Source organism: Apium graveolens, chromosome 6, assembly GCF_009905375.1.
Source record: "Apium graveolens cultivar Ventura chromosome 6, ASM990537v1, whole genome shotgun sequence".
In the NCBI taxonomy this organism is placed as follows: Eukaryota; Viridiplantae; Streptophyta; class Magnoliopsida; order Apiales; family Apiaceae; genus Apium; species Apium graveolens.
In genome coordinates, this window is record NC_133652.1 from 10642514 (window position 1) to 10712633 (window position 70120).

Below are 70120 nucleotides of genomic sequence, written 5' to 3' on the forward strand. Positions count from 1 at the left end.
TCAGTGTGTGAAGCACTCTACCGGTATCCACCAAGAACGATCCTCTTCGATGAACCTTTTATAAAATCGAGCTTTTATAAAATGGAGTTTTTGGGAGAGAGAGAGAGAGGAAGAAGATGGAGGCTAGGGTTTTCACAAAACCAAAATTGTGTGTGTAAATTGAATGAGCCATCCATCTCATTCTATTTATAGGGCTCTCCTAGGGTTTTATAATATATCTTTATATATATTAACTCCCACATTTTATCTTCATAAAATGCTTTAATAATAATTAAAACTATTTTAATCATTATTTCTTTTTCTTAACTATTTAGAAAATAATTCCCTCTCTCATTATTTCATCAAAGAAAATATTCTTTTATGGTGTGACCCTGTAGGTTCAATATTATGCTGGTAGTAGAAATAAATAATAATAAACTTTTATTAATTATTTACATGAATACTAAAATTCACTAAATATAATTAACTGATTAATTATATTTATTCTACATCGTGAGTGATGCTTCTCAACATATCGCGACTATCCGGATAATATGAATTCACTGCTTAGAATATCAAGAACCTGTCAGTGACTAGTTGCCGTACAATGAATTCCTTCCACCCTTATAATATCCCGAATAAATACAAGGCATGGATCTCGTGTCAAGCCTATCAAATTTAATCATATGATTTCTTATTCATAATGCAAAGTTCATATTAATGCAAATTAGAAACTCCTTTCTAATTTCATACACTTTGGCCAGAGATTCCAGAACTCGCATACTAAGAATAACATAGGATATTCTCTTCCTATACTGGAAGGGGTAGATCCTCTATTGACGTTAACTATCTCTATACACAAATCCCTATGCCCAGAATAGACCTAATGGATGTCCTTGAGACTAAGGACTAAACCAAAGCACAGTTCATTATATTTAAGATACCTTTAACGATCTCAAGTCTAAGGACACTTGAACAACTATCACTCAGTGAATAACTATAGACACGTGAGTAATCTCCATTAGTTGTTCAACTTATTGAGTCATGTTCAGTGAACTTATTCCCTAATAAGCACCTACATACTAGCTATAATGTCACCACACAAATGCCTATGAGAACAGACATCCTCCTGAAGGGAGCAAGCATAGTATGTACCAATCTTTGCGGATTATTAATTACCAGTTAGTAATCCTATGATCAGGAACTATTTAATTTTAGAGTTATCATCTTTTAGGTCTCACTATTATGATCTCATCATAATCCATAAAAAGTTTTACTCTAAACTATGGTATATCTTATTTAAATACTTAAATAGATAGAGCCCGTAATAAAAACAAAACAAGTCTTTTATTAATATCAATGAAATCAAAACAGATTACATAAAAGTTATTCCTAAATCCTCATACGTGATTGGACTTAGGACATATCTCTTTCAATCTCCCACTTGTACTAAAGCCAATCACTCTGGTATCTAATACCCATCTTGTCTTTATGACGATCAAAGTGACTTTCAGAAAGTGGCTTTGTGAGTGGGTCTGCTATGTTGTTATGTGTGTCAACTCTCTTTCAATACAATACAAGAAATGTTACCGCGCTCCCACTAACCCTTTTGTAGACACATGGTTCATCTATGTTTTTGATAAAACCAAACTCTTTGATTGTCTCATCAAAACGGATGTTCCATCTACGAGAAGCTTGCTTTAAACCACATATGGTTCGCAGCAGCTTACACACTAGGTTTTCATTTCCCTTGGAAAGAAAACCATTTGACCATTTGCCAGATCTCATAGTCGTAGTAAGCAGCAATCGCAAGCAAAATCCGAACTGATTTTAACAGGGCTACGGTAAAAGATTTCATCAAAGTCAATCCATTGCCTTTGTTTGAATCCTTTTGCCACAAGCCTGGATTTAAAGGTCTCCACCTGGCCATCTGCTCCAATCTTTCTTTTGTATACCCATTTGCACTCAATAGGCTTCACACCCTCAGGTGCTTCAACCAAAGTCCATACTTGGTTGGTATACATAGATTCCATTTCGGATTTCATGGCACTTTGCCATTTCTCTGAGTCAACACTACTCATAGCCTCATTATAGGTCATAGGGTCGTCATCATCAATGATTGACAACTCATTGTCATTCTCAATGACAAGGCCATAATACCTCTCAGGTTGGCGAGACACTCTCCCTGACCTACGAATGGGCTGTTCCACAGAAGGTTGTTCAGTCTGAACAGGTGTTTCCACTTGATTCGTAGTAGTTTGTGCTTCTTGAACTTCATCAAGTTCAATTTTGCTCCCAATGTTTCCTTCAATGATAAACTGCTTTTCCAAGAAAGTAGCATGTCTGGAGAGAAACACCCTATGATCGGTGTAAAAGTAATACCCTAAAGTCTCTTTAGGATATCCCACAAAACTACATTTTACGGATCGAGATTCCAGCTTATCTGGGTCAACTTTCTTGACATAAGCTGGACATCCCCAAATCTTAACGTGTTTAAAACCTCGGTTTCCTTTCTTTCCATATCTCATATGGAGTTTTAGGGACAGATTTGGAAGGCACCTTATTCAGTAAATATGCTGAGGTTTCCAATGCATAACCCCACAGGAATACTGGAAGATTCGCATAGCTCATCATGGACCGAACCATGTCTAACAAAGTTCGATTTCTCCTTTCAGATACCAATCTGGAGGAGTCCACTGGGAGACTATACCCTTTTCTTTGAGATAATCCAGAAACTCTCCATTCAAGTATTCACCACCTCGATCTGATCGAAGAGTTATAATACCATTTTTGGTTTGTTTCTCCACTTCATACTTATACTCTTTGAACTTTTCAAAGGCATCAGACTTGTGTTTCATCAAACACATATCCGAATTTAGATCTATTATCTATGAAAGTAATGAAGTATGAAAATCCACCCATGGCTTGCGTAGACATTGATCCACATACATCTGTGTGTAACAATCCTAGCAAATCTGCAGCCCTCTCTCCATGTCCACTAAATGGAGATTTGGTCATTTTACCCAATAGACAAGACTCGCATGTTGGATATGATTCAAAATCAAAAGGGGTCAAGTAACCCTTCCTTATGCAATGTCCGCAGTCTATTTTCACTAATATGACCAAGTCTGCAGTACCAAAAGAAAGTGAGATTTTCATCATCCCTTTTCTTTTATTAGTTTGTTCAATCTGAAGTAAATTATGTCACATACATACAGACCATTATTTAAAATACCACGTCAATAAAGAATATTATCTCTAAGGATAGAACATTCATTATTCTTAATAATAAAATGAAAAACCATCCAAATCCAACATAGGAATAGAAACAATATTCCTTACAATCGAGGAAACAAAATAACAATTATTTCAAACAATAGTCTTGCCCGTAGGCATATGTAAATGAAATGATCCTACATCTTCAGCAGCAACTCTTGCTCCATTTCCCATCAGTAGAATCACCTCCTCCTCCTCAAGAGTCCTACTTCTCCTTAGTCCCTGCAACGAATTGCATATGTAAGAACCACATGCGCTATCTAATACCCAAGTAGAAATTTGACTTAATGACATATTCATTTCTATCATGAACATACCTGAATCAGAAGCGGTAGTCTCACTCCCCTTCTTCTTCTTCAACTCTGCAAGGTAAACCTTGCAGTTCCTCTTCCAGTGCCCCACCTTGTTACAGTGAAAGCAAACAACTTTGCTCTTGGGGTCTTCAGCTTTTGGTGGAACCGGTTTTTCTTCACCTACTTTCTTCTTCTTGGAAGGGTTCCTCTTCCTTTTCTTAGGATTGGAACCTTTACCAATTAGAAGAACAGAACTCTTCTTAGGGGGAAAATTCGATTCCGCAGTCTTCAACATGTTGTGGAGTTCAGGCAGGCTGACATCCAACTTATTCATGTGAAAGTTCACAACAAACTGCGAGAACGAACTCGGAAGCGATTGCAAGACCAAGTCTTGGCTCAGCTCCCCATCCATGGCAAAACCAAGTTGTCCAAGACGTTCAATCAAATTGATCATCTTAAGTACATGATCATTCACGGATGATCCCTCAGACATCCTACAACCGAACAACTCCTTCGATATCTCATATCGAGCTGTCCTCCCTGCCACATCATACAACTCTTGTAGATGCATAAGGATAGTGTGAGCATCCATATGCTCATGCTGCTTCTGTAGCTCAATGTTCATGGAAGCTAGCATGATGCATTGAGCAACATTTGCATCATCTATCCACTTACGATACACAACATCTTCATCATTATGTGCATCGTTAGCAGGTTCAGTAGACTTAGGTGAGTCAAGCACATATTCTAGCTTCTCCACCATGAGAACAATTCTCAAGTTTCGAAGCCAGTCAGCAAAATTAGGACCAGTCAACTTGTGAGCATCTAGTATACTCCGGAGTGATAGTGCAGAAGACATAACGAATATAGTAAATCTGTAAATGATAAACACATAACAACACTTAGCAAATATTCAATTTTATTTCAAAACACTATATGAATTGGGTCTTTATTCATAAGTGGCTCCCACTGGTTTATCTAATTTATACAACCCCTAAGTGAAAATTAGGCATTCATAATGCTAGTGGGAATAGGGATCCTACATTTCATTACACAACCTCGGATGTAGCACGAAACGTCATGTGATGTTCAATAGGCAGACAACTCTTGTCAATTACTTCTTATGTTATTCCCTAATATAATTTTAGCCTCTTGAATAATTGAGTCACGGCTGTAGCACGACAAACTCAATATTCTAAGTCAAGTCTAACCCAACATTTCGTACAATTGAATCAGTCTCCAACGGCCCACGGCTGTAGCACGTAACGACCTTTAGATTCTAATTCAATGTACACATCTCTATGTAATAGACAAGTATTTCTTATTTCGAAATCAAAGCCCTCGGCTGTAGCACGAAACGACAATGATTTAAAAATAAGAACCACTTTCTATCATGTTGGAAGGCTATGACCGACACAAGCCCGTTGTGTTATTGACCAATTACTACTTGATATTATTTAATTTTAAAGGGATTATATTACGTTACAATCATAATCATATTATAAAGAGATTCTTCCTTTTAAATTAAATATTTCAAATCAATAATCGATAATCAGATGATTCCCAGATCAGGTGGAGCATTGTCAAGAGGCGTCACTTAATAACCCTTTCTTACAGATAAAAAATCTGTTGTTGACAGAATCATCCTTTCTCTCAAAATTAAAAATTCATATTTAATTACGTGTTTCATAAACACAAGAATCTCATGATTGTATTCATAATATTATTGTCAAGGCAAGAAACGATTCCTATTCTAGATTTTCTAGAGCACGCCTTATATTGATTTAAGTTCACCTAAATCTATCATCGCATGGTAAACACAGGCATATATCTCATATATAAAATAAATAAACAAGTAAGCATGCAAGTAATATCATGTCACACATTGATATAATGATGTATGGATTTATTATAGCATTTAAAAGCAATTAAAACAATTAAAACATGCTTTAAAACACTTTCGGGAATATAAACAGTTCAAAACTTTTATATAAAAAAATATTTGACCACTCCATTAGATCCGTCTCGGAAAAACGAATCCAACGATATATTGCACGCCCAAAACGGAGTTACGAAACTCCCAAAAATCAAATTTTAAAAAGACAGATGGGCTGTAACGCATTACAGTAATGCGTTACAAGGTCTATAACGCATTCACGTAATGCGTTACAACACTGTTGAGCCATTTACGTTTGTAACGCATTCCGTAAATGCGCAACAGTGTGTAACGCATTCACGGAATGCGCAACACACCCCCACCCCGCGTGAGCCGCACGCGCCTGCAGCAGCCGACAGCAGTTTTCTTTTTTTTTTTCCTTTTGTTCCTCCTGTTCCCTCCTGCCTCGTGAATTGTCAGCCGTTACAAAATAAAAAGTAACCCCCTTTTTCTTTTACTCCCTTCCTTAATAACTCTTTATTAATTTATTATTTTAATTTTATTATTAATAAATTAATTAACATTTAATTAATAAATTAATAAAAATTAAAATAATATGATTTCTTAAATCAGGGAGTAGCAGAAAAATACCAAATCAGCCATGAGTCCTTGTGCAAATTTTAATCATAATTATTCACATGCATAATTATTTCATGAATTTTTAATTAAAATAATTTTTAAAAATTCATAACAAATAATCTACACATCACAAAATTATGAAAAAAATACCTAGACAATCTACAACACTTGTAGAACCCAGATCAGTAGTCAAAATCTCATGCAAAAATTATTTCGAATTAATTCATAATTAAATCCAAATAAACTTGCAAAAATCATAATAAATCCATACATGCATAAAAAATCTGAATTTTTTTATATAAATCTCTATATGCAGAACCTAGCTCTGATGCCAATGATGGAATTTACGGATGAGCGGAAGCGTGAAATAACATTTATTCCGTAAAAACCATATACTACACATATAGAAATACGTATAAAAGGGAAAAACTGAGGAATCGAAATCATACCTCGTGAATCGAAGCTTTATAAAATTGGAATGCTAGCAGTTGCTCCTCAGTGTGTGAAGCACTCTACCGGTATCCACCAAGAACGATCCTCTTCGATGAACCTTTTATAAAACCGAGCATTTATAAAATGGAGTTTTTGGGAGAGAGAGAGAGGAAGAAGATGGAGGCTAGGGTTTTCACAAAACCAAAATTGTGTGTGTAAATTGAATGAGTCATCCATCTCATTCTATTTATAGGGCTCTCCTAGGGTTTTATAATATATCTTTATATATATTAACTCCCACATTTTATCTTCATAAAATGCTTTAATAATAATTAAAACTATTTTAATCATTATTTCTTTTTCTTAACTATTTAGAAAATAATTCCCTCTCTCATTATTTCATCAAAGAAAATATTCTTTTATGGTGTGACCCTGTAGGTTCAATATTATGCAGGTAGTAGAAATAAATAATAATAAACTTTTATTAATTATTTACATGAATACTAAAATTCACTAAATATAATTAACTGATTAATTATATTTATTCTACATCGTGAGTGATGCTTCTCAACATATCGCGACTATCCGGATAATATGAATTCACTGCTTAGAATATCAAGAACCTGTCAGTGACTAGTTACCGTACAATGAATTCCTTTTACCCTTATAATATCCCGAATAAATACAAGGCATGGATCTCGTGTAAAGCCTATCAAATTTAATCATATAATTTCTTATTCATAATGCAAAATTCATATTAATGCAAATTAGAAACTCCTTTCTAATTTCATACACTCTGGCTAGAGATTACAGAACTTGCATACTAAGAATAACATAGGATATTCTCTTCCTATACTGGAAGGGGTAGATCCTCTATTGACGTTAACTATCTCTATACACAAATCCCTATGCCCAGAATAGACCTAATGGATGTCCTCGAGACTAAGGACTAAACCAAAGCACAGTTCATTATATATAAGATACCTTTAACGATTTCAAGTTTAAGGACACTTGTACAACTATCACTCAGTGAATAACTATTGACACGTGAGTAATCTCCATTAGTTGTTCAACTTATCGAGTCATGTTCAGTGAACTTATTCCCTAATAAGCACCTACATACTAGCTATAGTGTCACCACACAAATGCCTATGAGAACAGACATCCTCCTGAAGGGAGCAAGCATAGTATGTACCAATCTTTGCGGATTATTAATTACCAGTTAGTAATCCTATGACCATGAACTATTTAAGTTTAGAGTTATCATCTTTTAGGTCTCACTATTATGATCTCATCATAATCCATAAAAAGCTTTACTCTAAACTATGATATATCTTATTTAAACACTTAAATAGATAGAGCCCGTAATAAAAACAAAATAAGTCTTTTATTAATATCAATGAAATCAAAACAGATTACATAAAAGTTATTCCTAAATCCTCATACGTGATTGGACTTAGGACATATCTCTTTCAATCTCCCACTTATACTAAAGCCAATCACAAAAGTGATTAGGTTTGTTTTCTCACCTTTTCTTATATTTTTAATCATACTACTAATCTAGTAGTATTTGGTCAATCCCTAATTAGTCAATATTCAGTGCGAAAAGTTCGTGTAATTAGAGTACGTATAATTAGAGCCGACAATTTGGTATACGGTATAATAATACGATAAAATAAAAATATTTAGTGTTTAGGTTTGAAAATGTAGACAATATTACACGAACACTAAAATGTACTGATATATTTAGTACAGTATTCGATTTTTTAAAATAATATATTATATATTTATAAAATAAATAAGCCTCCGTACAAATGGTGAACAGCAAAGGGGGTCCGGGGCTTGTCTGAAATCTCAAGTAAAAAAAACAAAAATGGTCAGAAATCACGAGACACTGCCGATCAAGGAGTTATAATATGGGGGCCTTTCCTTTTAATGCTCCGAGGGACCTCTTTTACTTGTTTTTACTTCACTGCACTTCAATTATAAAGTTGATTATTAATATCACAATTTTACACGGCCTATTTGATAAAGTTGGTTAAATAAAACAAATAAGAAAACTACAAAAGTGTTTTATTCTTCACATGCATGCCTCACCAAGTGTATATACAAATAGCAATCGATGATGTATTGGAAGGCATTACTTACGAAAAGTAAAAAAGTAAAAAAAAATATTTAAAAATGTTTTATTTACGAAAAATATAAAATTTATTTAGAAAATAAAATTGTCATATTAAAATTTAGTTAAATAAATAATAAGAATTCAATATATATATATATATATAAATGACAATCATCCCATATATTACAAGAGCACGAAGTTAGTACTACAATAGTAAACTTCAATATTTAAAATATGGAATATACAACCATGTTTAAAAAATCTTGAAAATCACTATTTGTTATACTGTGTGACCTTTCCGAAATTTAACCATGTACTAAAATTATATCTTCATAATTCTTTTTCTAGTTATTTTTCAAAATACTGCTGCACTTCTGCAACAATATTATATAAAAAAATATTTTACAAATATTATTTTACTTTGTAATTCTCTACAAAATCTTGTTTAACATGAAATTTATACCAATTTCAGACAACCTACAATGGACGAACGAGAGATAACCCCTAATCATCCGGCGTTTCGTGTTATTTGTGAAAAAAATTGAACGCGTGTACTATTTTTATCAACTCAACGTGAAAATTTGTCAAAAAAATGGATGGATATTTAATTCATGAGTATACTACCTCCGTCCCGCTGGATAGTTTACGTACACTATTTGCACGTATTTCGAGGTTTCAATAAAGTATAGTTTTATAATGTTTTTTATTAAATTTTTTTTTTGAATAAAAGTTTAAACATAAAATTTTTTGCAGATTTTTTTTTTAAAAAAAAATATTATAAAAGTATACTTTAAACGAGTATTAAAAAGCGTGCCGAAAAATAACGTAAACAATCTAGTGGACGGAGGGAGTATATAACAAAGAGAATAATTATTATTAGACCACTTCATCAATATTGACCAAATTGTACGGAAAGAGTCAGAATTTACATCTCAGCTAAAATAAATTTGTCCTCAATTTTTCAGTCTCTCCTTCCTTATCCATACACATATGGACCTAAGCATGAATACATGCATACAAGAATAAGAAGCAAATACGCATCTGCTATGTTGTTAATAACAGTAAGTTGGTGACTTATAAATACTCCAATATACTTTTTAGTCCATATTGTTATTGAATATTTTATATTTAATTTATATATCTTTTTTAAGTTATATAAAATGGAACTTTTATAATGAATTTAAGTTTTTTGTATATGGAACTAGGTCAGGTCACCACCTCAACTCACTTTGTTCTATAGAAAAATGTACAAAAAAATATTATCAAATGAAGTTACATGACTGATCGGATCATATGAAATTATTTAATTGATATTATTGGTGTGAATGTGGGGTTTATTTTCATTTAATAACTAAGAATTTAACACAAAGATATATTATAATTATTTTAAGAACCAGTTTTATATCAATAATATTTTTCCTAATATATATAGTATATAAAAGATGGTTTTGTTGAGTGTAATATCTCAGAGCAGCTCCAATGGTTGTGACAAATTGGCCATATAAAAAAATATTATATTTTAAATTCTCCCTCTTCTATATCATTTTTAGCACCTTCTTTTTCAAAAAAAATGGTTTGCATTCCAAAATATCAATTTCATTAACTCAATAAAAAAATGTTTAATTGAAATATATTAGGAAACTGATATTTTATGTACCATTGGGACCATATTCACCACAAATGAAATTGTCACCCTATTTTATGAGATGTCAACTTTTGGTATCCCAATATCATCCATCAACTTCAATGGAGTGTTATGAAACATGACGTTGACAGTTAGAGGTTGACACCTCTCTTGACACTCAACTTTGGAATTGCTGTTAAATGAAATACTGTATCGCAGCGCAGAACATGTTGCAGTACATATAGAACATTTTGCAGTACATATAATACTCCAACAACGTACTCTGGTAGTTCATACAACTTTTCCCATATAATAGAATACAAGTTATTTTTTATATATATCCATAAAGTGGGGAATAATTCAATCAAATTATCAAACTTGCAAAACTGCATGCTTCTGAAAATGAATGCATTAACCATTTTTTCAGGCTGCCTAGTGTTATTGTTACCTGCTGCATTGGCAACTGATGAAGCATTTGCACAATGCCTCAATACCCATTCTTTACCATCTCAGCCGATCTCTTCTTCAATCTATACTCCAAACAATGCCTCATATGCTTCTGTTTTACAGAACTACATTCGAAATCTTCGATTTAATGAGTCCACAACTCCGAAACCAGTTCTCGTTCTCACTGCATTGCATGTGTCTCATATTCAAGCTGCAATTATTTGTGGCCAGCAACACAACTTAGTCATGAAAACTAGAAGTGGAGGCCATGATTACGAGGGTTTGTCGTACGTTTATGATAACCCTTTCTTCATTCTTGATTTGTTCAATCTTCGAATGATCAACGTAAATATTAAGGAAGAAACTGCATGGGTTCAAGTTGGGGCAACTCTCGGTGAAGTTTACTATCGAATTTACGAGAAAAGTAAAATTCATGGCTTTCCTGCTGGAGTTTGCCCAACTGTTGGTGTTGGTGGACATTTCTCTGGTGGAGGATACGGGAACATGATGCGAAAATACGGGCTTTCAGTCGATAACATTATTGATGCAGAGATCATCGATGTTCATGGTCGACTTCTGAACCGAACCACCATGGGAGAAGACTTGTTTTGGGCCATTACTGGAGGCGGTGGTGTTAGTTTTGGAGTTGTTCTTTCTTATAAGATTAAATTAGTTCGTGTCCCGTCTACTGTCACCGTTTTTCAGGTTGCAAGAACATCAGAACAAAACGCAATTGATGTCGTACATAAATGGCAACAAATAGCAAATAAGTTACAAGAAGATATCTTCATAAGACTGACTATTGATGTTGTTAATAGTACTCAAACCGGAAAGAAAATAAACAGGGCAACATTTAACACTTTGTTTCTCGGAGATGCTACTCGACTTCAGAAACTAATGAACGAGAGCTTCCCTGAATTAGGATTACAGAGATCAGACTGCGAAGAAATGAGTTGGATTGATTCAGTAGTTTGGTACACAAGCTTCCCAAGTGGAACGCCTCCTAGTGTTCTTCTCAGTCGCGTACCTCAAGTGCTCACTCATCTCAAAAGAAAATCAGATTATTTAAAAAAACCGATTCCTAGAAGCGGCCTAGAGTTCATATTCGAGAAAATGATCGAGCTTGTGACTCCAACTCTAAGATTCAATCCATACGGAGGTAGAATGGCTGAAATTTCTCCGTCCTCAAAGCCATTTCCACATAGAGCTGGAAACATATGCAAGATTCAGTACGCAACAAACTGGGATGAAGACGGTGCTGAAGCCGCGAAGAAATATTTGAATTTGACACGGAAGCTGTACCGTTACATGACACCGTTCGTGTCGAAGAATCCAAGAGAAGCATTTCTCAACTACAGAGATCTTGATATTGGTGTTAATTACCATAATGGGAAGAATAGTTACACTGAAGGAAGTGTTTACGGGGTAAAATACTTCAAAGGTAATTATGACAGGTTGATAAAAGTTAAGACCCTTGTTGATCCTCATAATTTCTTCAGGAACGAGCAAAGCATCCCAGTTTATCCATCATAATTTATGTGTCAAGTTTAGCGCCCTCAAATTCTCTGTCGTAAGTTTTTCGTCGTAAAAGCCCGTATTTGTTGTAGGGACAATGAACTTAAAATGGACGGCCAAGTTCAATATCTACTAAAAACCTTGATGTGATAAGCGAAACGATAGGTATCTTCTAATTTCATGCTTAGATTATGTTTCTTATATTCGTTGTTATGATTCTCGAACTGTTCTCTGTTTTGTCAAATATCTGCTATTCGAAGTTGTTGTATTAGTTCTGTAATAGTACAAGTCATAATTAAATCAATTTTTAAAACTTCCGAGAAGTACTGTATTTATTTTAAATCTGTTATTTGCTCTATGCATAGTGCGGGATTTCTGAGATGTAAGCATTTTATGTGCAAGCAACTTCCGAAAATTATAATGTCAAAAATATATTTGGTGTAATTTTTATACCAATTTTAACATAGAATATAGTGTTAATGGATTCTGGTTAATTTTGTAAATAACATAATTTTGTCACTAAATAGAAATAGTGTAAGATTTACATTATTTCACTGCTATGAGCTGAAAAGTATCCAGTGATTACTACATTATGGGTAACATTTAAACATTATTTTCGTGTAATGCATTAAAAGGTACAAACGTCTACTGTATCGGGGAACACTTGCCAGCAATTAAATTGCATTTGCATGCACATTTAATTGGTGGTCTAATGTGATTTCATTGTACTTCTACCTATCCCTGCATTATCTGTTTATATACAGGGTTGCCCAATTATTAGGAGTAATGCTAGGTGTATAGAATTTTGTAAAAAAAATTGTACAGAATGACATGACACTTGATGTGGAGTGTTTTAATTGATGTTGTTGATGTGAATGCGGGAGGCTCATTCCAATTAAAATCTACCACATGTTATTATATACAAAATTTTGTACACAATTCTGTACACCAAACATTTTCCAATTATCATAGCAGTGCATGGAGTACATGGTGCTCAAGAAATTATACAAATTTACGAGTGGTATAAAACAATAACTCTATATAGTAAAAATGATTACTCTTCCATGGTACCTTTGCGTTTCATTTTCTAACTTAGCAATTACAAGCCAAGGTACCACACTACCACTAAGAGCCAAAGATATACACATGTAAGGAGTGTCGTTTATCTTATGAAATTTGTCGAAGTTCACATGAATCTGCGGATATACACAACTTCTTCCAAGTACGGAGAGATTTTTTTGAGCCAGAATAATATCCACCCTGAGTACTTCTCAGAGCATCCGAAATGTATGCATGGCGTTGCTCAAGCATCTTGAATTTGCACTTAAGTGTAATTTTACTTCAAGTCTTCGAGTTCATATTTTACTAGTCCAGGGAAACTATGCAGAATGAAGTAAAAGTTGTAGCAGAAATCAAGATTATGATCAACTATGTATGAAGCTATAATCAGAAGTATAACAGTTACCATACCTTCCGGCCGACGAGACCTTAAAAATGTGATGAAGTTTCTCACTGTTATAGAATGAACTGTAAGATATGGAACCTTAATCTTGCTTGCCACAGATTTTAGTAAATTATCTGTTGTGAAATAAGAGAACAAGCACAGCACAAGTGTTATTCTGTTTTCTGTTTAGTTGCTAGTTTAAAGATCATGAAGCCCAAAAACAGCAACAGTTAAAAGGAAAGAGCTAACGGTATTAAAAATATGAACTGGACTTGGCCTGCTCCAATAATCCAATTGTTTAGACCAAGAGCCCAATTCCAGGGTGATACGCGAACGCACCAGAAGTCGAACTTTTGATCTCTCGCAAAAAGGAAAAGAGCTCAACCACCGCGTCAACCTTTTGTTAGTCTGCTATACTGCAGTTTAGACTATGCCTCGTGAAAAGTATCTCTCATATGCATGTCCACATTATTTGAAAGATGAAGAGGAAAAAGAAAAGCCAAAAAAAGCAGTGGGTCAAATCCATGCACAAAAAAACTTTCGGCTAACATTAGGGCATGCAAGTCATATCTTATCTAATCATGATTACTTAGCAAGCAAATTCATCTTTGTTTCATCAAATATATACTATGATCACTGTGAAAAGGCTTTGCACTTTATTGAATAATATCGAATGCAGTAAATATATGAATGGTTTGTAGTTGTTGATATACAATCGATTACAGGGAAGACGCTTTTGTCTCCACTCTATGAATATATAAGGGAGGTCCATGGCAGGCACTACGAGAAAGCAATTGAAAGGCGAAAAAATGATGAATACACGCTCCCTCGAGATATGCTCTCTCTTCATATCCTCACTTTCTAACTTGCCATCATCAGACCTTTCATGCATAGGTGTGTGCGCGCCTGGGTTGCTTGTGTGTGCACTCACACGACTCGGAAATCGGTTTTACTCGGTTGCATTTTCAAAATTCGAGTAACCGAACGATTTTTTGAGTACCGGTTTTCGACATCTCGACTAAATCCAAACCAGAATCAGTTCAACTTCGATTTCCGAATACTTGTCGATTCGCCGATTTTTAGAACACCGGGACACAGGGAGTCTAGAGATTATCCGTCAGTTGTAAAGCCAGATAAATGGGCTCCCCCTCTCAACAAACAAATTTATCTTTTCTCTTTTAGCTTTTATGTTGCTCTAAATGCCTCCTCTGTGTGTGTTTATAATGCTAACAGTGTAGGAGTGTGTATGTGTAGATTGAAATTTTCTATAATCATAATGTGGAACAAATAAGAGTTTCTTTTTGATCGTTTCCTTTATATTATTGTGCTTTTCCTTCCTGAATATCTAACATGGGGATGGGGACGTTTCAAGTGCCAAAGTAGTAGAGAGTGGTGTTATGTCTTGCATCCTGCATAAGCCCAAGATATATAGATAGTGTCACTCTTAAATTCGGATTTAACATGTATACATTATATATAGCGGAGAATTATATAAACCGACCAATATTTTATCGTAAGAAAATATGACATTTTTGAACATTCTCGGTATTTGAAGGTCGATTCTCCGCAGTATATACGTGTGGTGCTTATAGGTGGAGTATTAGATTAGATTGATTTAAAGATTTAAATTAGTTTTAAATTTTTATTTTAAATATCGTTACTATTTGATTGTCTCCCTGTATATACAAGTGGATTACATATTAAAGTATGCATGGCCATTTAGCAAAAAAAAAAGAAAAGAAAAAAAAAGAAAAAAGTATGCATGGCCACAGGTAATTAAGAAAAGAGAAACATTATGCTTAAAAGTCCCTACAATTCCAAAACCTACCCTTGATCTATAGTTTTTATTCTTGGGCTTTACTATACGCACTTAGGATTCCATACTTTCAAAAAAGAAAAAAAAATTAATATGCAAATTAAAGAAAAAGAAGAGGAGGAGAAATGTGAAAATGATCCATTGGCCCTTCCATTCATATAAAATGAAGTTCTTGTAAAGTTGCCTTTGGGGCCTTTAACTTTTTCATTGATGTTTATGTACCACTTACTTAGGAATAACATTATGATGATGTAATAATAACATCCAAACTTGTATATATTACTTATATACTTCATCCGTCTCTTTCAATTGTTTACATTTTTTTAGACAGTGTTTCATGCATATAAAGTATAGTTTTATAAAAAAAATTACGATTTTGTTTTTTTGAATAAAAATTAAAATATTCAACTTTTATTTAGAAAAAGAAATTGTAAAAATAAGTTACATAATTATATTTCTTATGCACCTTAAAATATGTGACAGACACTTTCTCAAAAATATAAATAATTGGATGGGATTGAGAGAGTAGTACTTAAATTAAACATATCCCGTATATCTCTGGCCAATAGTGTTGTCAAATGAAAAATAGTGTGATGTAAAGCAATAATGTGCAGAAGGATGAGGCAAATTAATATATGCAGAGTGTAATCTAAAATCCAAAGTAAAAAACAAGGGATAGTCAGAAATCACGAGAAGGCAATACAGATCAAGGAGTCATTTTCAAATCACAAAGCTAGATAGCCTCTCTTTTAATGCTTCAAGGGACCTTCTTTCACTACTTTCTACTTCACTGCACTTCAATAATACACAATTTCATACCTATTTTACAAAGTTGATTAAATAAAACAAATAAGAAAGCTTCAAAGTCTTTCATTTTTCATCACATGCATGCCTCACTGGTCCACAATTGTACAAGTATTGGAAGAGAAACAAACACACATGAAAATTGAAAAAGGCCCCAAAGACCTTTTTGCATAATTAGGTAAAATTTAAGCCATCAAAGGGAGACTTTTCTCCCGCGAAAACTACAACAAAAGTGGAATTATAGCAAAAAATGACAATGACAATTTACGCGTTTATGCATCAAATCACCCCCTTCAAACTCAAAAGAGAGCCAGAGGCCTTTCCCGTCCAAAGGTAGCAAGTAGACACTTGACCATCAATTCAAATCGTTTGGAAATGAAACTGCCTATCAGATCATTGGTCCCTCAACCAGTTTACCATTACTATCAAACATAGTCCTGATTCAATAATCAAAATAGCCCTTGAATCCATCACCTCCCCCACTTCTTTCATTGTGCATAACTGACTCCCACTCACTGGTCTAAAAAAAATCAAATCTCACTCTTTCTTTGCTTTCTCACCAAAACACTATGTACCAAATTGACAAAATGATCCCCATTCCCTTGGGAATCTGCAAAGCCAAAGTCATGTTAATGAATGACTGGGCCTGCTCAACTATAACCAAAAAAAAATTAATGAATCTAGAGCCCTCTCATCATGCAAGCCTATATAAAACTAATAATCTACATCACTCCAAGTCTACTTTTCAAAACTCAAAAAATCCTCAATTAAATACTGAGGACTAATGGTAGACCTCTTGGACCACCATTACATTTGTCATCTTCTTAATTCCTTATTGTCTATCAATATTATTCTGCCTTCCTCTGTTTTTTTCCTATCATGCATCTTAATTAGATGTCTCCTTGTCATCATTTACCCACAAACTGTTATTCAGTCTCCTTCTTTTAAAAGATGATGTTGATGAAGATGAGGATTCCGAGTCACCAAACGACACTTTACTTGCCCGTGTCATGACTCGGATCTGTGGCAATGCTTTTGATCGCTTCCTAAGCCGAGTATCAATCCCAATTTCTTGCACTAGTCGGTAACAACTGACAATACTCTCCTGCAAATTAAAAGATTAAATGTGCACGCAAACAAGTTATGAAATTTTATTTAAATCTTGAAAAAAAAACTTACTTTAAAAAGTCCTTCACACCATAATTCAGCATGGCCAGCAGTGATACAAGACAAGTTTGGAATAGAGTTGGCTGCATGTAGAATAGTGGCAGCAGCTATGCATGATGGCCAATACTCCAAAAAACTAGACTCTGCGCATTTTCATTGATCATTAAGCAGTTGATAACTGGAGTCATCATGATTCCTGAGTTCTGGAAAAATACTTGATGTTTTAATTTGAGAGACAGCAAAAATCGATTATCATACCTTGCATATTCGATAGAATTATATCAGTGGCCGTAGAGATAAGGAAGGCAGTGAAAGTTCCTTGAGAATCAAGCTTGTTAGCAAAGAAATCGAGAAAGGTAAATGGAGTAATGGATCTTAGCTTCCAATCAAGAACACCAAGTACAAGAAACTCCATCCTTGTGACTGTTCTAGGCTCAAACACAAATTTTGCACCTTCAATCTAGACATACAGACATGAATTTCAGTAATTAGGTTAATCTACCGAAACTTGTTAGCACTAAAAATTTAAATTTTACTGCGGCAGAACTACCTGAAGATCCAATAGTGAGGGAACCAGAGGTTCCTCCATCTTAGCAGCTAACGACAAACAAGCCACAGACAAAAGTTGCAACGGCCACCCATTTGACTGCTAAATTATGATAAACAGGTTGTTAAGCGTAAATCCAAATAATTAGCTCCAAAACAGCAAATTATATTTAGATTATTGAAAGTATATCCCACATTCCTTCCCTACCAACATTGTTGATTATTAATTAGTTGTGCAACAATTATATACCACACATACATATCAAATTCCAGAATTATATTAACATTGTAATTTACTAAAACATCTCGAGTAGTAAAGGGTAAGGTACGTGTTAAGTACTCTACTTTCGAGTGAGACATGCATAATGCCCCACTTCTGAGTGGGACCTTGCGATATGTTTAATTTGTTCTAAATGGGACATGATAATGACGGATCATTTGGCACACTTTCATTATTGAGAAATGTTCATCCCAAATAAACTATTTTTAAGGAAACAATGAAGATGCTTACGGACTTAATTAACCCTAACAGTACAAACAAGAATAAAATCAAATAACTTTTCAAATTACAAAAGCATAAGAATAAAGTATGTACTTCTCATAAACATACAGATAGATCTTAGTTCAATTAAAGTACATGCACTAATTAGTTGGATTAAAGCGAGTTTTACAGAGTATATCGCATACTTCCTGGCATGAAACGACACCGCATTACAATTTTCACTGTTTAGTGTTAACTTTTAATTAGGCAAGATACCTAAGAAGTCCCTTTCATTCTCCTTGATTAAAGTCAATAATATCTTGATCAAAAATCACTCAATACATATTCGAAATACTAATCTCAAATTCACTAAACATAATTATATATTGCACTCTTAATATGCGTAATTTTTTTGAAAGTGGACAGTTAATTTGGAACGGAAGGAGCATTTTTTACCTCCGGCAATGGATGAGAATAGAGAAAACGGTCCACGTAATTGACGGAAAGATATGCCGTTAATGGCTGGAAACCATAATAACGTTGCACCTGCAACATAAATATAAATATAAGACTTTATTACTGTTATTTTTTTCAGTATATAGAATTATAGATTGATAAAACTATTAAAGTTGCAGTTCATTAGAAGAACATAGAAATCACACATAACAATTATAAATAAAATGAACTGTATAATTATCGCCGATGATGAATCTGACATTTGATATCAATATTAGTTATATTTCATCGTGAAAAACGACTTTAACATAAACTCGACTCCACTAGGTTCGTAAAAAAAATTGTACATGTGAATTATAAAATATTATTTACCTTTAGAATCCATGCAACTGATGCTTGTCGAGCAGATGAGTCAACTGACTGAGCATGAGTTCTCTCTCTAGGAACATACTTTCTCTCATCTTCTATGAATCTTGCAATAGATTCCTCTATATCCGCCGGAGATTCTACGTCCGATGAATATTCCGGCAAGTCTTGAGACAATATTTCCGAGTCCTCACAACAAAGTAAGTCGGGAAATAAGTCGTCGGTGCATGATAAAGCTGACATGATCATTGGCGATGATTATCATTCATAGCGTTCTCATATTTGCTGTGGGTTTCGTGATTCGCCGGAGAGTTGTCGGAGAAGTTGCCGGAGAGCTGTCGGAGAGGGATATGAAGGGACTTGGTAGTTGGTTTGTTTTGCTTTGGTGTCTCACTTCTAAGCTGATATAAATATATGTTTTATTATAATATGTTTTTTTAATATAAATATATGTTTTATTATAATATTTTTTTTAATATTTTTTTTGTATTTGTCTCCTTTGTTTTGTTTTATTATATTTTAGTATTTATTAAATATTTTAATTATACTCTACAATTATATTTAAATTTTGGTACGTAGATTATAAAAATGTGATGGTTACTGATGATTTGATGATTTCATATATATAGATATAAATATATGGCAAAATTTAAAGAAATACAAGTTAAATAATATATATAAAACAATGTACACTAGGCACGGCATCCTCAAAAGAAAGTGTACACCAAGCATAAAATTAGGTATAAAAAAGTTAATGTCCATTAAAAAAATTGTAAAACATAGGAAGTATTTGTTTATTTATGTTAACAAATGATATATATTATTTGTTTTAAATAATAAAAAATTGTAAATAATTTTGTTGATAGCTAAATATCCAAAGTAGCCGACTTCAAATTGTGGGCCGACAGCGCACAATAAGTTTGCATCTTACAGAATTGAAGCCCAATAGAACTCCTTGCCTCCTTGTATGATTTATTACTACATATTTATTAAATAAATTATGTACAAGAATAGAGGATTAGCTGGTAATTTTGTTTTCAATTACAATTATATAAGTTTGATAAAGTGATACATCTGCATTTATTGTTTTCAATTTTTTAGCACAAAAATCATGCACAGCATCTGGCACTATATGCTAGCATTACCGGTTATTAGAATTTGTTGATTGCAATTTGCAAGTGTTCAATAAAATGAACATTCACATCACATATACTAATACTATTTGAAAGTCAAAAATCACTTGTGATTCTTTGACAATTCATTTCAAGTGACAAGACTACCAAGGAGGAGGAATTAGTACACAAACATGGTCATTTTGTCCACTGAGTTTTTGGATTAATTTTGCTGTATTGTATTTGTAGATTTGTTGCTGATTTTTTATTTTCATTTTGAATATACTTATATATATGTCTGAAAAATGTGTCATATACCCTGCTATTCTTTTCAACAAGAGTCGGCTTCCGTTTTCGGATCTAGGGTTTTAATCACCCCTTCTCTTCTCCATCTACAGTTCCCTTTCATTATTTAATCATTTTCACTCTTCCATTTTCTCTTTTATTTTAATATTTTTTCAAAATTTCGAGTAAACATCTTTTAGGGGTGTGATCAACCTTTTAAAACAAGTTTTGATCAGGTATAAATTAAAAGAAGATTTATTTAAACGCCAAATTAATTGATTAATTTTGAACTAAACATACATATGTTTTTATCAGAGAACACTTTTTAAAGTAGTAGCAAATACATTTATTTATTCAAAAAAAAACGATAAAATAAAAAATTGAGAATAATTGGTAGTTGAGCTGGGCCTTGTATCAATATTACATTTTGAAATTTCCAAATGTTCTTGTTTGACATTGTTTCAAAAGATAACAATTGAAATGAACTCCTCATATTTGACTTTGTTTCAAAATTAGGATTTTCCGGTGCTATTTGACTGGTATTTTTTTTTAAAAAAAATTCACTTTTGAATAAATAAATTTGAATCATAATTTTCACCATCCCTTAATCATTTTAAATATTAATTATGTAATGTCAAATTCAGACAGACAAAAACATTGTTTACACAAAATATTCTTCGACATACATTAGAACCTCGATAAATAAATATTAGATAAACGAATAATCTCGTCAAATGAATATTTTTTCCGACCCCCACATAATAGACACAGTGTATTTTTAACCTCGATAAATGAAAAATCTCGTTAAATAAATAAAATTTCCCGGTCCTGAGCATATTCATTTATCGAGGTTTAACTGTATATAATGATTTTCAAGTAGATGCAAGAACATGATCAAACGGAAATAAACAACATCTTATAAGGCCCATCTTATAAGGCCTAGGAGAAGTATATTTTAGATAACTTTTTTAATCCTAAAATCATGATATTATATTAGTCTGATACAAGCTTTAATGTGATATTTAATTGTGATCATATCCTTACTTGACCCAGTGAAGTCTACGCCGTTGACTGAGGACTTTTGAATCTTCTCATACTGAACACTAGGTCATGATCTATGCAGAATTTGAAGTTTACAGGACAATCGAAAGAGAAATATTTCCAAGCCTATTTATACATCAACATACTTTCGAGCACAACAGCATTTGCAGATGATGTTACTCATGTTATTGTTCATAAAAGCAGCATTTGCACAAGATTGGCCTGTAGCACTGCCCGGATGTGAAGAAAGATGTGGTAACATGGTAGTTCCTTACCCATTTGGGATCGGACCAGAAGCAAACTGTTAATTTGAAAAATACACAGAAATTTATTGCAACTACTCTTTTAATCCACCAAAACCTTTCCTCAGGGACTATACACACTACTCATCTTTTAATCTGGAGGTGCTTAATATATCACTTGAGCCAGCCACAATGCGCGTCAAGTATCCAATAACCACGGATTGTACGAATACAAGTAATGATACTCCAGATGTTTTTTTACCAGACCGCTTTGCATTCTCATACACTGAAAATCGATTCATTGCCATGGGTTGCGACAATCTTGGTTTATTAAGATCCAGATCCCCAGTGTACGAGGATGAGTTCACTGTGTATGGGGATGAGTTTACTGCTGCAGGCTGCGTATCATTGTGCAATACCTCTTCACTAAAAAATGACAATAGATGTTTTGGGGAAAGTTGCTGCAAAACAAGTTTTGAGCCAAATTTGCAGCACATCCGGCCATCGTTATATCCTAGCGGTTCCAGTCAAGCATCAGCAAGATGCAGGGGGCCGAGGTACGTAGTGCCATGCATATGCTCAAACTTCTCCAAACAATTAATTCTAGATTAATATTTTAGTAGCCTGTCCTGAAATCATTCATCTCCCTGCCACTCGACGCAGGTATGGATTCATTGTTGAACATGAATGGTTTAAAGGTTTGGACGACATCTATAGTGTGCAAACTATGAAAACTGTTCCAGTTGTGCTAAATATAAATGCATATTATATATGTGGCCTGAACGCAATTTGGAATGAGCGCTCATGCTCTTGTAAGGAAGGATACGAAGGAAATCCTTATTTGCCGGAAGGATGTCAAGGTGATATGTGATTAATACTGCTAAATTCCACAGTTTATGATGAATAAAATAACCAATTCTGTAACTATTTTTATATTAGTCCCAACTGATTTTTCTTTGGTCATAATGTTAAATCAATCTTGTAACTTACGAAATTTACTTATGATAAAAATTTTGTTATATCAGATATCAATGAGTGTTTAAGAGGAAAGCTCACTTGTCTGTACAAATGTACCAATACACCAGGAAGCTACACTTGCTCATGTGGAGATGGGTGGGTCTTTACAGATGACCGCCAACTCTCTTGCTCGAAGATAGGTGGTTTTCAGCAGGTCAAGAAACCTGCAATCATAGTAATAGGTACTTGAGTTCTAAAATTTTTACAGAATTCTTCATGATTTCATGTAAATAAAAAGACCGGGCTTAATAACACATCACGTAACTTTAGCAGTCAAGCCTATAGTTTAATCAAATTGACATTAAATATAGGACTAACATCAAGATTATTTCATGCAGAAAGAATAGTCTACTCAGTTAGGTAACTATTTTAGCTTTAAAGGAAAAAACTCAACTACAATGTAGAACAGAAATAGTATATATAATGGGCCCATTGTATTGTGTGATTTTAACCCTTTTGTTGTTTGTGAAACGCTGCTGTTCCATGATAGTTTGTACATAATAGACTAGATAAACAGGGTAGATTTTAGTATTGGTTATCTGCCTTTCAGTAGGTGATCATCTTCATTCTTTAGCATCTCTGCACACTTTTGCATATAATCAGACCTCTATCTTCTTTGGCAAAGTTTTTTTTTACCATATTCATCATCTTTGTACACTTTTCGATATATCTGACCTCTTTCATTACGATCGATGGTGCAGCCACTGGTGCAGGTCTAGGGACGATGTTGGCCACTGCGTGGTGGTTGTACAAAGTAATAAGACGAAGAAAAATACGTAAACTTGGGCAGAAGTTCTTTAAAAGAAATGGCGGTCTGCTATTACATCAACGAGTATCTTCTAGAGAAGGCAACGTGGAGACAACCAAATTGTTTACTTCAAAGGAGTTGGAGAAGGCAACTGACCAGTATAATGTAAACCGAATCATTGGACAAGGAGGATTAGGTACTGTCTATAAAGGAATGTTGACAGATGGCAGAATAGTAGCAGTGAAAAAATCCAAGATAGAAGATGAAAGCAAACTCGAACATTTTATTAATGAGGTTGTAATTTTATCACAAATTAACCACAGAAACATAGTAAAGCTATATGGATGCTGCTTGGAGACCGAGGTCCCTTTACTGGTTTACGAGTTCATCCCTAATGGAACACTTATGCAGTACATCCATGAGCAAAATGAATACTTTCCACTTACATGGGATGCTCGCATACGTGTGGCCACGGAAGTTGCAGGAGCTCTATACTATTTACACTCTGCTGCATCAGTGCCAATATATCATCGAGATATTAAATCATCAAATATACTTTTGGATGACAAGTACAAAGCAAAAGTGGCAGACTTCGGAACATCAAGATCAATTTCAATTGACCAAACTCACCTGACTACAAGAGTACAAGGTACATTCGGTTATTTGGATCCTGAATACTTCCGCTCAAGTCAATTTACAGATAAAAGCGATGTTTATAGCTTTGGGGTTGTCCTTGTGGAGCTTTTGACAGGACAGAAACCAATCTTGGCAGCTAGACTTGACGATGAAGCACGAAGTTTAGTAACACTTTTTTTATTGGCAATGGAAGAAAATCGCATATTAGATATTCTTGATTCACAGATTAAGGAGGGTAGAGGGGAAGGTATGGTAGCATTTGCTAACATTGCATACAGATGCTTGAACTTGAACGGGAGGAGAAGGCCAACAATGAAACAAGTTGTAGCTGAGCTAGAGAGTATTAGAAATACAAATGAACCACATTCTGCTCAACAACACTATGAAGCAGATGAATGTAGAATAAATGAACTAAATGGGTCCTGGGATTCGGATGTTACTTCAACTTCGACGAGTTCCACCGTACATCACAGTCTTATTCTTGATATAGACCCCGTTACGACAAATTAGTGATACCAAGACGCTCAAGGGGAAATGCATGTAGGAGATATATAACGTACTAAGGAAGAGAGGTCATAATAATCAAGCTTTGGAATGGAAAGAGATTGAAGAGAGCTTCTTGATTACGAGCTCTAGATATGTCATTTGCTCTGACTGTTGTTTGTAGAAAACGGAAATGGCTGTCTTAGATATAATAGACATAGAGTATCAATAACAAGGACTCAAGGAGGGTGCAAAATTTGTATTTGTGATTTGTTTTTGTGGACCATTTGAAATTACACTAAGAAGTAAAACAATTAAATTTTCTACTAATTCCTAGTTAAAAATATTTTGAGAATATGCCTCAGGACTCAGGAGTGAATGCGTCCTAACCAGGTGCTAGAAATGCCAGATGCTCTCAATGTTTTTGACGAGATATTGGAATAGCCTTTTGAGATTAAGTAGTTCTTGGAAGAAAAACTGAGTATCTATAGCAGAGAGCTTGGCAATTTCAGTTTAAAATCGGGTCAATTATAAATATGTTAAAATTTGATACAAGTATCTTTTTAGTAAACTTAATACATTGATATGATAATAGACAAGTCATTTTGTGTTAATCAAATAATGCCGTTGAATCCCACATTTGAAATCATTATCAGCTACATTTACACCTGAAAAACGGCGCAAGTTAAAAGCAAAAATGCGCTATCTAACGAATTAGTAATTTACCATCAGACTAATTTGGGGTCCGTTTGACGTTAACATATGACTTAAAGTTGGAAAGTACCTTATAATTAATATGTAAATTATTACTTATAAGTGATTTGAGTTTTTGGATATTTTAAGTATAAGTTGGTGATATATTTGATAAATTATAACTTAAAAATTCAAAAACCATTTAAAAAATTAAATTTTTGTTGTACTAATTTTAGTATATAAAATATAAATTCAAAAATAAATTTTAAAAACTTTAAAATTCCTAACTTTTACATGTGTATAAATGGACTCTTATACTCTTGTTGAATTTTTTTTAAGATTAATGATGTATCTCAAAATACTATTATAAACTTAGATCTAACATTTTCATTTAATACAGAAAAATTGTAACACATAAACTATAAATTAGAAGTTAAAACTTAATTTAATAAAATAAAGCAGACAAAAACCAGGTAAGGTATTCATTACATATTTGCATTTATATTAAAAAGAACCCAAATGCCGGAATGTAAATGAGATATATATTACTTTTCTAGAAAAGTAATAAAGTAATATATTTCCTAGGAAATTGCTAGAATGTGAATTTCTAGAAATTACTTTTTTTTTGACAAGATGCAATTTTATTACTCCATCAAATCATTCGAGATAGGGTTGTCAATTAATCGGATTTGGATCGGATCGCCCTTGATCCATATCCTAATCCATTTATCTTTACCGGATTCGGATTCGGATTCAGATCGGATCATAGTCGGGTTTTATAAAGCATGATCCATATCCTGATCCATATCCTGATCCGTAGAATTTTCGGATTTTCGGATCGGAGCTCCGCTCCGTTATATTTAGAAAAAGACTGAATTTATAGTACATGATAGAAGTTTCCAGTTCTATTCGATTACTCGAAGCCATTAAAAGCTTTGCAGATTTACGATGATTCTTTCGAGCATATTCAAGACGAGACTTAAAAAAAATAGCCATGGAAATTGGAATAATCCTTCCATCATGCTAAGTTCACAATCATAATCTAATTAGGCTAATGGCTCAGATTATTAACTTCTCCCGAACTTAAAACCTTAACACTAATAGACTGGGTATTAGTTAAGCATATATGTACAGTACACATACTAAACACCTATTACTACATGCATAAAAACATTTAACATTAAAGAGTGAAAAAAATACATATTCTTATATATATACACACACATATATATACATATATATATAAATATATGCTGATCGGATTATTTACGGATCAGATCTTATTAAATCCATATCCTAGGTATATCGGATCGGAATTTTTTCGGATCGAATTTTATTTTAAGTGATCCATATCCGCTCCATTGGCTCTCGGATCAGATCGGATATCCGATCCATTGACAACCCTAATTCGAGATACATGTTTTAACATTGATCATAATAGATTTCCAATCAAAAGTACGATCAAAATACATATGAGACACTCGAGCAAGCTCGTGAGCCGACATATTCGCATATCGCTTAATAAAATACAACTTACTGTTGTTAAGATCACAGATTAACTTCCTGCATTCCATAATCACCTTACCAAGCCTCGAGCGCATAACAGCTCTCCTTCTTATCATTTGAATTACTACTAGACAATCGGACTCCACTGTGACTGCAAGCCAATCCATCTGTCCAGCCCATCTCAGGGCTTCTTTAACTGCTATAGCCTCCACTAATGTTGGATTCATCACCTCCGCATAGAATCTGGATTGTGCTAAAACGAGTTTACCTTCATGATCTCTAGCCAATAACCCTATACTTGATGTTCCTTTATCTACGAAAACAGATGCGTCTATTGTTATCTTTACTGCATTACATTGTGGCCTTACCCAGATCTCAGCACCATCTCCTTTTATAGGAGGAATAACTGATGCCCCAAGATTTCGACTCTGAGCTACACTCCACTGTGAAAGATACTCCCAAGTTATCGCAACAATTTTCATGGCCGACTATCTTTTTCCACTCCATACTAGGTCATTTCTGGCACTCCAAATCGACCAGCATAAGGTGCTAATTCTTGCTTTGTTCTTGTGTGACTGTCCTGCTAGATTGCTGTCTAACCACTCTGGGAACTCCATTGTCACTTCCATGTTTATCCCAGGATCAAAAATTTTCCAACACCTGCCTGCTACTGTACACTAAACTAGTGCATGGAAAATTGATTCAACTCCTTCACCACACACTGGACAAGCATCATCAACCTGTACATGCTTAATTTGCAGTTGAACTTTAGTTGGGAGGCAATAAGCAGCAGCCCTCCAAACTAAGTTTAATGCTTTTGGTGGGGCTTTAGTATTCCACAGACACTTCTAGTAAGCCATGTTACCACATGCAATCCAAGCTCCTTTCTATTCTTGCAGAATTTTATACGCACTTCTAACTGAATACTGACCTGTAGGCACCTGTCTCCAGCTTAGCACGTCAGTGTCCAACTCTTTTTCAACCACAGTGTTCACAATGCATTGCTTATCTCTGTCGTCGAATATATCACTGACTTCTAGATCCCACTCCTTGGTGTCAGTGTAGAACAATGATACCACCTTCTGATTTACTAGAGATGGGGAAACTGTAGTGATATACGGATTCTCTGAATCACTAAGCCCATGTTGGTTCATGATCATTACTTCATTTCCAGTGCCTATCCTCCAACACGCCCCAACAGAAATGTCTCTCTTTGCTTCAATTATACTACGCCATATGAAGCTAGGATTGTTACCCAAACTTGCCTCCAGTAGACTTTTATCTGCATAGTACTTGGCCTTATATACTCGAGCCACCAAACTGTCCGGGTTCGTCAGAAGTCGCCAACATTGTTTTCCCAACATAGCCAGATTAATTAAAATCTCGCAGACATCTAAATCCTAAACCTCCTGCATGCTTATGTCTTGACATCCTGTCCCACCCCATCCAACTTATTTGAGAATTATCCTTTTGAGATGAATTCCAAAAGAATTTTGACATGCTTGTCTCAATATCACGAGTAAAGTCTAATGGTAAGAGAAACACATTCATTGCAAAGGTCGGTAATGATTGAGCTACCATTTTGATGAGAATTTCTTTTGCTGGTTTGGAGACATTCTTGACACTCCAGTTTTGAATGATGGTTTTCACCCCATCTTTCAAATATCCAAACACCACGGACTTGTTTCGACCTAGGATATTGGGGAGTCCTGGATATTTTGCAGAGTTGTCAGCCTCTCTAATTTGTAACTCATTACATACCCTTTCTTTGTTGTACTCCATTACATTTGCACAGAAGAAAACCGTTGATTTGTCTCTGTTGATTTTTTGACCGGAAGCTTGCTCATATGTATTCAACAGCTGTATCACTTTGCTTGCTTCCTCTGTCTCCGCCTTACAGTACAAGTAGCTATCGTCAGCAAAGAGCATATGACTGATCACCAGAGCTTTCCTACATATTTTAATTCCTTGCAGCCATTTTCGTTCCTCATACAGTTTTATTAATGTTGTTAATCCCTCCGCACAAATAATGAAGAGATATGGAGACAATGGGTTACCTTGTCTTAAACCACAAATCGGTTTTATGGGACCAATTATATACTCTCCATGTACAATATTGTACTCTACTGATTGAACACACTGTAAGACTAAATGTGTCCACCAGTTACTGAACCCCTTCTTTAGCAGCACCTTTTTCAGGAACTTCCATTCTATTATGTCGTAAGCTTTGGACATGTCCAGTTTAAGCGCCATAAATCCATCCTTTCCAAACTTTTTCCTTTTCAAATAGTGCATGACTTCAAACGAGATCATAACATTATCTGAGACTAATCGACCATGTAAGAAGGCACTTTGAGTAGCTGGAATAACAGAAACCAAGACATTTTTAAGTCTATTTGCAATCACCTTCGTAATAATATTCATGGCCACATTACATAGCGCTATCGGTCTCAGTTCAGACACTAGGGCTGGGTTCTTCTTCTTTGGGATGAGGACTATATTCGTAGCATTCAAATTCTCTGTTAACTCCCCTGTCCGAAAGAATTCCTTTGTCATTGTCACCACTTCTCTACCTACCACAGCCCAGTTTTTTTGAAAAAACGCCGGGGTCATACCATCTGGCCCCGGTGCTTTATCCGGATGCATATAGAAAATAGCTACTCTCATTTCTTCGTCAGTGATATCCCTCATTAATTATGTATTTTGTTGTTCAGAAACAGTCTTCGGGATGCAATTTACCACGACCTCTCCCTACATTTGCTCAACTGTATACAACTGCTGGTAATACTCCTTTATCAGATCCTGCAGCCCACAACTCCAGTCCACCCATTCTTCTCCTTCCTTTCTCAATCTCTGAATGTGATTATTACGCTTTCTTCTATTGCACAATGCATGAAAATATTTTGTATTCTTATCACCTGCTTGCAACCATAATTGCTTTGAACGCTGTCTCCAAAATATTTCTTTTTGATCTAACACCAAAAATAATTGTTTCTTTACCGTCTCATATTCCTCTACAGACCTCACATCACATTTGTCCCTCAACGACTTTAATATGTTTTTGCATTCCTTGATGCGTTTACTGAAGCAACTCGTGATTTCTTTACCCACACATTCAGACTTTCAGCACACTTGTCAATTTTCTGCACTACATTGTTATTCTCATCCTCTTCCCATCTATCCTTAATAATCTGAAAGCACATTGGCTCTGTAAGCCACGCATTTTCGAATCGAAACTGTCTTTTTGTGTTACCACCAGTATGACGCTTTGGAACCAATAGCAAAAGGCTGTGATCAGAAGGGGATCCTTCCAAGTTATATACCTTTGCCAATGGGAACATATTAAGACATTGGTTGTTCGTTAAGACTCTGTCCAATCTAACTTCTGTCCAATGATTAGTATTCTTGCCTTTCTCCCAGGTAAACTAATGTCCGATTATATCGAGATCTTGAAGCTCAGCATCATGTAAGCACTCATTAAATCCCTTAATTAAGTGGTTTGGATAAGCATGACCTCCTTTCTTATCTGTTTGAGAGGTAACATTATTAAAATCCCCAACTAGGCACCAGGGGAGATTTGAGTCCCGTGATAAATTTCTTAGCAGCTCCCACGTTTTATATCGTTGTGGTCTCGCAGGCTCTCCATATATTCCTGTCAAACGCCAACTCTCCTTTTCAACCGTGTTTACAGTTACATCTATATGAGAACGAGAGAAACTCATGAGATCTACATCATCTGCATTCTTCCAGAACATAGCAATCCCTCCGCTTTTTCCTTGTGGTTCCACCGCAATAAAGCCTTCAAACCCCAACTTGCTACATAACCTCTCCATTTTCGCATAACTACTGATCGTCTCACTAAGAAAAACAAACATTAGCTTCTCACTACGGGTTACATCTTTAAGGAACTGAACTTTTCCGGGGGAACCATACCCTGGCAGTTCCAAGTTAGAGCATTCATGATGATTAATGGGTCTGCAGAGCAGCGCCCGCCAATAATTCGTTTTTTGACTCCACAACTTGAACAAACTGTGCTTCCATCTCTGTGGGTTGATCTTGGCCCGTAGGTGAATTGTTAGTCTGGTCCAAACTCACTCTACGTCTTTTAGGGTCCACCACCTTAAGCTCAGTTATGCCCGACCCATTTGTTGAATTATCCACCCTTATATTTGAATTTTGAATGCTTAACTGATTTGGTTGGCTTTTCCATATTTCCCTCGGATATCTAGCAAAATTATCTCCAATTTCCCCTCTATCAAATAACACACCTATCATTCCAATCCCTGATTTGATGCTGAGTTGTTGTTCATGTGCATCTTTTACGGGGCTTTCCTTATCCATGAATCCCTGGCCACTCTCGCCGAAATTGTTTATCTGCATTCCTCCACCGTTCCTTAACCACTTGGCCCCCATTGTGTGTGTCCTCCTCATTGGGTCTACACGTAGCCATGCCCCCGTATAGTTTTTCAATGCTTTCCATCGGACTATCAAAGATTTTGTCACAAAAAAGTTCTCCATGCCCTATTATCCCACAGATAAAACAGAACGTTGGAATTGCTTCGTATTTGAAATTCACCCAGCATCATTCCTTGTCCGATTTTCGTATCTTCATTCTACGTTTGATGGGTATGTCCAGTAGTAGTGTTACTCTAATCCTCAAGAATTCACGCCAAACTCCCACGGAATTATTTGGATCTCCAGAAATATATGTTCCTATGTAGTTTCCAATATCTGTGGCCACCCTTTGTGACATTAAACCAGCATTCATTCCATGGAGCTGCACCCATAGATCCATACCCTTGACCTCCACCTCTCTGGGGTTTTCTCCCTCTTTGAGTCGTGCCATTACTAGATGAAATCTTCCAAATGTCCATGGACTACCTTCTATGACTCTCTTAATATCGATTTCATGGTAAAATTGGAAGAGAAACTTATTACTATCCAGTTGTTTCACATATAAACCTCTCCCCGGACTTCACAGTGCTGCCATTCTATGTTGCATAGCTTGGAAATCAATAGGAGAATCTGTGAGGAAACGACCCACCATGCACCATCTCGTATCAATTTCGCTTCATACCTCCCTTGTATCTCCATAACTGAGCCCACCTTGTTCCTCCTCTTCGAACTGTATTGCTGCAAATGCCTCCTCCATCTCGTGCACTGGAGTTTTTTGCTTGTCCATTTGATCTTGAAATATGATTGTAATGTGAACTGAACGGAATAATTGATATGAATCACGAAGGTACTAATACGAATGACGTGATTAACACATCACAGAGCCATACATGTCAGATGACAAGACTATTATAAGTTCATCATTTAAAATATAAATTTATATATTTACGGGGTTGTATTAAACTGGGATTTTAATGTATTATATATAATTCATGGATTTTAATGGATTATATCTAATTTTGATTTTACACGGATTCTAGATAAAATGTCGTAGAGTTGATGAAGAGTCTATAGGATTTAAATACAATCCTTCAAAATCTCATGAATTATAGTGGGATTTCAAAAATCATAAAATACATTAAACAATCCCACAAAATCCATCATTTTATGAAGTCCAAAAAAATCCGTCAGCATGTGAATACCACCAGATTTTAATGGATTTTAAATAATCTCAGTTCAATACCATCAGATTTTGTAGTATAATTTAAAATCCTGATTGAATACCACCAGATTTTATAGCATAATTTAAAATCCTAGTTGAATGCCATAAAATTTTGATACATTTTAAAAAATCTCAGTTGAATACACCTAGATTTCATGAATGAAAAAAAATCCTTAAAAATCCTAATTCAATACACCCCTTAATTTATCATACACTTCTTAAGTAACTTGACATGACTCTAATAATCAGCTGGATAATCACTGCATAATGTCTAATTTCCTGCTGGCAAATTGTGTGTACTAAAGATACTACTGTTGGATGAATTAAACAATGGAGAGACCGGAGCAATGCAGCATAATGGTGATTTGGGGCATCCTCTTTACATATTTTTTGCCAAATCCTCTTTGCACCTATCTAATCTCCTGATTCGTGCTAATTTCTAGATATTACTTTTGTATGCCGAAATGTAAATCTAGCAATTTCCCGGGAGATATATATTCTCGAAAGTAACATAAGAGCTACCATAAAAAAAGTGTACACATGAAACAGAATACAACCTACCTTCAGAATTCAAGCAGCATATACTTTCCGAACAGATGAATCTTCTCTCTAGGACTAGGAACACACTTTCTCACATCTTCTATGAATCTTGCATCATATCTGCCGGAGATTCTAACTCCGATGAAAATTCCGGCAAGTCTTGTGACAATATTTCCGAGGCCAATTTAGTGATATGGACTTCTTTAGCCCATCATATAACACTAGGTCTCGTTGGAGATTTGGGCCTGCCCAACAAACAATCTACCCAAACCCCATTTTAATATCATGAGACTCCCGAGCTCTTTTATAGAAATCGGTCCATTTTTAAAAAAATATCAATAAATCGATCAAAAATTGGTTAAAAATATTTGTCGGATTTAATCAATTTCTGATAAATTATCGATAAATCATTCAAATTTTAAAAATCGTCCAATAAATCGCAAATCAATACCTCAGCCAAACAATTCCGATTTCTGAAATCCTTTACACTATTCACTAGTCACAACTATATTTTATTTTAAAGAGATAAAAAGAAAAGAATGTTAAAAATAACAATTTTTTGGTGCAAATGGCTAAAAATACCCGTTTTGGAAGTGGATGGCTGAAAATACCGTTTTGGATACGCATTTGTCATTTGGGTATCATGTTTTGTACTAGATACGCATTTGTCAAATGAGTATCCAATTTTTTTTTTAATATCCCAATGGTAATAGTCAAACTACAAATGCGTATCTTCAGTAATTTTCTTGGATACTCAATTATCAAATGCGTATTACACTTACCCAATTATAAAATGTGTAACCAAAACGGTATTTTCAGCCATATATTTTAAAAACGAGTATTTTCAGACATTACACCAAAAAAAATAGATATTTTTAAACATAGTTAAACGCAAAATATATAAGTAGTATTATTCTTGTTAAAAAATAATAAAAAATTGAAAAGAAGGAGCGGCGAGTTTGTTATTTAGGGTTGGAAAGAAAGGGGTTTAGGGGGTTTATATTGCAGCAGCTTTATTCAGCTCTGCCTTCTCCTCGACGCCTCTCTGATTTCACTTCAGGTACCTATACATACAACTATACATACATGTGTCTTGATTGTATATGATTGTTGTTGTTATATGTATATGCGCTTATGCAATTGATTATTGTTTACCCTTTGTTTTTCTTGATTTTTGATTCATCTCTTTAGCTTTTCATTGTTTTGAGACTTTTCTACTGTTCTCTCTTTCTCTCTCTCTCTCTCTCTCTCCCTCTCTCCCTCCCTCTCTCTCTTTCTCTCTCTCTCCCTCCCCCTCCCTCCCCCTCCCTCCCCCTCTCTCTCTCCCTCCCCCCTCTCTCTCCCTCCCTCCATCTCTCTCCCTCTCCCCCCTCTTCCTCTCTCCCTCTCTGTGTGTGTGTGTGTGTTGTCAATCAAATTCTAGAAGAACATTTGATACGGTTGGCAATTTGATTCTGGAGATATCACCCAAATGTCTTTTTTCGAGTTAACTACCCATGTATCCTTCAATTTAGATTTTAATGCGTTTCGATGATTCTTTAACAGGGAACAGTTTTTTTCGACTTCTCTTGGTTTCCATTTAAACATCTTAGTAGTTTAGACTGGGAAAAATTGAAACATTGTGTATTTTGTTTGTCTTTTTTTTAGTGAACTACCCATAAATGGTTCTATTTAGATTTCTTATGTGTTTCGATGGTGACGTTAATAGGGAACAGTTCCGTCGAGTTCATTTGGTTTTAATTAAAGATCTTAGTTTTTTAGAATAGGAAAATTTGTTATTTTCAATTGTCTTGGTTTGGGATTTTCAATTTGTTATTTTTGTATTATAATATGATGTATTTTCTTGCAGAGTGTAAGCTATGGTGCAGTATAATTTTAAGAAGATTACTGTTGTGCCAAATGGGAAGGATTTTGTTGATATTATCCTTTCTCGCACCCAGCGTCAGACACCTACTGTTGTACACAAGGGTTATGCTATATCGCGCATAAGGCAGTTTTATATGCGTAAAGTGAAGTATACACAGACAAACTTTCATGAGAAGCTCTCCACCATCATCGATGAGTTCCCTCGTCTTGATGATATACATCCTTTCTATGGTGACCTTCTTCATGTTTTGTACAATAAAGATCATTACAAGCTTGCGCTCGGACAAATCAATACTGCTCGGAATCTCATTGGAAAGATTGCAAAGGATTATGTCAAGTTGTTAAAGTATGCTGACTCACTTTATCGATGCAAGACTTTGAAAGTTGCTGCTCTTGGTCGCATGTGTACTGTGACAAAGCGAATAGGCCCAAGTCTGGCTTATCTTGAACAGATCAGACAACACATGGCAAGGCTACCATCAATTGATCCCAACACTCGTACAATCTTAATTTGTGGGTATCCAAATGTGGGCAAGAGCTCATTCATCAATAAAATTACGAGGGCAGATGTAGATGTGCAGCCATATGCTTTTACTACCAAGTCTTTGTTTGTTGGTCATACAGACTACAAATACCTAAGATATCAGGTAATCGATACTCCAGGTATTCTAGATAGGCCGTTTGAAGATCGTAACATCATTGAGATGTGCAGCATCACTGCCCTGGCTCATTTGAGGGCTGCCATATTGTTCTTTTTGGACATTTCTGGGTCTTGTGGATACAGCATTGCCCAGCAGGCAGCGCTTTTTCACAGCATCAAATCACTTTTTATGAACAAGCCTCTGATTGTAGTATGTAATAAAACTGATCTCCTGCCATTGGATAAAGTTTCTGAGGAAGACATGAAGTTGGTCATGGAAATGAAAGCAGAAGCTACAAAGACTGTGATTGGTCAAGGTGGTGAGTCTACAAATGATGAGGGAGTACTCTTGGCTATGAGCACTTTGAATGAGGAAGGTGTGATTGCTGTTAAGAATGCAGCATGTGAGAGGTTATTGGACCAGAGGGTTGAACAGAAAATGAAGTCGAAAAAGATTAATGACTGCCTGAACCGTTTTCATGTTGCAACACCAAAGCCACGTGATCAGAAGGAAAGGCCACCATGCATACCACAGGCTGTCTTGGAAGCTAGAGCGAAGGAAGCTGCAGAGAAGGAAAAGAGGAAGCTTGAGAGAGATAATGAGAATGAGAATGGAGGTGCAGGTGTATATTCTGCAAGCTTGAAGAAACATTACATTCTAGCAAATGACGAATGGAAAGAAGATATAATGCCAGAAATTCTTGATGGACACAACGTATATGACTTTGTTGACCCAGATATCTTACAGAGACTTGAAGAGTTGGAGCGCGAAGAAGGTCTTCGACAGGAGCAGGGTGAAGAAGAAGATCTTGAGATGGACGATGAACTGACACCAGAACAGAAAGAAACCCTGGTTGCGATTAGGAAAAAGAAGACCTTGCTTATCCAAGAACATCGAATCAAGAAGAGCACTTTAGAGAGTCGACCTAAAATACCCAGGAAATTTGATTCAGACAAAAAATTTACCTCGGAGAGAATGGGAAGACAATTGTCATCTCTGGGACTCGATCCAACTTTAGCAATAAATCGTGCTCGCAGCAAGTCTAGGGGACGTAAGCGGGAGAGGTCACGTGATGGAGGTGATGGTGCGATGGATGTGGATGGTGAGCATTCTAATAAAAAGATGCGCTTGAGATCTACGTCCCGGTCAAGATCTATGTCACGTCCTCCGAATGAGGTTGTCCCTGGTGAAGGATATAAGGATTCTGCTCAGAAGATGAAGGCAATAAAATTAGCTAAGAATTCTTATAATAAGAGGAACAAGGATGCTCGGCGTGGAGAGCCAGATAGGGTCATTCCTAATCTCAAACCAAAACATTTGTTTTCTGGAAAACGTGGGATCGGGAAAACTGATAGACGCTAATGGAGTCGAGGTAAAACACAATCTATACAAGCAATTTCTTTTTTATTTTCAAATCTTCAATTTCATGCCTAGGCCCTAGCAGTAGCTTGCTTTACTTTGAAGTATGGTGACTGTAGTTTTGATACATAATATTATCTTTCTGACATGGAAACAAGAGTCTCTTTGTTATATAATTTTAAATGACAGATTTGAGTTGTTAAATGATGAAGTTGTTGCTGCTATAGCTTCAGATTCTAGTTTGATTCAATTAAATATCTTTTTTCTGGTTAAAAAATATATGATTCTGGATTTAACAGTTTGAATGCTAATTTGTAAAAAATGAATGAAAAAGTCTGATCTTCGATCTTTCTAAATTTGAGATGCTGAAACAATCACTTGTCTGGTGATGCCTCTTTCTTAAACTTTTGAACTTCTATCTGATCTTCCAGTTTAGAGATATCTGGCATGTATATTGTCATCAGTATATGGTACTGTTTACATGCTGTAGTTTAATTTAAAATTTCTAATTTTCTAAATTTTTCAATTTTATCCTTCTTATTTTGCTTGACTGTATTTGTAATTGAGTTTACTCTCGTTACAGGTATGAATATTCGATATTGTATTCGGTCCAATAGTTTGCATATTATATCGTAGTTCATTTACATCTTACAGGAAAAGTCTGTCACTCAGACCAGGTACTGGATTTTGCTGGTGAATGGGTTCTATTAGCCGAAGTGGATGTCATCCTTAGTGCCCGCCTTGGTTTTCCTGTTAGAGAACTCGTTGCTTGCCAACATCTAAGGTTTGCAAGACAAAGATACAATGAGACTTTTATTTTTTTTGTTTTTTGCTTAAAGTTTTGAGATTTAGATGATTTTTATATTTATAAGCTGTTTACAAACTTGATTATTTCTTCATTAATCTACTCCTGTGAGTGTACTTTTTGAATGCTATCGTATATTCATAATTGTGAAGACAGATATGAAATGGTTACCGAATTTATTGTCTTTCAGGTCTAGAGTTCCGTACACCCTGTTTGTTAAAAGATTGGTAAAATATTTGAAGAGCCTGTTCTGTTGACACTTCATGAGCTTTAGATATTCAATTGAAATCGTACTTGCAAAGTTGCAAAACACGTCACTGCGGTGGTTTGAAAAATTTTAAAATAAGTAACTTATGACTTAAAATGTAAAAGAGGCTTATAAGTGATAAATAGATAAAAACTTAAAAATTATATAAGTGTTTGGATAATTTACTGATAAGTCAGAATTTTTTTTACTTGAATGAATTAAAATAAATAATTTTTAAATACAATTTTCTTAATTCGTGAATTTTAAATTCAAATGACATTTACAAACATGTATTTTTAAAATAAAAATTAGTAAAAAGCGAAAAATCAAAATAAGTTGAGAAAAAGTACGTCGTTACTAACATTCAATTTATCAGTTTATAAGTTATAAATTTAACTTATAAGTTGGGTTGACAAATATTCGTCGATAATTATTTACGGGCTTATAAGTAAATAAGTTACTTATTTGCTGGCGGCCAAACAGACCCATAGTTCCAAACTTTGACTTTGTATCCATATTTTAAAATTGGACCAAAATTCTGTAAATACCGATTGAGGGGCGTCATATCCATATTCCCAGGGCCCAAATTCAAGCAATTCTTTTTTTTTCTTTCTACGGATAGAGTTTCTCCCTTCCTGCCGAAAATATTCGAGGGAAGGAAATAATCCTATCCGCAGAAAATATGCGCGGAAAGTAATTTTTTTTCTTAAATCTGGATCCTATAAAATTAAATAGGAGGTCTCGGACGAGTGTTAGATAAAGCTTATCAAACACACGCATGTTAGGAAATAGGGCTTTTTGAAATAGGACCAAAGTTCTGTACATATTTAGAGATGTTATAATTTCTAGCCATGACGAAGTGATCATCAAGTTGCTCAAATTCTTCAAGAACTTCGTTAGTGTCATTAGTGTTATAATTTGAAATTTATACTCTTCGATCGGAAAACATTATCGATCTTTTCATACCAGAGAATGTTATTAGATCAATGGAAACATCGACTTTCTGACCATGTCGACGTTGACCCAAGTTTAAATTAATAGTTCATCATCAAAAGCATACGATCATAGTTGTTGGTACATCCAGACTTTGGAAGAGCCTGTGCGTTGAAAAAGTGAAGAACATTATGATCAAAACTACACTGGTGTTGGGTTAACAAATAGATATGTTGCTTTTTGTCCTTAAGAGCTGGGGAACTATGTCCATCTTGCTACATGTAGGTACTTACAGTTATCCTACCCAGATTTAAACACATGTCGATACAACGATCGGGAATAGTAGACTTTGCAGCTAGCCTATCTTCATTGAACTCTCTCTGGTTCTCAGTTTATTCAGAATGATCTCAGGTACTTGTCAAAGTATATGTTCTAGCTAGCTAGCTTTTTTATTTACATTTTCTATCATTAATTTAACTCTGTTTACTTAAATGCATGCCTTGCTATGATTCATGTATAGATGGTGGTCTGTGGAAGGACACAGAATGGGATGAAAAATCAGGCTTCGCTGGAGAAAGACTTGATGGAGTGTTTCTACTGGAGTCTAATAATAAAAGAAGGGTGCTCACTGCAATTACAGCCTTCATAACTAGTATCGACGATATCTACAACATGTGTTTGAATCTGGGCAGGATATTGCATAAACATCGTACATAAGATATCGTCGATAGTAGTTATGAAGGCTGTGATTGCAGTGAGCAACCTTCTTCCATAACTAAAGGGAGTTACAGCCGCGCTCTAGTAGAAACACTCCATCAAGTTACAAGTGACAAGTGAACAAGTGAAGACAAAGATAAAAAGTACAATAATAAAATAAGTTCTCCACTTGTTTCTTCTCCATTTTACTCCAGTGCATTGTTGACTATTGCCTCTTTATACTAGAGTAGAACGGTTGCTTTTTCTGATATTCCTGAAATAGGCTACCACATCTCAGTTGTCTCTGTCAACCCATGTGCCTCTGTTTGTAGGTACAACTACCACTTGTCAACTGCTATTTAACAGAACATCCGTTGAAGCCTTCATCCGTTGATGGCTTTATCCGTTGATGTGTTAGCAGTTGAAGCTCTATCCGTTGATGCACTCATCCGTTGAAGGATGTTATCCGTTGAAGCTTTAGAGACATCCGTTGAAGCTTTGTTTCTCATCCGTTGAAGGTCTTTAAGTTATCCGTTGACACCATTTCATTTATACAAAATTACAAGGCATGAAATACTTACAATTGGCCTTCCTATCTGCATATCCTCTAGTAGTCAACATGACTTATAATTTCCCTCAACATTTAAGAATTTATATCTCAAATTCCGAGACTGAAATGTGCTACAACACTAGACTTATTTCTAAGTAAAGCTACACCATCAACGGATAGCCAAAATGGTCTTATCCGTTGAGGTTACAAACACTAGATTTCTACTTAAGTGTTTTGTTAAACATATCATCAAACTAATGCACATATATTCCTAACAATCTCCCCCTATTTATGTCTATAAGAATTGTAGACATAAATTCAAGGTTAACTTGATGATAACAAAACACTTAACAAATATATGAACTGAAACTAAGTAGAAATTCAAAAGTGCTGCAAAAGTGTATGTACTAGAAGGTAATTGAAGATTTACAGTATTTCCAAGGATGCTCCTCTAGCCTGAACAAATCATCTTTTTTTTCTTTGATCCCTGGTTTTCTTTCCTAGCCCTTTGTCATTTTCCTCAATTTGGAGTTGGAGTTGTCTGAAGAATTCAGCTTCATCTTCATCACTGATATCCAACTTAGATTGCATTTCTTTAAGAGTTTTATTGCTGGCAATCTTGAGTTGGTCTTCGAGTCTGAAAAATCTTCTGACTCCTTTATCATCTCTGAATTTCATCAACCAATGAGGTGATTTGTGAATTGTAGTTCCCCTTTCTTGAATGAGTAAGGTTCTGGGCAAGGCATTGGGCTCCCTCCAAGTTTTCCTTATGTTGGCAATCTTGTTGAGAATTTCAGTCTTGGCAGTCCTGGTAAAGCCAGAATCCTTTTGTATGGCTGAAAAGACTCTGATCAAGGTAGAGTAGCCTTCATTCAGAATCCTGTAGAGAGGCCATGTTCTTTCCCCAACTCCTTTGTATCTGAACACCAATCTCTCTGGTAGCTGTCTGTAAGCAGCAATTCCCCTTACATCCTCCAGCTCATCCAGATAGAGTTCAATGTCTGAAATTTCTTTTATGTCACAGATGTGAACATAATCATCTTTAGAAATGGGTGGCTTAGGGTTAGGTTTATGTTTTTGAGTGAATTTCTTAGAGTTTAGGGGAGGTGTAGATTTGGATTTTCTTTTCTGTTTCTTTGGTAGAGGAAGAGTGGTTAAAAAGGTAGGCAAATTGATGGTGTCCCAATCAATAGGTTCCTCTTTTGGGATGATTGTTCACCATGGATGTTTATAGTGGGATCAGCAACAAAGGGTTCAGGTATGGAAGGTAGAGATTTAGTTTCTTCAGTGTTGCCTTCACTCCTTCTATGTGCCTTGGCCTTTCTTCTGTTTCCCTTCTGCCATTCCTCTTTTTCCTCCATACTTTCACCAAATATACTCCCAAAAACCTCATCTAAGTTTGCAATCTTGTCTTCACCCCTGACTTCAATTCCTTTCTCATTTTCAACTAGACTTGACTTTAGCTTTTGTTCAAGCTTTGCTTGTGCTCTTTTGTCAGCCTTGAGTTTTTCAGCTTCTTTCTTTAACCTTTTGGTTTCTTCCCTCTTGGCTATTGAGAATTTGGGATGTCCTTGCATCACACATATGCTCTTTCCCTCTCTAAAGATAATAGCCATGTTTCTCCTTACTGCCTCATCCATGGTCTCCTTGTGTTTTATGATGCTAGTACCCAAAACTTTGTCTTCATCAGGCTTTGGAAGAGGAAAGTCCACTTCTTTCATCTGAGCAAAGTCTAGAGGGTTCTTTGTGGAGTCCTTGCTGGATCTAGTGTTGGGCTTGAGAACCATAGGTTTTAGATTCTTGAAAGAAGTCTCTCTAACCTTATTTCTCCTTTCTGGCTTGTGCTCCATATTGATTGGTTCAACCTTTGTGCTATGTTTCACAGATATTGATTTATCTTGTGTTGAGCCAAACAGCTGTTGCATCCTTTCATCAATTCTCCTCCTTTGCTCTTTCACTTGAATTTCAGCTGCTGCTAGCTGGATTAAATCAATTCCATCAGGCTTTTCTTTGATTTAAATGATTGGAGAAGTAGTGATGGCAGGAACTAGCACTTTAGATATTTGGATTTTTGTAGATGGCTCTCCTTCCCCTTCCCTTTTACTCTCCCCCTTTTTGTTATCATCAAGGAGAGGGGTCAAGCCCTGTGCTTTTGCCAGCTGCATAAGTAGATTTGTTTGAGATTGTTGGTTGTGAAGAATGGTGGCCACAGAGTCTTCAATAACTTGAACTCTGTCTTCCAATTTGGCCAGCCTCTTTTCAGTATGTGATTCCTTTTTCAATTTCAACAAAATGTCCTGCATTGTACCATAGGGCATGACTGAATCCAATTTTTCAGAATTGTAGGATTTCAAGTCAGCAATATCCTTTCTGAGTTCATCCACACTCAGATTCTGTCTTACTTGCTGCAACTTCATGAGATGCAGTGAGTCCAAGTGAGCTGTAAGGATAGCCTTTGTACCAGCATGAGAAGTTTTCTGAATGGCCTGTTTGATAGTACTGATTTGTTTGACTAAGGAGACATTGAATTGCCCTGTTGTAGACTCCTTTGTGAAGGCCCATTCAGGTAGATTTGGAATAGAACTAGGGCCTTCATCTCCCCCTAAGTTCATGCTTCCATCAGAAGAAACAAAGTCATCATCATCAGAATTTACTCCAAATTCTTCAAATAACTCACCAGCTGTTGAAGGCATCTTGTTAATAGCAGTTTTGTCCCTTTGAAGAGATGTTGTTGTATGTACTAGATGTAGTGTCTTTTCTGCCTCCACATTGCCCTGTGCAGCCAATAATTGATAGGCTGAAACAGGATGAGTAAAAGTGTCAGCATCCAAGGAAATGTTATCAATAACAGCTTTGTAATGTTGCTGAAATTGTCTTTCCTTTTCAGCATCATTCACAATCATTGACTCACTAGCAATGGCTGGATCCATCCTTATTTCTGTTATACCTGCCTTTCTCTCATTTTCTCTATGTTCTTGCATCAGGGTCTCCCCCTGACTCACACAACTCACTCCCTCACCTTCACCTACTAAGGTGGTACTCCTCTCACTTACTTTTGCCATGCTGGAAAAAATAGCATGCATGTTTGAGCTCTCAATCTCTCCTTTTGCCTGGGAGCAACTCAGCCTCTCACTCAAATTGTCACTCCCTTCCCTCAGTCCTAGAAGTGATTGTACAGTAATCAAGTCTTCTACACTTGGAATTATTTCAGTTGTGTGTGTAGAGACTATCAACGGATGAGGAATAGCCGTTGAAGGTGAAACTGATGGTATCAACGGATAACTGCTGTTAAGCTTATCCGTTGAAGAACAACCACTTGTCAACGGATGAGTGATATCCGTTGAAGAAGGAAAAGAAGTAGAAATTGAAAGTGATATAACTGTTGAATCTGTGTAGATTGATATGAGTTTTGGTGACACAGATCCTTCAATTACATCTGAAAGAATTTGCGGGTGATCCAACAAATCATCTAAAAGATGATGATCACCTGTATTTGAGTGGGGCTCCTCCCTGAGTTGTAAAGAGGGAGAATCAGGAATTGATGGGAATAACATATCCACATCTAGAGATGGTGAAGAAGTGTGTGGTGATTGATGTGTGTTAATTGTGAGAGAATGGGGTTGTGACTCCACATTTGTTGGAGCCACATCAAACTGAGTTTGAGAAGGCATAGATACAGATGGATGTATCTGTGCAGTGTGTGCACCCTGTGTAGAAGATTGGGTTCTTGCTCTCTTTCTTCTAATAAAGGCTTTTGTTGGTGAGTGTTTGGCTTTAGTGTCCCTCCCTCGTTTGTTCTGTGTTCCTGGTTGGGAACTATTTTCAATAGTTACATCCTTTTGGGAGGATGCAGCTAGGGATATGCTAGTAACCCTTTCAACCACCACAGCTTTTTGAGAAACTGTGGCTTGGCTAGCTTGGGAAGCACTTATCTCTCCTTCCTTATCCTGGGGGTTTCTTTGATGTTCACCCCTCCCCTCACCACTCACACCCTATTCACTCCCTTCAAGGTTAATGATAGATGTTACAACTGTTGTCTTTTGAGAAACAACAGAGGTAGTTTTCTTTGTCTTTGATTTTGAAAGTTTAGTTTTGGTGACCTTGGTAGGAATCTGTTGGGGCATTGTCACAGATTCCATGGCCACACTAGAAGACAAAGAAATAGAGGGGTTGGAAGAAGTAGGAGTTGTAGAAGCAATTACCTCACTTACCTGAGGTGCATTCATGATTGGTAAATATACCAATGGCACACTGCTGTTGAGATCCATTCTCAATAAATCTGCAAGAACTCTTTTCTCTTGTGCCCAGCACTTGAGTTTATTATTCTCATTGATTATGACCAAACCTTCAGCAACATGGTTAGCCAATAACATAAAGAATCTAGCATAATAGATGTTATTAGATCTATTAGCTTTGTTACCTAATCTAGTACCCAATTCTAGCATAACATAGTTGCTAAAATTAAAATACCTATCAGAAACAAGCATATAGAGCATATGAACAAGAGATGAAGTTATGGCATCAAAATTGCTAATTTTCCCCGAGAAAACCTTGATAAAGGCATTCCCAAGAAAACTCCATTCTTTCCTAAGGCCTTTTCTTTTAATACTCCCTAAACTAGCAGAGTTAAGAGAATAACCTATGGAATCTAACATGTTGGATACATCATTATCAGTGTGTGGTGTCATGGCATTGTTCTCAGGTAATTTAAAATATGCTAGTAAATCATCACAGTTAACACAGTGATTTTTACCTTTGAGAGTGAAGGAGATAGTCATATCTATTGAGTTGAACTCAGCAGTTGTCCAAATCTCCTCAACTACTTCACAGTAAATCGTTGGGGCTTCCAGCATTGCATAGCTAAGTTTACAGTTTTTGATGAAGTCCATCATTTTGTGATAATCGGAGTGGGCTTCATTCTTTTCTACCAAAGCTATGAAATTGTTCTTCTCATAGATGAATCCGGATTGAGACATAATCTTTACTACTGGTGCCATTGTTGTGAGTAGAATTTGCAGAGAATAACTTGAAGGTTTTGCAGAGAGAAAATGGTAAAAGCTTTGAAATTTCAAGAAAGCGTAAAGTAAAAAATGAAAAATCAGAAGGGCTTATATACTTTCTCAAATTAAAAAGCATAAATAAGAGATTAAACAATAAATATATGTAAGTGAATTTCAGCCGTTTAAGAATAAACTGTAAGTATTCTAAAAACTACCTTTAAAACAAATACATACAGCTGTATGTATGAGTATCAACGGTTAAGACAATAGAATCAACGGCTGTGAAACACTTGAATCAACTGATGTGATATTTCAACGGATAAGGTAAATTGTCATCCGTTGAAGAGCACTTCAGTTTTATCCGTTGACGGATAAAAATTCCAGAAATGTATATGACTTTCAACGGATAATGAACATCCGTTGACAGAACAATTTTGACTTTCAACGGATAGGGAATATCCGTTGATGGAATAATCTGTGTTAAAAATCAAATTTGTTCTTGCAGCTAATACATTTCAGGCTTCAATTCAAATTGCAATAAGGACATGAATTTTAAGAGTAATTAAGCATACCTAGCTCACTTACCAATCTTGTGAATGTTGATTCATCAAGTGGCTTGGTAAATATGTCTGCAATTTGTTGTTCACTTGGAACAAAATGAAGTTCCACTGTACCTTTCATCACATGTTCCCTAATGAAGTGGTACTTGATATCAATGTGCTTGGTTCTTGAGTGCTGCACTGGATTTTCAGTAATGGCAATGGCACTTGTGTTGTCACAAAATATTGGAATTTTGTCAACAGTCATACCATAGTCAAATAACTGGTTCCTCATCCATAGTATTTGTGCACAGCAACTACCAGCTGCAATGTACTCAGCTTCAGCTGTTGATGTGGAAACAGAATTCTGCTTCTTGCTGAACCATGATACAAGCTTGTTCCCTAGAAATTGACAGGTGCCTGTTGTGCTTTTCCTGTCTATTTTGCAACCTGCATAATCTGCATCTGAGTAGCCAATTAGATCAAAACCAGACTCTCTAGGATACCAAATTCCTAGATTTGGAGTCCCCTTGAGATATCTGAAAATTCTTTTAATGGCCACTAAGTGAGATTCTTTAGGGTCAGCTTGAAATCTAGCACAGAGACATGTAGAAAACATTATATCAGGTCTACTAGCAGTTAAATATAAAAGTGAGTCAACCATGCCTCTATAACTTGTAATATCCACAGACTTTTCAGCCTTGTTTAATTCAAGCTTAGTGGCAGTGGCCATGGGAGTTTTTGCAGGTGAACAATCCATTAAGTCAAACTTCTTTAAAAGATCATAAATATATTTAGTTTGACTAATGAAAATTCCACTACTAACTTGTTTTACTTATAACCCAAGAAAGTAAGTTAGCTCTCCCATCATGCTCATTTCATATTTACTTTGCATTAATATAGCAAACTTTTTACAAAGCTTATCAACTGTAGATCCAAATATAATATCATCTACATAAATTTGTACAAGTATCTTAGAGCCATTAACATTTCTAAAGAAGAGAGTTTTGTCAACAGTACCTCTTGTGAAATGATTATCTAGAAGGAACTTTGACAAAATCTCATACCAGGCTCTAGGTGCTTGCTTTAGTCCATAGAGTGCTTTCAACAGATAATACACATGGTCTGGAAAATTTTGATCTTCAAAACCTGGAGGTTGGCTTACATAAACTTCTTCCTCCAATTCCCCATTTAGAAATGCACTATTGACATCCATCTGATAGACTTTGAAATTGGCATTAGCTGCATAGGCTAGAAAGATTCTGATGGCTTCAAGTCTTGCAACTGGAGCAAATGTTTCATCAAAATCTATTCCCTCTTGTTGAGAATAGCCTTTAGCAACCAATCTGGCTTTATTCCTTATGACAATGTCATTTTCATCCATCTTGTTTCTGAATACCCATTTTGTGTCAATGGAACTCTTGTTCTTTGGCTTGGGTACCAGCTTCCAAACTTTGTTTCTCTCAAATTGGTTCAGCTCTTCCTGCATAGCTAATATCCAATCTGGATCCATTAAGGCTTCTTCCACTTTCTTAGGTTCCTCCTGAGATAGAAAACTACTATACAGACATTCATTTTGAGTAGCTTTTCTTGTTTACACTTTAGATGATGCATCACCAATGATCAGTTCAAAGGGATGATTCTTGGTCCATTTCCTTTGAGGTGGAAGATGTGCTCTAGATGAGGTGGCCTCAGTATTGTCGTGATGTGAGACAGAGTGTTGATCAGTTGAAACTCCCCCTGAGCTGTTGGTCCTTTGCAGGAAACTTGGAGTTCTATCAACTGATGATGTAAATCGATTATCCGTTGATGAACTATGATCAACGGATGCTTCATTATGTACTTCAACGGATGATGCACTATGTCTTTCAACGGATACTGCATTGCCTCTTTCAACGGATGCAGAATTCTGTGCATTATCCAAGGGCATATCTTGAATCCCTTTTGAAGTGTCATATCCATCAATCTCCTCTTCACTATCATCACAATATATCTCAATGTTGTCAAATTTGAGTCTTTCATGGTGTCCCTCATCTGTTAGTCCATCAATCTTTTTATCATCAAACACAACATGCACAGATTCCATAACAATGTTGGTTCTTAGATTGTAGACCCTATAAGATTTTCCAGCTGAGTAACCAATAAATATCCTTTCATCAGCCTTTGCATCAAACTTCCCTTTATGGTCAGATTGATTTCTCAGTATAAAGCATTTACATCCAAAGACATGAAGAAAGTTTAGAGTTGGTTTTCTTCTCTTGAACAACTGATAAGGAGTCATGCCTTTAGCTTGATTGATCAAAGAAATATTCTGAGTGTAGCAGGCACAATTAACAGCTTCAGCCCAGAAATATGTTGGTAACTTTGATTCTTCAAGCATTGTTCTAGCAGCCTCAATTAAAGATCTGTTCTTTCTTTCAACTACCCCATTTTGCTGAGGTGTTCTTGGAGCTGAGAACTCATGCATGATTCCATTTTCTTCACAGAACAGCCTCATTGTCAAATTCTTGAACTCAAACCTTCAAGTCAGGATGATTATTGACTTGCCTGATGTGATTGATAATGATTTCACTTGCTTCATCCTTTGATCCAAGAAAATAGACCCATGAAAACTTTGAGAAATCATCTACAATCACCAAGCAATATCTTTTTCTTGCAATTGACAATACATTGACTGGTCCAAACAAATCCATATGTAGCAGCTGTAATGGTTCATCAATTGTTGTTTCAAGCTTCTTTTTGAATGATGTTTTCCTTTGTTTGCCTTTCTGACAAGCATCACACAAACCATCCCTTGAGAATTCAACAAGAGGAATTCCTCTAACTAAGTCCTTTTTGACTAGATCATTCATTGTCTTGAAATTCAAATGGGATGGCTTCTTGTGCCATAGCCAACTTTCAGCTGAACTTGCTTTGCTGAAGAGACAAGTAATAGATTCTGCATCTGTAGAGTTGAAGTCAGCTAAGTACACATTTCCTTTTCTAACTCCAGTTAGAACCACTTTGTTGTCTTTCTTACTGGTGACAACACAGGCTTCTGAATTGAAGGAAATTGTATTCCCTCTATCACATAGTTGACTGATGCTCAGTAAGTTGTGCTTGAGACCATCAACTAATGCAACTTCATCAATTATGACATTGCTTGTTGAAATCAAGCCATATCCCATAGTAAATCCTTTGCTGTCATCTCCAAAGGTTATGCTAGGGCCAGCTCTCTCCTTAAACTCTGTGAGCAGGGAGAAATCTCCTGTCATGTGTCTTGAACAGCCACTGTCCAAGTACCATAGATTTCTTCTTTTTCCCTGCACACCATAAAATCAATCAAGTTGATTTTGGTACCGAAGTTTCCTTGGGTCCATTCTTGTTAGCCTTTCTCCTAGACTTCATTCTTCCTGCATCTTTAGACTTAGGTAACTTTGAGTCAACCTTGATCTTAGATGTAGTTGGTTGAGGTGTAGGGTTAGTCACAGAATCATTTAGCACATTTGGAATTTGATAAGGCATGGATTGTGCAAGCATGTTATTCCATATTGGCATATTGTATGGCATTTGAGGCATACTAAATGCAGCAAGATAAGGATTGTTAAAATATGGCATGTTTACAAAATGTGCATAAGGATTCTGTTGAGACATAACAGGCATAACATGCAGAGGTGATGCAGACATATTAGGCATGGAAGAGGGCACAGGTATGGGAGTTTTCTTAATAGATTTGCAATTAGCAGATAGATGATTAACACTACTACAATGCACACAGCTTTTTCTAGGAGCATACTTATCAGGTGTGTAATTGTTATGTTTGTTAACCCCTACCTTCCCATTTCTATTAGATTTCCTTTTAGTTTCCTTTTTATCCTCAACCACTTTGAGCCTATTCTTTAACTGTTCTAAGGTCATGTGTCCTATATTCACCTTACTGAAATCTTTGGATGTGCTTGCTTCTTCTTTGATAAAGTTCTTGGAAGTTGAACCAAACTTTTTGTTGAGTTTCTTTAGATTTTCACCTTTAGAAACATCTGCCTGTTTTAATTGAGGAACCTTCAACGGATGCTCCTTTTCTTCCTTCAACGGATAATTTTCATCATCCGTTGATTCCACATCCGTTGACAGCCCATCAATTAATTCCATTTTCTTTTTGTTTTTATCCCAGGCAGTCTCACAAAATGATTCAATTCCTTGGACCTTGACAATTTGAGCACTAACATCCCTAGATGTCTTCCAGACTTTAATCACCTCTTGCTCTCTCTCTAATTGATTAGAAAGTATTTCTACTTTCTTAACAGATTCAGCTAGTTCATTTTCAACAGATATACAATGTAGCTTAGTTTTCTCTAGGTCAATCAACTTATCTTCTAACACAGCATTTCTATTACTTAAAATCAAATTGTTCTCTTTAATCCTACTATTTTCTTTAGCAAGAGATTTAAGAGACACACGCAAATGATACAGTTCAGTAGACATGTCATTAAAAGCATCGTTGCAATCTTCTCTAGTAAGCTGTGTTAAATCAGTAGTGATTACCTGGTTGCTTGATGAACTAACTTCATTTTCCTCAGAATCAGCCATGAGAGCCAAGTTGACATATTCCACATCTTCATCCTCTTCTTCTCCATCAGCTGCCCAGTCTTTTTCTTGAGTAATAAAAGCCCTCTCCTTTTGCTTGAGCAGATCAAAATATTTCTTTTTGTAATCTACTTGGTCAAATTTCTTCTTTTCAGAAGTTGGCTTTCTGCACTCACTTGCAAAGTGTCCACTTATACCACAATTGAAACACTTGAACTTGGATTTGTCCACCATGTTCTTATGAGGTTTAGTGGCTCTAGTGTTTTTCCTAAATTTCATCTTTGCAAATCTTCTGGACAGAAATGCAAGATGCTCATCAATACCATCAGAGTCATCTTGGCTGGAGTTGTCTTCATTCTCAGCAACTTGCTCCTTACCCTTGCTTGATTCTGATTTGCTTGTGCCATCTTTGGAGTTTAATGTTGATCTCACAGTTTCTTGTCTGCATTCTTTCTCATTTTCAGCTACCAAGGCAACTGAACCTCCTTTCTTTCTTCCCTTCTCCAATACCTCATCCTGTTCCAGCTCTAATTCATAAGTCTTCAAGAATCCATATAATCTTTCAAGAGTGAAGTCCTTATAATCTTGAGAGTTTCTCAAGGAGACAGTCATGGGTTTCCATTCCTTTGGCAAGGATCTTAAAAATTTAAGATTTGAATCTTTCACCTGGTACACTCTACCATACAGCTTCAGTCAATTCAACAGCTTTTGGAATCTATTGAATGTGTCATTTAAAGATTCGTTTTCTTCAAAGTGAAAATACTCATAATGTTGAATGAGAAGCTGCATTTTGTTTTCTTTTACTTGTTTTGTACCTTCACACAGTAGCTGAACTGTGTCCCAAACCTCTTTGGCAGTTGTGCAATTTATCACATTATCAAACATATCCTTGTCAAGACCATTAAACAAAATGTTCATAGCCTTCTTATCCTTGTGGACTTCTTCTGTGTCTTCCATTGTCCATTCTGCTCTAGGTTTTGGAATGGATTGACCAACAGCAATTGTGGTCGTAGCAACTGTGGCTACTTTGTGGGGAATGTGAGGACCATTCTCAATGCAGTTTACATAACCTTCATCTTGGGAGAGTAGATGAAGGTGCATTTTCACCTTCCAATGGTGATAACTGTCTTTGTCAAGAACTGGGATTTTTACTCCAATATCCTTCTTACTCATTTTTGTTAGTTTCCAAGATATTTAAACTCTTTGTGTGTCAAGAGCTTGCTCTGATACCAAATGTTATTCCTAGTGGACTAACAATGAGATTTACAGAAGGGGGGTTGAATGTAAATCTCAAAACTTTTTCAAGTTTTGAGCAGTTTTAAAGGCTTTGTATTCAAGATAAACAAGTGTGTGAATTGCTTTAAGCTAATACAGACAGATATATATTCAAGCACTAATGTAAAGAACACAACAGACCTTAAAAACTTTTCTGGTGGATTGTTGTTCCACCAGAGATGGTATTTCAGAAAATCTGTGATTCAAGAAGTTGATCACAGCTGCGTCCTAGTACAAACTAGATAATTTTTCTCTCAAAATTTTTCTAAACAGCTCTGGAAAAATTCTTCTCTAATTACTAGCTGCTACTTGGTTTATATATCACCAAGTTTACAAGTGAAGACAAAGATAAAAAGTACAATAATAAAATAAGTTCTCCACTTGTTTCTTCTCCATTTTACTCCAGTGCATTGTTGACTATTGCCTCTTTATACTAGAGTAGAACGGCTGCTTTTTCTGATGTTCCTGAAATAGGCTACCACATCTCAGTTGTCTCTGTCAACCCATGTGCCTCTGTTTATAGGTACAACTACCACTTGTCAACTGCTATTTAACAGAACATCCGTTGAAGCCTTCATCCGTTGATGGCTTTATCCGTTGATGTGTTAGCAGTTGAAGCTCTATCCGTTGATGCACTCATCCGTTGAAGGATGTTATCTGTTGAAGTTTTAGAGACATCCGTTGAAGCTTTGTTTCTCATCCGTTGAAGGTCTTTAAGTTATCCGTTGACACCATTTCATTTATACAAAATTACAAGGCATGAAATACTTACAATTGGCCTTCCTATCTGCATATCCTCTAGTAGTCAACATGACTTATAATTTCCCTCAACATTTAAGAATTTATATCTCAAATTCAGAGACTGAAATGTGCTACAACACTAGACTTATTTCTAAGTAAAGCTACACCATCAACGGATAGCCAAAATGGTCTTATCCGTTGAGGCTACAAACACTAGATTTCTACTTAAGTGTTTTGTTAAACATATCATCAAACTAATGCACATATATTCCTAACAGTAGATGATGGTATTACACATTTGAAAGAAGTTGGGTTTAAGCATAGGACGAATTGAAGAGAAATTCAATCCGACAAAGTACCAGGAGCTAGGGTTGCACATGAGTTTGCCGGGTCAGAAGCGATTTTACAACTCGACCCAATTAAATCGGTTTGAATTTTTTTTAACCCAACCCGTAAAATATAAGTTCGTAACCCAATCCTACTCGTTGTACATCAGTTTGGGTCGGGTTGGTTCAGTTTGGATGGGTTGAATGATCCGATAAAAAAAAGTTTCAATACTATTTATTATCGCTCATTTTGAAAATTTAAATAAAAATGTGTGTGTAACTTATAATTATAGTACTAATATTATAATTTGATTAACATCATAATTTTAGTAATATATATCATATCGTAAATCATATGCAAATCTAAATAAATTAACCATACATCTGTAACCGAAAATGAACATGCAAATATAAATTGAACAAATAAAATTCTATCATTTTTAATAAAAATCTTTATATGATATTGGAGATGGAAAAAAATACACAACACATTTAAGATATTGTAGTAGTTACGTGAAAACATATCAGAAGAAGTGTAAATACATGTCAAACTTAAAAAATTAAGATATTGTAGTAGTTACGTGAAAACATGTGTACATACATGTCAAACTTAAAAATTATATAAAATTATGGGTGATATATCAATGAGTCGGGTTCGGATTTTTTCGGGTTGAAAAAAGATTGGATTTGATCGGATCGGTTTGGCCGGTTTACTAACCCATGTGCAGCCCAGCTAGGAGCCATAATCCAAGTAGCTGATGTTCTATTGTGCATGAGAATAACCGGATGATCTTTATCCCCTTCAAATAGAAATATCAATAGAAACAGATAGTATAATTTGAGTTTAAATAATAGTCAAAACTTTACAGACAGGAAAATAAGTACACTTTACAGACAAGAAAATAAGTACTCATGTCGATAGGCGTTCAGCACCGTAAGACTTCGACCCAGCATGCACTAATGTAACATGAGTACTCTCTTCAACGTAAACTCTGATATCATGTTAAAGAACCAATTACTCTAAAATCTTAACCTGTTACAGTGAGGTTTCATTATAATCATATTCTAACAATTAATTGTGTGATATGCAAATTCAATGTTGGACAACTATTGCAAATGTGTGTGTGTGTGTTATTGATGGTTTTCCAGAATCTCCTCTTTTCGACATACCACGCACACTATCCCAACGTATCCTCCTCTCAAGGCCAAAATATTAACCTTTTTAGGAAAAATATAGAACTGCTTGGATTCGTCTTCCCAGAACTAGAAAGCCGAACTGCCAGTCCAAACTTTGATCTTGTAATCCGCAGAACTTGTTTCAATAGGCCTCTCAAGGCCATGTACAAAATCAACCAGATTCATTACATTTCTACAGAGGTCAGTTTATGTATAATGTAAGGCTTTCTTCTTAACAAATTTTGACATACAGCACAAACTAAATTATACATAGTTACATACACGTATAACGTGAATCTTCACTTGCAATTTACACGCCAAGATTTATTTTTTACAGCTACAAAAACTTCTGGTTTGCCTAAACTAAGATATGTTAACGTTTCAGAGATTCCTTTCAGTTGGTTCCAATTTAGGAAAGCCAAGAAACTCAAAAACCTCATATTCTGTTTCAAATTTCAAACTTGCAGTAGCTCTGACGCCCTGCACAATATTATGGTGATGCGGCCCTCAGACTAACACATAATTAAAGTACAACCCAGAAACAGAGCAAAAACGACGTAACCAATATATTACCCGACTGCCACTTGAACTTTTTGTTGCAGGGAAGAGTCCTTTATCATCAAGCCGGAACCCCTTGGACTCAGCTATTAACCTCAGCCTGCACCCATATATTAGTTTGAGAAAGTGAACACTGCAATACATGATCCAAGTTTTCCCCGTCTCATTATATGGTTGTAGTAACTAGTAACTGACATCATTGCTATGGCATTGAAGTCTTTATGAATAAACTAGAGTTTTAGTTCTTGTCACACAAATTATAATATGTAGGGAAAATAAATTGATAAGTCCTTGAACTATTCCTGTTTTATTCGATAGGTCCCTGAACAAAAGATTCCGCAAATCGGGTCCTTTAACTTTCAAATTTTTTTGGACCAGGTCCTTCCGTTAGTCAAAATCTTGCTGATGTGGCAGTGAATTTGACTAAAATTTTAAAAAAAAATGAAATTAGACACAAAAAAATGAAATTAAGACATAAAAAATAACATCACATGACTTTCAAAACATTATATTGTAACTTAAAATAAATATAATGTTAAAATCAATATAATTTTTTAACCTAAAAATTTATTATTTTTATTAATTAATTTAATTTAATTTATACTAAAATGTTAGGTCTAACATAAATACAGCGTGGAATCTATTCCAATTACCTAAAATTCAAATACTATATTATTATAAGTGAAATGATATGTATAATTTCAATGAAAAAATAGTATTACAAAATTGAGATATCTTTAAATAAACAATTAAAATCCATTTAATTATAATAAGATTAATAAATCAGTTAAGTGTCAAAGTTCAATTAACCAAAAATTACAATAAAATTCTAATTGTAAAATAAACGAACTAAAGTATTAATATTAAAATATGAGTACCGTCCTACCAATCGTTGTTTTAATAATATAATATAGATAAATTATATCATTATTAAATTTTAAATAACTAAATATCATTAGACGCATTATACAAATTTATTTTCAAATTTAAGATCATAACTATCTAGATTTTTTAACCCGTTCATAGTATGAAATCCATTTATGTCATTAACTTCATAAATACATATATATTGTATTTTATTATCTTTTATAGTTTATTTGTTTCATAATAAAAAATAAATGTTATATAAAAATAAAATCTTAATATTAAAAGTAGCCCGCACTGATAATATGTTATGTGTATGTATATGGATAGTGGATTCTGTTAAGTCTGTATATGAACTAGTATTTGTTTTTTTATTTAATTACGTTTTTCTCTCAATTTACACGTCAAAGTTAACTGCCACGTCAGCAAGATTCTAACGGCGTCAGAATCTTTTTAACGGAATGACCTGATCCAAAAAAATTTGAAAGTTAAAGGACCTGATTTGCGGAATCTTTTGTTCAGGGACTTATCGAATAAAACAGGAATAGTTCAGGGATGTATCATTTAATTTTCCCAAATATGTAATAGGTTCATCATTTCATATAGAAATCAATAGTCTTTGTACATGAGAGAACATATAATACAATATTCAGGGACAAATGGCTCAAACTTAAATAAGCAGTTAATATACCTCCTGTTCAGTACATCATTCCCTGTCCACTGTATTAATCCAAATGCATAAATGTCCTTCGGATATACCTAAGAATTATGGAAAAGAACATAGATTACCTTCTAGTAACATTTAATTTATCAAAATATTCACAGAAGATTAAACTAACATTTAATAGTAAAATTACTGCTAAAAGTTTGTTACTTATTAACACCTAGTGAACAAACTAAAGTCATAGCCACGCACTACAAGGAATACACAAATGATAATCAAAATGAAAAGTAAAAGCACACAATCAATCTCTCCTACTACCCCACCACTTGAAAAGTAAAACCACTACTGCACTAGGAAAGTTTGAAGATTAACAGTTGGACACATGCACTCAGCATAAACATGAAGAACTGGATCAGCTTTAATGTTGTCCGGCTCTCCTTACTGGAGAGTAATGGAGGACCGTCCCAACAATGTTACAATGTACACTGACACCCACGTCTCCCATGTAGATGAGCATAATAAAGCCATATAACCGTAAGTTGTCAACAACTTCTGCTCTTAAGGTCAACATAGAACTATTGCCAAAATACCCCCCTCCCCCCGGGGAAATGAAATGACTTCCAAATCCTTACAAATATCACAATATGTGTGTAGATCATTCATGAAGAGATTTAATTATGATTATACAATATTTTAGATATGCCATGCATTACATTATACAATGAGTACCAAAGAAGTGTTATTTTGAGAAACGCACGTGCTGTTTTCAGTACTATGTCTTGATGCCAATGTTTCAAAAGATAAGGAAGTATTTGTAAGTACGAACTAGACCCATAAAAAATTCAAATACCTTTAAATCAATGCGATGGCGTAACTCTCTCCCAGGATAGGTACAAAGACCAAAGTAGGTGTCAACTCCTGAGTCAGTACCCTGTGAATGAAATAGAATTGTTATAAGTTGTCCTAGTTGCCAATAGTTTGTTTATCTGCACAACTCTTCTACAGAAAAGTTGTTAGCATTATGTCCCAATAGCTCAAGTAGAAAAACATGAACAGAACAAAAAATTACCTCCTCGCTATGAATACCGACAAGTAAATCCTCTTTCAAAAAATTCAGATCTTTCAGGTGCTTTATGTATTTTGGTAGAAAACCTATATGACTGGAAGAAAAATGAAGTTCACTGGTCAGTTTACTGCACAAGAAAGCTGCAGAGAGCATGGACTTTTATAGCTTAGGTGCAGCTTTTTATCAGACATGCGACTGAAATTCCATTTCCCTGCAGAAAAGAAAAGAGGCGCGTCTAGAAGAGAAAATACCTTTTCCCATCAGGATGAGTAATTATTATGTCCATATCTCCACAAGAAGCCTTTCCACGTCTGAATGATCCTGCACATATAATCACCACCTGCATTGGATTCACTACTAACAGGTGAAAAATGTTCCTTAGTATGGACATCAATTATCAAACTTTATATGACTGATACACTTTCCAATTGAAGAAAGATTAAACAGAAATTAAAATATATTTTGTGCTTAATTTCATTTTTATCGACATTCTTTTTTTTAGAAATGCTCTTTTAACTTAAGAAACATTAAATAATTGGTTATCATCATTTATTCAAACTAAAAATGAACATATGATATCAATTATTCAGGCCCGGCATACTTATAAGTTATAACATTAAAACTCCTGTTTTTTAAGACTTGAAAGAGATCATTGATGGAAATTAAATAAATAAATAAATACATAGAAATCATATAGCCGTGGCCAGGGCTGAAATGGTAGCTTAATTAAAGCCTAAAAACAGTGGTGAAGTAGTAATAATTCATACCCCAGGTAAAACATTCTCTCCAGCTTTTTGTAGAAGCAGCTCCATCTCTTGAACCTACAGAAACAATCTTTAATCAGACTAACAAGATTTACACAGAGTGTATATAAATTGCCATCATATTATTTAATGAAAAAAAGTCTGACCTCGTGACGTGGGATTCTTGTTCTGATATCATCAAAATATTTCAGCCCTATCCTCTGTGCATTTGTTAATGTAGACTCAGCTTTTAGATCATCTAACGTTCGACAACCCTTTTCATACAGTTTTAAAGCAGTTGCTGGACCAATTCCCCATACTTCCCCAAACAAACTAATTGTACGCACCTGCAAAATTACATCATAGCCAATTTTTAACTTGAATACTGAAAATATGACATGTTGAACTGAGTGTCTCAGAAAGAATATCAATTCTGCACATGTAAAGGCCAGACAACATATTTGCAAACGGCATCCGCAGTCTGTCTGATCAGAAATTTTATAATTGAGGAAAACTACAAAACTACATCATACTGATTATTAAAATAAGGTACTGAAGAAATTTTTGTCCACCTTTTCATCAGTCTCAAAATGCTCCAACTTGGATAGCTTACCGGTAGTCACTATTTCCTGGATCTGCAAACAAAGATGGCATAAATGTCACATTGAATCCAATAAGGTTATCTGTAATGCCATATTTATTTTATTTTATATTTGTTATGTAAATATTAGCTACAATGCATTAGGTGAATTTGATGAAAGAATTCAAGCTAGATATAGTTTTGGAAGTGAAATCGACCCAGATAACATGAGACCTCGTACCATGGTCTATTAAATTAGAATATATTTTGACGGTGATTTATCGATCTAAAGGTAGCCGACTAACTTAAATAATTATTCATATGATCGTTCATTTTAAATGATGATAATGAGAAAAAACCAAAGGAGATTGGCAATTGTTAAATGATTATTCTTACTTGCTCTCCGAGTACATAGCTACCGGCACACAATGTGGCTCATCACCCATTTAGACTACCTTAATACATTTTATTATTTTTATTCAAGAAGGTGGGGAGTAATACCAGTATATATACCCCTCCTCCTCGTACATTCACTAGAATAGGATACAAGCTAGAAGCTAAAAGAGCCCCTGTAAGGTAAAATCTAGTCTCTTCTTTGTTTATTTTATTTACTTATTTATTAATATTTAGTTAATGTTGAAAAGAATAAAGAAGAGTACTCTTTGTATCCAAGGCTTGGACGAGGCTTTCAGAGTTATAAGCATCGGCTAATCTAAATAGTGGTTGATAATTATAAAACTATGGAATATATGGGAAGGTAAACCACATTACTAGCTACTTGGATATTATGGTCTTTAGTTGCGTAGTTGCAGTAGCGCGCCGATTCAGATCCTAAGTACCGGATTCGAGGCGGTACAATATAATCCTTAGAAAGTCCAATGCCTAGCTACATTTAGTCTTACAGCTATAATATGAGACTACAATCATACAACTCAACTCCAATGCATTGCTATACATTGATGGATAAATGCATAAATGGATACTTGGTCTTATATTTGAGACAAAAAATGGCAATATCCATCTTTACCACATCATCAAATAACTAATAATGGAGTGTAAATAGGTCCACTTTAAAATAGAGTGAATGACTTGGATAAAATATTAGGTAAATATAGAATTATTTGGTTGTATAATACAACTAGCATTTGGTTGTATAATATGGCACCAAAAACCACTTTTTGGTGTCATATTATTTGGTGCCATATTATAGCAATGTTTACAACCATTTTCCATCTAGTATTAGACTTGCTCTTACATCGACAAATATATTCTCATAAAGGTTGTTTCTACATAGATTATTGTGTGAATTAATAATTAAACTTTTGCATAAAGACTTAACGTAGAACATAAAAAACCTTTCAACGTGGTGGATGTATGTATTGTTGTTTTGGTATAAAATCTTTGCCGAAAACTTCAGAATTTTGCACAGGCGAGTACAGCCCCTGGCGTCCCAATTGTCTTGGCTGGCACCAAACTGGGTCGATATTGAGAGTGCAAAAATCGCGATTGAATTAGCATAATATGTTGTTTTGACTAAATGATCGATCCGATTAATTAAACACATGTTTTATAATTAAATAAGTTCATAGGGGAGGGTTAGGGTTTCGTAGCAGAGCCAATAGATAGACTAATCAAATCTATTTAAACCAGATATATTAGTAAGATAACAAGGTCACCAAGGGAATCATTGATTTGATTCGGTAGCGCCTGACGATTCACAGCCGAAGGAGGAGTGAATACGAGGGGTTGAGCGAATACTTAATTATTGTGCCTAGTGTTAATTGCAATTAAGATGAAAGATTGCGGCTAAATCTTGGATGTGGCAACTGAGTGTGAGTTTTTGGCCAGGACGGCATAGGTAAGTCCCATGTGAAGAAAAACCATGGGTCAAGGTATTATCCCGCTTACTTTTACGTACTTTTATGTATCATTGTATATCAATTTGTACCTAGAACACACATATTTGTGCACACATAAGTCGGGGCCTTTTGAGAAAACAGCCTCTTCATTCTTTGGAATGAGGGTACAGTATACCCTCCCCAGACATTGTCCTAGGTATTTACTGGGTACGGTTGATTGATTGATTGATCTTTGTGCAACTCGGTATGACTTGATGTATAGGTGTCCTGTATGCATGTATAGGCTAGTAACTAGTGACTGTACGCAGTAGGCATTTGCAGGCTTAAATTTTCCAAGTGTCAAGCATATGCACAAAATATAACCATCAACTGTTATTTTAATACACTATCTGAATTTAAATGTACAAGGAATTATGAGGTATAAGATGACAAAAATGATTCTGAAAGTGATTAATGTAATTAAAAGTAACTCCTCCTGGACCCCGATAATATAATTACAGAACCTTCCACTAGAGGAAGATTGATATTAGTACAATCAAGAAAGAAATTGTTAATAAACCTGCCACTTACATGTTCCTGCATTGATTTTCCTATGGTGGGCAAGTGCTTCACCTGCTCCGAGCTTTCTATTTTAAAGGGCAACTTTTCAATAACTGGAATAGCTTTATAGTAGCTGAAGGACCTCCGATCATCACCCATGGCTGTTATAAGCAATCATGTTAGCAGAGTCTATGCTAGAAGTTACAAGCAAAAGTTTCTACATGGGAAGATACCTCTATATATATTGATAAGTTTCCCAAATATCTCAGTAATATTCTTGTTTAAATCAGGAGGATTATACACTGATGATGAGTTTGATGAATCTGCCTGAATATAAACATAAAAAACAAATTAATACTAACTAAAAAAATATACTTGCATACAGTGCCAATCCCCAAAACAGAAATATATAGTAAAATATAATACAATTGATAGACAAGTGTACAAACAGAAATCCATGAGAACCACCCCTCAACCTTTTTAAAATGCTCAAAGAAGAGAGGACGGAAAATCAAGATCATTGCAAAATTATTTAAGTACAACATGTGGCAAAAAAGAAAAAATATATATATAGCCAAAGTGGTCACGGGGTAGACAAGATCATTTAGTGCTTGAAAAAAATTAACCAAAAAATGATGGCCAATCTTACATCCTTATCGTCAACAGAAGATGAGTCTAAACTTTGAATTTCAGCACTGAAATAGTGAGACGAGTCATCAGACTTGCTGCTCTTATTTGATGCTTCAGATATCGTACTTTGTATGATCTTCTCCTTGTCTTCTACAGAAGTTTTTTTCAAGTCCTCTGACGAGGTATTTACTTTTTTGGGGTGGAGTTTCTCTCCATGACTAGAATCTGCTGCACTGGCTGTTTTAGGAAAAGCTTCACCACTTTTAGAGTTATTTTTATCTACTGCTTCAGGACTTTTCCCCACAGTAGTTTTGGACAATGGTTCTTCTTTATCTATCTGTAGAATGTAAGAATCCTCAGATGCTTTTTCACCCAAAACCAAGCTGTCCTCTAACCACTGATAACGGAGAATGAGCTGCAAGAGGCCATAGAATAAAAATTTTAGACCTATATAATAATGCATACAACACTTGATAGAGCAGTTCAGATATATGGTATGAAAGCAAGTACCTTGTGTACACAGAAATAAAACATAGAAGCCAACAAGTTAAACAACATTTACAGCAGCAACTTTTTATGCATTATAATGTGTTTCCTTACTTAACAAAGTAGCTGACTTATGGTAGTGTAGAAAATGCAAATTATAGGGTTAAACAGATAATTCAAATAAATTCAATATAGATAAAACAATATTTCTGGAAAGAAATCCTTCTCTTATACAGTCCAGGACCTTACTATTATGCCAGATAAATGGAACAATGATTTATATGTGTAAATATCAAATCATTAGAATTCTTTAGAGTTGCACATGAATGACTTGAGATAATGACTACCACAAGGTAAATTGAGCATGTTTCCTTCTTTTTCACTACTAAGGCTCCGTTTGTTTTATGGAAAATATTTTTCATCTTCCATGGCATCATTTTCCAAAATCAAGTTATTTTCTGGCAAACAAACGTGGCCTAAATGTTATTTTTATACTCGACCTAAAGAAGAATTTGTTGTTGTTTTTTACCTAAGATTCATTGTTTGAGTAGTTCAATTCTTCATGTACAGTAAAAAACATGAAAGAAGAAGAAAAAAAGGTACTTAAAGTTACGTGTCATAAATGTAGTATCATCAAACTATAGTTTCGATATAACTCAGCAATAAACATCCAACATTTCGAAGTCCAACTCCGAGTCTATCTAAATCGACAAACAAGACTAAAATAAGTAAATTTGTGCATACATTTTGTTCAAGGACCTCAAAAATCAAACATAACTCCAAATTACGTAATTCTTTCAAATTACGAATGAACAACAATAAAAGGCAATCAAGTGAATCAAGAAACTGACTCCTTTGAAGCGCGAAGCTTGTACACGACCAAGTTTCTGAATAAGCGAATCCGGATCATTAGCGAAAACATGAGTGATCCTAACGGAGAATTTATCCTCCACAGTTGCTCCCATTTGATACAATTTCTGCTTCCACACCTACAACCACAACATAAAAATAAAATAAAAATATCAGTCTATTAGGTTTCAGATATAGGCTTTATTTATTTAATTCAATTTTATTCCGAAAAACAAGTAAATAGTTAATTTTAGTCGAACGGCTTTTTTTAAGAATCCGTATTGATGGAAATTGTTGTGCATGCGATGTTCCATCATTATTAATAAAAACTCATCGAACACATATTTTTAGCATGCGCCCTCGGACACACATCAGAAAATTCGTTAATCAAATGTAAAGTAATTGTAAGAATGGATAGAACCTGTAAACGAAGCCTAGAGACGGAGTTTTCGACAAAGAAGACAAACATTCCGGCGAACATTCCGTGAGGATCGCGCGGCGGAGATTGATTTCTCTTGCGTTGTTTTGGCGCCATTTTGGACTAGTTCGTAATTATTTGGATTTTTTTGCTATATTTTCAGTTTTTATATAAGATAGAGTCGGTTAGCAATTCATTCAAGTGTCTTCTTTTTGTTTCAAGTTCAGTGCTGTGGCGGTGGCAGTTACAGTTAGGGCATGTTTGGGTTTTACAAGGAAAGGAAACAAGTTATTTTTACTGTTCAAGTGTTTATCAAAATAAAATGTTCATGTCAGTTTTTTTTTTTTGTTTTTTTTTTATAAATAAAAAAAACAGTTTTCATTAACTTAACGAAATTCCCGAAAATATATAACATATTAAAAATAATAAAATAATTTATTTCTTGATTGTTTAATACACTGAATTAAAAAAAAAATTTGAAGTTAGAAACGAAATCAAATACATTTCAAGCGATCAAAACTGAAATTTATGAAGGAAATATTTTTATTTGAATTGAATAGCTGAAAATAGTTTTACATATTGTATTTCGAATTTAGATTCGTCCATTTAACATGAGAAATTTTTGTACTTCATTATGCTTTAATCATTTTTTTTAATAAATGATAATAAACACCCCTTAAATGATCTCTAGAACTATTTTAAACAACCTTTCATATTTATATTCAGAGATTAATTGTTTATATGTTTTTTCATTTATGAGAGAATAGATAGTTATATTTTGACAAACTCTGTATCAAAAAACAACTTTAGTATTTCTCAGAATTTGTAATCCTATTAATTTCATGGGTACAACTATAACATCCTACTTAAACAAGTATAGACTACACAAGCTAAACCTTATTTATTAATGGAAGTAAAAACAAGCTAAACCTTATTTATTAATGGAAGTAAAAACAAGCTAAACATAATTTATTAAACTAACAAAAGTTCAAAAGATCCAAAATAAAGTTCTCTGACAAGATCCAAAATAATATGGAATAAAACATGTCTTTGACTTTATTTTCAACTAGATAAACAAGCTAAAATCTGGGCAGCACTCATCACACCCCCGCTTTACCCCGACTACCTGTGGAAAGAAATAAATACGAGTGAGCCAAATGCCCAGTACGAATATATCAATAAAAGATAAAACAAATGAATATATTTGATTTTGACAATTAGCCAAGAAGATGAGTAATATGACAGTAATTATTTAGAATCAAGAAACAAACTAATCTAAACAAAATTAAAGAAATGGCCGAGAACAAGTAAGGTGGGTACTAATAACAAGTAAGGTGGGTACTAATAAGGGCACCTTATAAAACCTCTGCTTGCTAGTGCAAACAGTTCCTTCTCCTGTTATCCACAAGAAGGATAAAATGAAATGTATAAAATATTTCTCAAACATACAAAATGATCATGATCTTAATCATGCCTCATACCCCAGAGATATGTTCGTATACTCACAGCACTGATACGAGTTAGTGCCGAGAGCACCAATGACTGCAAAAACTTCATGTGTCTCGTCTATAATTTACCCACACAAATAAGTTTAACAGCCCTAACAAATAGGTTACAAAGTTGTTTTCCAAGTAGTGAGAATGAGATGGATCCAATAAATAAACAAAGAGTCAACTACAATCTCAAGAAAAATATATGACGGAGGGGTATACAAGGTGTAGCAAAACGTCACAGTTTATAGAAATATAACTGAGTAGTATAATGGAAAATGTATAGAATTTAATAAAAATAAAGGGAATAGACACTACAAGAAAAATGTCCATAGACATCGGTTTTTGGCCGATGTCTATGTTGTTTAGCAACCGATGTTGATGTCGGTGATGTCTATTCTAGACATCGGCCAAAACCCGATGTCTTTACTTGTTTAGACATCATTTCTTCCAAAATAACTGATGTCCATGCATTATTTTTTACAAAAAATGTTAGAAATAAATAATTTAATAATTAAATTATACCTATTACAACATATTAAACATATAATGAGCTATGTTTTTTTCCACATAGACATCGAATATTTTCATTTATGTGATGTAAAATCAGATATTAAACATCGATTTCTTAAGTAAAGAGTGATGTCTATATTTGCACATAGACATCATGTTTACCCTAAACAAAGTGATGTCTATGTACCATTTAGACTTGAACTGTCAGTCTTTGACATCAGTTTTTTTTATCTAAAAGTGATGTACATTAACTGTTTTAAGATCAGTTTTTCTTCTTTTACATTAGTGATGCTTATTTTCCTTTTAGAAATAACATATAATACAAAATATACCACTAAATCAAATTTTAATTTGAAGTACAATTTAAACCCACAACAACTACTAAATCAAAATAATAAGTAGAAATGAACTAACTAAACACTTATATTAACCAACAATAATATCAAGTACCAAGTTTTCTTACATAACTAACCAAAACAAAACTATAAAGAAATACTTGTACAAGTAAACCAATGAAACCACTATTTATTTGTTGAACCATCACAACTGCCCTCCTCATATTGTAGGCTGTCCAAACGGCAAATATTGATACTTCACCTCAACAAAGCATAACTCAGGGACCGGGTATCTTCCATTTTTGTTATGCTCATTCAGCTCAGTTAATGCGGTCACCACTGCAGTGCAGACTTCATCACCCCACTCAATCTTTAAAATCTGTTAAAACCACCTATCCATTTCTCTGGATCAGAATATTTTCAGGCTTCAAATTTTTGTATATTATACCTGAGTAGATTTTTAACAGCATATAGAGGAAACTTGTCAGGCATATTACAAAGTCACACTGGAGGGACAAAATTTCTCAAATGTCAATAAAGTCAATACAAACAAATAAGTTTATTTTCAACATTAAGCGCATTTCTCAATTAATAAAGGAACAAACCTGCAGGGTATTGAAGAGCAGCGGAAACGCGGCATATGGAGGGAATAGCAGATGGATCTCTAGCACCAGCCCTTGCAATCAATACAACAACATTTTTTTCGGCAACATCAACTGCTTCTGAGCCTGTGGATCCACTAACACCCATGGACTCCAAGAGTGTCTGATTAAATCTTAAAAGGTTTAGCTCTTGCTAAGAATCTAAAAATGTTTTGTATTACGAGAAGAACACTGATTCCGTGCCCATTTAATATGTGACTGGAAAAGACCAGCACAGTGTACTATAAAGAGCATGTTCGACACAAGATTTCATTTGCAATTGTTACTTCTAATACACAATAATGACACAAGATAATTTATTATGTAATCCGTTCACCTGCGGGGTTGAAGGAAGCATGTATAAGCTGTTATCTGGACTTTGGTAGAAAGCTGAAACTTCTCTTTCAATAAGATCTTTAGTATCATTAGATATGTTCATCAACACAGTATATGTGTTGATGGTATCAAATGCATGCTCTCTTGCGGCCAATGGCTGCTGACTCCACAATGTTGCAGCATCCTGCAATGAAACCAAAAATAAATATTCATTGCAAGAAGCAGCAAGCATATGAAAATTAAGGCTCATAAGAACATATGGTATATTTAAAAGAATAATAGTTAAATAAATGCTCAATATGCCCCCATAATAATTAGCAAGTATGTTCTGCCTTCTGCATTCTGTAGGACTGTTCAAAGGAGTGGACAAATGACCAACTATCCTGAAGTTTCACTAAGTTAATAATCCTTTACGTTCTTCTGCGATTTAATTATGTCTGGTTGATACTATAAACATAGGGAAAATTGCAAGAAAGTTATTATACATAAACGATAAAAGGACTTAAAAGTATACCGTGATTGCAATAGGCTGTCCCACGGGTATATCCTTTGAACCTTCAGGTACCAATATCTTAGCTAGAAACCAGAAAAGGATTGACCGAGAGTCTAAAATAAAGTACCTCAACTATACAACTTGATGCTACCCATCTAAAGTGATGAAACAGAAAAATGATAAACTCTGGGAGGCTATTGACCAATAGTTACATAAAGCAAAGATCACAACAGAAACAAGTCATAGACACAAGAAAGATAAATCATGGTTTTATATATAGCAGATTGTTGTTTATTTCAGAAGAAAAAAATATAATTACCCCTCTTCAAGACACTCAAACTCCAGGGTAGCTTTGTCTGTCTCTATTTCACAGATAATATCCCCCACTTCTAGCTGTCATATCAAATATATATAAGTGGGTACAGGAAAAGGCTAAAAAAATTAGCCCATCAATACTTAACTCCAAATTCTGGAAATGAATGGCAAGTTATGACACTTCAAGAAAAACAAATTTATGATTGAATGACACTGATGCAACACAAATATCTTATAGAGCTAACCTTATCTCCTTCCTTCTTCTTCTATTTCGCCAAGTTACCTTAAGCCTGCAATGCGGTGTACGAAGAGCATATGTTATATTTCACTAAGAAACATGTTTAAAGTTTATATACCTAAGCAGCTAAACATCTTACCATTGTAGGGGACAAAGCTGGCATAACTACAATGTGGTTGATGACCTAGTCAACCACCTGTTTATAACTGGAGTAGATTTAGAACAATGATTTCTGGCATTTTAAATTACCCCTATGGAATCACTCATTGATTTCATTTCCCTTACTTGTGCTCCTAGAAGATTCATAAGGTCCTCAAAGTGTCGTACCTCTGCATGGACTCAAAAATGTCAGCTACAAATGTTGTTACATGTTCAGTATCCATCAAGTATGGGAGTAGGTAACCTAAATCATTAAAGCACAAAGACAAAAAGATAAACTTATTCCGAAAATGCTAGCAGCAAAGAAAGGAAGCCTGGATTTGAATTAAATAAGTTACCTCCTGCTGGTTGACCAGTTGAAACTGGTGGGGTTTGATCCTGCCATCGGAAACAAGATGTTTTCATGATTAAGAATAGTAAAATTACTTATCTGAACTATGGATGATAAAAACTGAGAGATATATTTAAAAATGGACTCTATAAGGTGTGTAAATGAAGGAGAAGAATACAAGCCTTCATCTATCTCCTCCTTTGTAAGGCCCTTCTTCTCAGAGAGGAACGTCTGTACAGGACAGGAAATCCCTTAATTTTTAGATGTAAAAGAAATTTGACAGCATTCTCCACTTGATCGTCCCGAATTGGTTCTGAGTTCACAAACACAGATAGAACCTTGGTATCTTGATGGACCTTGTAAACTCCAAGACTGTTATTAACAGAGTAGCAATGCTTAGCACAATTTAACACAACTTAAATTACAAAAACAATAGCAGTATATTACTGAAGTATTAATACATTATTTTCCCATATTCCCGTCAATCATAAGAGTTTTTAGAACCGTAAAAAGTTATTTCAATGAATGCATGAGTATTTGGTAGATCATAATTAGTAATTAGTATTTGGTCTCACGAAAACGATATTCTGAGTTTCTTTTTTATCTTCTTCAAACTGCTGTGCTACTGAAGCATTTCTCTTGAGACATTTAGTGGTAAGGTATCAGAATTAACAAGTCCCTAACTAGAAAGAATCATATCAGCAAATCAATCAGTGGTCACATATTTCATATTGTGACTCGAACAGGTTACACTATTTCATGTACTCGGTCTTTCTTTAACAAAAGAAAACATACCTAAAGTGAACCCGTTCTTCGATGATTCTGTGAGTGCAGCGTCAACAATCTGTTTGAGACGTATCAGCTTAGACCCTCGCATGACAGCATTGCAAGTTATCAGTACCTTTGGTTTACAATCACTTATTCTTTGGGCAACAGATTCAACAGAGAATCACTTATTTTGAAACCAATAAGCAACTATAATTAAATGCTGAACATGTACAAATTAGTGACAACAATTTGTTAACAAAAACATACAGGGAAATTCATACAATTAGATATCCAGCACAGTTCCCCTTGACATAATTAGCTATATACCACTGATATAAAAAAAATACTAGTAAACTATTAGATATTTTAAAAAAAACATATATACTTGGAATTAGCTACCAACATGCTCATTATCACAAGAAAGAATTGAATACCATGTAATCAGTAGACATGAAAGGATCGTTAACTTTACACAATTTACAAAAATTAAAAAAACAAACAAAAATACAAATGTACAACCAAAAACACCAAAATTACCCAAAGTTTTAAATCTTTTTCTCAGATTAGGTCCTGTATACAACAAGAAGAAAAGTATAAGCAACAAGTTTAGACACTAAATTAATAAAAAAAATAAGGGTTTCAAATTAGAAAAAAACCCAATTTACAAAATTAGGGTTTTGAATTCAAAAATCCTCAACTTTTAAAACTGGTGTTCATGCAGAGAAGACCAGTTCGATTCAAGTAGATACAACACTTACCGAAGTAGATAGGTTAACTAAAAGAGGCTTAACGGAGAGATTGAGAGCGGAGAGAGGTTCAGAGAGAGAGAGAGGTTCCAGTGAGAGAGAGAGAGAGATTATGATGGTGAGATGATGGCCGGAGTTCAGAGAGATTGTGAGGCGAGAGAGGTTCGATCGAGAGAGAGAGAGAGGTTCGATTTTGTTGTGTCTGAAGATTGATTTGGGGGAACCAAAATTTGGTTAAGGGGGGAGAATTTGGGATTGGGGGGAATGTAGAACTAAAAAATGAATAAAAATTTCACTAACGGGGGAAAGAAAAGGTGGGCGCGATTTATTTTTTTTGGTGAATTTTAGACATCAGTTTAATTATAACCGATGTCTATAAAGAACAAAGACATCACAAAAATACGGGGTGATGTCAATACTTTTTTTAACATCAGTGGCAAAGTTAACTGATGTCTAATGTGTGATGTCTATTGACATTATTCTTGTAGTGAGATATTCGTACCTGGAATCAATCTAGAATATTTAATAATGCTGACACAACTCCAATTCAACCTCCAAATCAATTTATAATATAAAAA

At 34.9% G+C, this 70120-nt stretch overlaps 5 protein-coding genes across 7 annotated transcripts; 3 read left to right on the top strand and 2 right to left on the bottom strand.

The window, feature by feature from the left end:
• Positions 1-10498: 10498 nt before the first annotated feature.
• Positions 10499-12595, top strand: LOC141668700 (berberine bridge enzyme-like 8). The gene has a single exon (XM_074475682.1). The coding sequence runs from the start codon at positions 10632-10634 to the stop codon at positions 12219-12221; it is 1590 nt and encodes a 529-aa protein (XP_074331783.1). The 5' UTR covers positions 10499-10631; the 3' UTR covers positions 12222-12595.
• A 3709-nt stretch (positions 12596-16304) lies between these two features.
• On the bottom strand, positions 16305-19677 carry LOC141666970 (cyclin-D1-1-like). Of its 2 annotated transcripts, none has more exons than XM_074473236.1 (6): positions 19290-19677; positions 18918-19007; positions 17985-18080; positions 17693-17894; positions 17447-17577; positions 16305-17372 (listed from the first exon to the last, which is right to left on the bottom strand). In XM_074473236.1, the coding sequence occupies exons 1-6, from the start codon at positions 19530-19532 to the stop codon at positions 17154-17156; spliced, it is 981 nt and encodes a 326-aa protein (XP_074329337.1). In that variant the 5' UTR covers positions 19533-19677; the 3' UTR covers positions 16305-17153. The 2 variants fall into 2 exon arrangements, with proteins under 2 accessions (XP_074329337.1, XP_074329336.1); XM_074473235.1 differs by having other exon boundaries at positions 17985-18083.
• A 2478-nt stretch (positions 19678-22155) lies between these two features.
• On the top strand, positions 22156-25202 carry LOC141664212 (wall-associated receptor kinase-like 10). The gene is made up of 4 exons (XM_074470126.1): positions 22156-22520; positions 22627-22823; positions 22989-23162; positions 23682-25202. Exons 1-4 carry the CDS (start codon positions 22156-22158, stop codon positions 24872-24874), a joined length of 1929 nt encoding a protein of 642 aa, XP_074326227.1. The 3' UTR covers positions 24875-25202.
• An 8932-nt stretch (positions 25203-34134) lies between these two features.
• LOC141666475 (nucleolar GTP-binding protein 1-like) lies at positions 34135-38058 on the top strand. Of its 2 annotated transcripts, none has more exons than XM_074472514.1 (3): positions 34135-34263; positions 35053-37082; positions 37653-38058. In XM_074472514.1, the coding sequence occupies exon 2, from the start codon at positions 35063-35065 to the stop codon at positions 37070-37072; it is 2010 nt and encodes a 669-aa protein (XP_074328615.1). In that variant the 5' UTR covers positions 34135-34263; positions 35053-35062; the 3' UTR covers positions 37073-37082; positions 37653-38058. The 2 variants fall into 2 exon arrangements, with proteins under 2 accessions (XP_074328615.1, XP_074328614.1); XM_074472513.1 differs by having other exon boundaries at positions 37724-38058.
• A 16068-nt stretch (positions 38059-54126) lies between these two features.
• LOC141663843 (DNA polymerase lambda) lies at positions 54127-63437 on the bottom strand. Its single transcript, XM_074469681.1, has 14 exons — positions 63181-63437; positions 62762-62899; positions 61444-61839; positions 61028-61121; positions 60825-60955; positions 58388-58450; positions 57983-58162; positions 57840-57893; positions 57324-57412; positions 57076-57166; positions 56857-56937; positions 56034-56101; positions 54494-54578; positions 54127-54400 (listed from the first exon to the last, which is right to left on the bottom strand). Exons 1-14 carry the CDS (start codon positions 63292-63294, stop codon positions 54302-54304), a joined length of 1683 nt encoding a protein of 560 aa, XP_074325782.1. The 5' UTR covers positions 63295-63437; the 3' UTR covers positions 54127-54301.
• Between the last annotated feature and the right edge of the window lie 6683 nt (positions 63438-70120).

Coding starts and splice junctions, on each gene's coding strand:
- LOC141668700 (XM_074475682.1), top strand. CDS start 10,632: ATGCTTCTGAAAATGAATGCATTAACCATTTTTTCAGGCTGCCTAGTG.
- LOC141663843 (XM_074469681.1), bottom strand. CDS start 63,294: ATGGCGCCAAAACAACGCAAGAGAAATCAATCTCCGCCGCGCGATCCT. Junction 61,122..61,443: donor CTTCTGTTGACGATAAGGAT/GTAAGATTGGCC, acceptor GTTTATATTCAG/GCAGATTCATCAAACTCATC. Junction 54,401..54,493: donor AAAGTTCAAGTGGCAGTCGG/GTAATATATTGG, acceptor AATATTGTGCAG/GGCGTCAGAGCTACTGCAAG.
- LOC141664212 (XM_074470126.1), top strand. CDS start 22,156: ATGCGCGTCAAGTATCCAATAACCACGGATTGTACGAATACAAGTAAT. Junction 22,521..22,626: donor GCAAGATGCAGGGGGCCGAG/GTACGTAGTGCC, acceptor CACTCGACGCAG/GTATGGATTCATTGTTGAAC. Junction 22,824..22,988: donor TTTGCCGGAAGGATGTCAAG/GTGATATGTGAT, acceptor TTGTTATATCAG/ATATCAATGAGTGTTTAAGA.
- LOC141666475 (XM_074472514.1), top strand. CDS start 35,063: ATGGTGCAGTATAATTTTAAGAAGATTACTGTTGTGCCAAATGGGAAG.
- LOC141666970 (XM_074473235.1), bottom strand. CDS start 19,532: ATGATCATGTCAGCTTTATCATGCACCGACGACTTATTTCCCGACTTA. Junction 17,895..17,984: donor CCTCACTATTGGATCTTCAG/GTAGTTCTGCCG, acceptor CTGTATGTCTAG/ATTGAAGGTGCAAAATTTGT. Junction 17,373..17,446: donor GGTGTGAAGGACTTTTTAAA/GTAAGTTTTTTT, acceptor TTTAATTTGCAG/GAGAGTATTGTCAGTTGTTA.